The 64,123-nt window shown below is 46.3% G+C and overlaps 2 protein-coding genes and 1 non-coding gene across 4 annotated transcripts in view; 2 read left to right on the forward strand and 1 right to left on the reverse strand.

The window, feature by feature from the left end:
- Rab33b (RAB33B, member RAS oncogene family) overlaps positions 1-3,196 on the forward strand; it is a 12,152-nt gene extending 8,956 nt beyond the window's left edge. Inside the window, exon 2 of the mRNA XM_050138363.1 lies at positions 431-3,196. Coding sequence (XP_049994320.1) covers positions 431-871 — 441 coding nt within the window. The 3' untranslated portion in view covers positions 872-3,196. The remainder of the gene's footprint in view (positions 1-430) is intronic.
- LOC126499343 (U4 spliceosomal RNA) lies at positions 1,351-1,432 on the forward strand. Its single transcript, XR_007591070.1, has one exon. It is a non-coding gene; the product is annotated as a U4 spliceosomal RNA (small nuclear RNA).
- Positions 3,197-15,981: 12,785 nt separating the features above from the next.
- On the reverse strand, positions 15,982-60,676 carry Setd7 (SET domain containing 7, histone lysine methyltransferase). Of its 2 annotated transcripts, XM_050138457.1 has the most exons (9): positions 59,873-60,676; positions 59,378-59,509; positions 49,397-49,526; positions 39,440-39,641; positions 33,403-33,592; positions 32,747-32,828; positions 29,976-30,093; positions 26,597-26,754; positions 15,982-21,979 (listed from the first exon to the last, which is right to left on the reverse strand). In XM_050138457.1, the coding sequence occupies exons 2-9, from the start codon at positions 59,415-59,417 to the stop codon at positions 21,799-21,801; spliced, it is 1,101 nt and encodes a 366-aa protein (XP_049994414.1). In that variant the 5' UTR covers positions 59,418-59,509; positions 59,873-60,676; the 3' UTR covers positions 15,982-21,798. The 2 variants fall into 2 exon arrangements, with proteins under 2 accessions (XP_049994414.1, XP_049994415.1); XM_050138458.1 differs by lacking the exon at positions 59,378-59,509 and having other exon boundaries at positions 59,873-60,675.
- Between the last annotated feature and the right edge of the window lie 3,447 nt (positions 60,677-64,123).

Below are 64,123 nucleotides of genomic sequence, written 5' to 3' on the forward strand. Positions count from 1 at the left end.
TCCTGAACCCCAAAGTGTCAGTGGAGAGCCAACTCCTGAGTTGACCTGACCTGTGTGCACTCATCATGGTGTGTGTGCACCTGCATATGTGCATGTGTGTACATGCAGGATAAACATTAAAAACCACTCATTCAGTACGTTTGACTCAGCGCTGGCCTTTCATAGCTCTAGGTTATGAATATTCTGATGGTTTATGTGCTGTATCTTTTTCCTTCAATCTTCTTTAAAAAATAATTATTAAGACTTTACCTGTTCAGATTTTAAAATGATATTTAGTAGTCACATGGTGACTATCCTAGGATCATGCAGTCTAGACCCCACAGAAAAGCCAAGCTCCCAAGCGGCAGAGTGTTTGGGGCAGGTAGACGTGGCAAGGCTGCTGTCATTGGACTGAATGTGTCGACCTTGCTTTCTGTTTCCCACGCTGCAGATCCAGCTGTGGGACACTGCAGGACAAGAGCGGTTCAGGAAGAGCATGGTTCAGCACTACTACAGGAACGTGCACGCTGTCGTCTTCGTCTACGACATGACCAACTTGGCCAGCTTCCACAGCCTGCCATCTTGGATCGAGGAATGCAAGCTGCACTTGCTGGCAAGTGACATACCTCGCATCCTGGTCGGGAATAAATGTGACTTGAGAAGCGCCATCCAGGTGCCCACAGACTTGGCACAGAAGTTTGCTGACACCCACAGTATGCCTTTGTTCGAGACCTCGGCTAAAAACCCCAATGATAATGACCACGTAGAAGCGATATTTATGACGCTGGCTCATAAGCTGAAGAGCCACAAGCCCTTGATGCTTAGCCAGCCACCTGATAACAGAGTTATCCTGAAACCCGAAACGAAGCCCGCGGTGCCCTGCTGGTGCTGAGTCACGGGTACGCCCCTCACGGGTCTGACTGAGTCTGAAGTCGTGTGATTACGTGTGTAAGATTAACTCTTCAATATCATGGCTCATCCCGCTGGTTCCGTTGTTGCGCTGCCTTTTGTATTTTCATCCTCTTGCTAAGTTTGTCACTGCGACCGTTCGAGGAGAAGGCCAATTTACAGCTGGGAGGGAAAAGGAAGCAAAGACGAGACAGCCAGGTCTTCTTTCCAGTCCCAGGCCTCCCGTGAGCATGATGGGACCTCAAGGCTCAGTGTGGCGCCCACGCCGCCGTGTTCCTGGACTGGGAAAGAAATGCCGTGTAGTGCACACTTACTGCACGGAGCTATCGGCAAATAGCGAGTTACTGAGGTGCTTTTTATTGTACTGTGGCATCTAAGTACTAAAAAACTAATCAAAAGAATCCAGACAGTTGTAATGGGAATTTATTTTAGCCGTGACTTTTAATTAAAATATCAGTTGCAAGCTTTGCGCAGTGGCAGTATCGTAGCCAATGAGGTTTATCCGAGGCGCGATTATTGCTAATTGAAAAAAAAAAAAATATCAGTTGCAAAGCTGGTTCCTGGTGCCCCTGTCCTCCACTCGTGGTGAGTTGGGTGACTCAGGGCTGGATTCAGTCAGCATCCGTTCTGCCAGAGCTCTGAAGGCACGTCTCAAGTTCCCGAGTCTACGTGGATTCCTGTCATAGTAGCGTTGGGTTAGTTTTTTTAAATGTTTGTGTTTTATGTCCACAAATTGTTCCTTTGGACAAAATGAATTAATTTTTTTTCTTTGGTTTTTCAAGACAGGATTTCTCTGTAGCTTTGGAGCCTGTTCTGGAGCTTCCTCTGTAGACCAAGCTGGCTGCAAACTCACTGAGATCCACCTGTTTCTGCCTCCCGGGTGCTGGGATTAAAGGTGTACACCATCACCTCCCGGCTTGAAAAATATCTTAACTGTCCCTCAGTGGTGAAAGAAATAGTTTAATTTTTTTTCCCTAAGCACTTTTAGTTTAAATTTATTTTGTTTTCAGGATGATTTTTTAGTTTAAATTTAAGACTTTGCACAAGGAACACAGCACATTTCCATATGGAGCTCTTTGCGGAATGCTGTGTAAGCCGCGTTCAGCCTAAGTGTGCACGTCCTCGTTCTGACAGCTTGCAGCCCTGGGCAGTTCTAGAGGAAATTAAGGCAAAATAGATTATACTTAAGTGTTTTCCAAATGTGGGAAATAAGGGTACTCTGACCTAGTTTCATTATTCTGAAGGTCCCAGTTGGAAAATTCCATTACAAAAGCAAATTTTTTTATTTAGTAAGCTAAGTGAAAGTAAAACTTTTACGAATGGTTGTCCAGTTTTAAATACTAGGGCCAGGTTGGCTTTACTTGTATCTAGAGAGATTGTTCTTTTTCTCTTTTTAAATACAGGGTCTCACTTTGTAGGCCTGACTGGCCTGGGACCAGGGTGGCCTCCGACTTACAGATATTCTCCTGCCTCATCCTCCAGCCACTTGGGATTAAAGCCTTGTGTCACTAGAACTAGCCTACTACAGTTTTCCTGATCATGCAATAATTAAAGATTTACCTAAATTAATGCTGACTCGGGGACTGTTTTTCTAGTGAGACATAATGGGTGCAGTAGCTGGGCTGTAGCCGTGCTTACAGAAGGGCGTCTGTTCGTTGTTTCCAACGCTGTACAGCTGGGGAACAGAGAGGCTTTCCGGGCGCGTGCCTTCTTCCTACTGTTCTCGGGATCGTTTCTTCAGCACTATTAATAATTATTTCTCTTTTTAAAGTAGCAGACTGTTTCTTTTTGTAAGGAGTTAGTGAGCTTTCTTTACAATTCTGTGAAAAGCTTTATTTTTCCACTTTAGTATTTATTAATTAAAACATTTGTATCTCATTTGTAACGACCTACTACTTTAAGTTTTTAGTTTCTTATTTTAAAAAGATACTTACGAGGAGAGCAAGATTAGGCCTTAGATGTAGCCCGGGGTGTTGGAAGGCACTTCACTGACTGTTGACCTGCGTCCAGATGGTGGTGAGCTGACCTCTAGTTACTAATTTTTTAAGCACAAATCATACATTTTGTATATCTGTGAATTTATTTTAACTGACATTTAGTTGGAAGTATCAGATGTTTTAGAAAAATCTTTATCTGAGAACACCAAAGCGAACTACTTCCGGCTCTGTTATGGTTGGCTGCAAACCGCGTGATTGGCAGAGTTGTTCTTCACGTTTCCTCAGCAGGCTCGGTAGTTTTGCTATGAAACAGGTGTCATTCTTTTGTTTCTCCCTCGAAGTACAATAAAATCATCTTTGCCACGAAGAAACGGTGTTTTGGTTCCTTTGTTTTCCGGGTTGCATATAAAATTAAAGAGCATACCTCACCTCCTCCCCTGTCTGCTGTGGTTTTTTAGAAAACCTATATATCCTGCAGTTCCTTAATTTGAAAATCCAAAATCTGATAGTTATTTCATCTAGAAACTTTCAGATTTTGGATCATTTTGGATTGGGAATTTTTAGATTAGGTATTCTCAACCAGTGAAGTTGGTGTAGATGACGAGAAACCAATCCTAAGTCTAAAGTGTAAGGGTTCTCAAGAGTCCTCAGTGCAGACAGCACATGCTCTGGAAATGGCCGGAGTGTGTTTGCGGGGTGCACGCAGGTACTAGAGCAGGAGAAAGAAGAGTGTGTCTCAGGCACAAGACTGTCCCCCAGCCCCTCTGGTGACTTTTCAGGGGCTACTGCTTCTCGCTGGCCAGCTGCATTACCTAAGTCAGATGCTGCACTGCATCCAGGGATGGCTGGCTTCATCAGACGCTGGGTCTGCAGGTGTGTGTGCAGCAGCAGACGGTGTCAGATCACCTGCAGCTGTGGTTACAGGTAGTTACAGGTGCCTTGGGCACCCGATGTGGGGACTAGGGACTTGAGTCTTCTGGGTCATTAATTGGCCATGTTCTAGGTTTTCCTAGAGCTGACACATACCAATTCACTTGATTTATTGAAATGATCTTGTCTATCCGTTGCTTACCAAGTTCTTACTCTGTGCCGCAGTGGCGGCAGGCTGTGGAGTTACACAAACAAACAGGACTGTCTTTGAAGGGCTTTAAATGTTGGTACGGGCCTGGGGAGGTGGCTCCATGGTCAAGGGTGCTTGTTTTTTAGAGGATCCATGCTGGCCTGACAACCACCTATAACACAGCTCCAGGTGATAACAATACCCTCTTCTGGGCTCCACAGGCACCTGCATACACACGCATACAGTGACACACACAAACATACAATAAGTGACAGGTCAGTGCATGGATGTCACATTAAGGAACAAATCAAACTCCCTCTCGGGACACTTTGACCAACAGTGAGCCTAAATGTGAATTCCCCACTTTTCTCCCCGTGTCTTCCCTCTGTAGTTTGTGATTTCTGACCTGTCTGTAGCCTATGTGTTGTGTGTCCGATCTGCCCCTGTTGCCTGCCCTATGTTGCCTGTGTGTTATGTCTGTCCCTAGCGAAAGGCTTTGCTCTGTATTTATTTAATAGCACAGGAAACACAGTATGGGAAAGAAATGAGGGCTTCTTTTGTTTTATGTGCATTGGTGTGAAGGTGTCAGATCCCCTGGAACTGGAGTTATAGACAGTTGTGAGCTATCATGTGGGTGCTGGGAATTGAACCCAGGTCCTCTGGTAGAGCAGCCAGTGCTCTTAACTGCTGAGCCATCTCTCCAGCCGAAATGAGGGCTTCTTTACAGAACTCTTCAGCAGGTTTACCTGGAAAGAAACTGCTGACCTCAACTGACTCAACACTCAAAACCTCACACGTTATCAACCGGTATCACATGTTGTTTCCAGTATTTATGGTGGATTTTCAATAAATGATACACACACACACACACACAGAGTATTCTGGCTCATGGAAGAGTACATAATTTTTTTAAGAGTAGAACTATGCATTTAGCTTAGGTTGTAAAAGCTGATTGCATGGGAAATCCAAAGCATATTAAGATTGGTTACATTGGACTGGAGAGATGGCTTAAGGCTAAGAGCACTGGCTGCTCTTCCAGAGGTCCTGAGTTCAATTCCCAACAACTACATGGTGGCTTACAACCATCTGTAATGAGATCTGGTGCCCTCTTTGGGCATGCAGGCACACATGCAGGCAGAACACTGTGCATATAATAGATAAATCTTAAAAAAAAGAAAAGATTGGGGGGCTGGAGAGATGGCTCAGTGGTTAAGATCATTGCCTGCTCTTCCAAACGTTCTGAGTTCAATTCCCAGTACCACATGGTGGCTCACAACCATCTGTAATGAGGTCTGGTGCCCTCTTCTGGCCTGCCGACATACAGATAGACTATTGTGTACAAAATAAATAAATATTTAAAAAAAAGATTGGTTACATTGTTCTCTTAAAGGTAGGTTAAACAAGCCGAGCACACAGTAGGAGAGTGCACACAGTAGGACAGCAGATGAAACAGTCTTAAATGGCCTCCAGGCAGATTATTAACTTGACTGCCAGGGCTAGCAAAAGTTCAGTCTCTTTGTAGGCAAGAGATGCGTTCAGAAAGCATCTCACTAAAGGTAAGCAGGACTTTTGTCACAGAAGATAAGTGTGATTGATTGGATAAGCGTATGCCCGCGGATGGTACGCAGAGTGGAGACTGGATAAGCGTGTGCCCGCGGATGGTACGCTTAATCCCAGCACTTGGGAGGTAGGGGTAGGTGGATCTCTGTGAGTTCAAGGCCAGCCTGGTCTACAAGAGCTAGTTCCAGGACAGGAACTGAAAGCTACAGAGAAATCTTGTCTCGAAAGAAAGAAAGAAAGAGAGAGAGAGAGAGAGAGAGAGAGAAAGAGAGAGAGAGAGAGAAAGAAAGAAGAAGGAAAGAAAGAAAAAGTGTGTAGCTGTGACAGCCTCACAAGAGCATTTGTGCATTACCGTAAATGGGTAACAAATGCGATCACTTAACAGAGTAACGACATCATCACACTTATGCTGGGAATTCTGTGGCAATGAAGGGTATGTGGAAATGAGGTCACGGTGACAGCTGACTTACTGTGATAGCCTACAAGACAAAGTTTTAACTGAGACGCTGGCAGAGTGCACGTACACCCATAATCCCAGTGCTGGCGAGGTGGAGGCAGGAGGATCAGAGTTCAAAGGTCGTCCTCCCCTACACAGTGAGTTTGAGCCAGCCTGGGCTGCGCGTCTGTCTCAAAACTGAATGGGTGAATGGATAGATTAATAAAAGTCCAAAAGGTTGGTAGAACCGTGCAGTGGTACTTTTAGGATGCCTGAGGCCCTAGACTTAATACCCTGTGCCCCAACACAGTAAATACACAAAAGAAAAAAAAAAGAACAGAAGGATTTAGAGGCTGGGGGGCAGCTTTCATAATCATTTAGGTGGACCCAGGAAAGAAGGAGATGTGACAAATCCAAGGGCAGCAGCATCTGAGATAATAATCACCCGAGACCTCGGTCACTGCTACTCTCTTCAGCACCTGTGACATCCAGGACCCGCCATCAACATGTCCCCAGAGTTGGTGTGAAGTACTAAAACCTCTAACACTGTGCTGCCCAAAAGGTCCATTTGCCTGATACCGCATCGCTGCCTGCATCTCCTCGCAATTGGCCCGTAGTTCATTTTACCGGATATTGTGATGCACGGACCAGTAGATAGCTACACGTGTATCCGTGCAGAGAGACATCTCTAGTTTAGTATTTGGAATTATTGCTTAGTTTTAAAGTGCTGAGGGCAGAAGCCCATGCCTTGTCCTTGATAGACAGACTCTCAGCCTTGTTCGGCTTCATCCCCCCCCCCCCCCCCCCGCCAGCCTACATGCAGACATATTTATATGACTCTATGCACATTTCTAGCTTTCCCGTCTAAGCGTGTCAATATTTGTCAAGCCAGACGTGTTTTGCCCAGGAGTCACGCATGTCTCAGCCCAGTGTATGTGACCTAAGAGACCACAGAACTGAGCTGCTTGGCCTGTGTTTCCTGTTTGCCTTCATACCTAGAGCTCTGCCTAGCTCTTGGCCTAGCTTGTACAGCTTCGAATCTCATTCTGAATGTTTGGTGATTACTGAGTATGCATGTATCTGTGCTGAGGAGTGATCTGGTGGTCAGAGGACAGCCCTGTAGTCAGTTCAACTTTTCTTTCTTTTTTGGTTTTTTGAGACAGGGTTTCTCTGTGGCTTTGGAGCCTGTCCTGGAACTAGCTCTGTAGACCAGGCTGGTCTCGAACTCACAGAGATCCGCCTGCCTCTGCCTCCCGAGTGCTGGGATTAAAGGTGTGCGCCACCACCACTCTGCTTAATGACCCTCTAGACTTAATTTTCTTTCTTTCTTTCTTTCTTTCTTTCTTTCTTTCTTTCTTCCTTCCTTCCTTCCTTCCTTCCTTCCTTCCTTCCTTCCTTCCTTCCTTTCTTTCTTTCGATTTTTAAGTTCCCATCTGAAGCGGTGGGTTCACCGCTTTCTTATGTTTATTACTCTCATTTACACCCCCTGCTACCCGCTTGCTGGTTCTTCTTTCTCTCTGCCAATTGTCCCCCTTTGTTGCAACTTCCATATTCTTTTTTCTCTCTCTCTCTCTCTCTCTCTCTCTCTCTCTCTCTCTCTCTCTCTCTCTCCCTCTCTCTTCTTTTCCTGCCAACACCCTTAAGGGTGCTTCCCCATATGGACTCCCTTTTGGTTTCCTGACCCACATATAGTTTAATGTGTACACACACAGCACACACACACACGCGCACACACACACACACAATGCATGGTTACACAGTTTTAAATCAAGGACCCTGACGTGAGAAGACTTGAGGTATTTGTCTGGCTTATTTCATTCAGCATAATATTCCTAGTTCCATATACTGTCCTGTATTTGAAGTCTACGCTGTGTCGAAAAATGCACCCATCTTGATCTCGGCATTTTAAAAGTTAGAATTTTCTATCTGGTTGAAAATCCTTCCAAATTTAGAACCGCGTTAGACTCCGGACCGTTTGTTAAAAAGACAAATGTGATACCTAATTAGTAGTATGCAAGAGCACGTTGGGAGAGATGCCAGCCCAGCAAACGAGTTCCAACAAAGACACTTTTCACATGGCTTATGGTGGAACAGAAACCCCAGGAACAGGGCTAAGCCTGGCCAGGGATGGATGTAGACCAAGTGAGCTGTGAGCAGCCAACCGGCAAACAGCACTCCTCAAGGGCCTCTTCCTCAGTGCCTGCCTTCAGTGTGACAGGGATGTGTGAGCCAAGTCCTTTCGGTCATAGCGTTTATCACAGCAACGGAAAGCGAACTTGGACAGTGTGTATTGAGTGTGGGCACACGTAGAAGTCAGGGGATACCTTCTGGGAATCAATTTGCTCTTTGACGTGCGTCCCTGGGATTAAACTCAGCTCTCCAGGCTCGGCAACAAGCACCGTTACTCATAACCATTTTGCCGAGAATCTGCCACCTGAAGAGTTTGGAGCCCCTGCACAGACTGCGTTGCTAGTGGTTTGTAAACCAGCCTTTTCAGGTGCTGTCTCTTCAGCTGACAGCGGTGCAACCTGTGGCTCTGGGGCCTAGTGGCAGCCTGGGTCCTCACTATGTAAGGCACAGTCAAGGGTTCCTGCTTGCAGGTTCATATCAAGTATCTTCTCCTTAGCTCTTCACGGTGCAAAGAAGTGGTCTCGTTAATTCTGTTTATAATAGCCTTGATTGTAAAAGTCTCCGCATGTTGAGGCCAGTACCTTGTATTTGATTGCCACATAATCATCCTTTCTCCCCAAAGCATTTGACATTTGAAAATCACTCTTTAAATGATTCCTCTTGATTCTCTCTACCAATTTGGCTCCCAGGGCTTTACAAGAGGAAACATTTCCTGATGTGATGGTTGAATCACACTTTGTAAAAATGAGTAATCCCTGCCCAGCATGATGTTCTGGCTGTATTGCATTGGGGATTTTGCTGGGAACATGTGCCTTCCGAGTTTCATTCCAGGAAAGTGAACACACAGGCACTCTGATTTTGACTTCTTGGCTAAGATCAGTGAGGTAGTAGCATCTCTTCCTTTTAGAGGGTGATGGAGCGAGGTCCGGCACACGCACCTGAAACCTCAACACTCAGAAGGCTGAGGGAGAGGCAAGGGTGAGGCTAGCGTGGACTATACAGTAAGACCCTGTTTCAGAAAGGGAATGAGAACCAACCAGTTCTTCACCTCCTTACCATGTATTTTGACAGTCATCGAGGACCACTTCTGCCTGTTCAATCTCCACGAAGATGGTTCTCTGCCCCCGCTCTCCCACTTAGAGACAGTTACCCCACTTGCCTCTCTATGAATCTCAAGATTCTTCTTCTTTATTGGACTGACCTACATTAACTAAAGTCTCTTAGACACATAAATAGAATTGCATTCTTCTGCAACTCCCAAGGTCATTTCTAGCATAGATGCCCAGCTTGCTATTCTGTGTTGTCTCCTGCCCAGAGTCCCACACATCTTAAGGTGAGCACTTTAGCATAGAGCCATCTATATCCCCAGCCCCTTCATTTTTAAATTTTCACTTTTATATTTCAAAGCAGGCTTTCATATATTTTAAAGAAGGATTTCACTAAGTCGTCCAGGCTGTCCTTGAACACACTCTAGTCGAAGTAGGCCCTGAAGTCGCGAGCCTCAAGTTTGCTCTGCAGCAGGTGGGGCAGAAGAACCAGAGAGGCACTGAGCTCTGTGTAGTGCGGGGCCCACTCAGCTGTTTCTGCCCAGGACAGAGGACGGAGGGGTTGACTCTGTCCTGCTACCTTCTCACAGATATTTCTACCATAATTAATTTCTTTTCATGGGTGTTTTGCTTACGTTTATGTCTGTGTGAGGGTGTCAGATCTTGGAGTTACAGACAGTTGTGAGCTGTCATGTGGGTGTTGGGGATTGAACCTGGGTCCTTTGGAAGAGAGGTCAGTGCTCTTAACCCTGAGCCAGCTCTCTAGCCCTGAGCTGGTGTTTTGTAAAAGAGCTTTTGTTTTCTGGCTCAGCTTATCTCTTCCTTGTCCTTGCGGCCTGAGAGCAGCTCACTTCCTCTTTGGTTCAGTTTTGGAGCTTGTGAATCACAGCTGCCTGATGGAGGAGGTGGCCCTGGGCTACAGCTGGGGTCTATTTTTGCCCTGAGCTGCCTTCTGGCTCCTGACCTCTGCAAGGTTTCTTTAATAATTAGTTAGTTTTGAAAGACCAAGGAGCTTTTAGATGGCCTGTGTGACGACTCAGAAGAAAACAAAAAGAATTGACCCCCCCAACTATGAATATGTAAATATGAATATGTAAATAAAGTGAATATAAAACACTAAGCATTTATCTAAATATCTATAAACTAACATTTACACTGATGTTATTAATTGATAAATGTTAGTATATAGTATGCTGGGAATCTGTAGCCCAGTGGCAACTTACCTAATGTGTGTAAGACCGTGCTAGGACCACAAGAAGGCTAGTATTTATAAAAATAGTGATTATATTGGAGACAGATAGTGGTGCGTTATATTATTCCTTTTCAAAAGATTGACAACTACTCATCATGCATGCTGAGAAACTCTGACTACAAATTAAAAGGTTTGCTTGTAAGTAAATCATTCTAGAGGCAAAAGTATTTTAAAAAGCAGGCTTGCATGACAAGTGTCTTTTTAAAAATATTTTATTTGTTTTTATTACTTTATGTACTTCGGTGTTTTGCCTGCATGTATGTCCGTGTGTGAGGATGTCAGATCCTGGAGTTACAGTCAGTTGTGAGCTGACATGTGGGAGCTGGGATTCAAACCTGGGTCGCCTGGAAGAGCAGTCAGTGCTCTTTAACGGGTGAACAATTTTCCAGCCCCGTGGCAAATGTCTTTACCAAATAAGTTATCTTACCAGCCCATAGAGGCAAAAAAAAAAAAAAAAAAAAAAAAAAAGGAAGCCAGAAGAAGGCATCAGATCACTTGGAGCTGGAGTTACAGGCATTTGTGAACTACCTGATGTGGGGGCTGGGAACTGAACTCAGGTCCTCTGGAAGAGCAGTAAATGCTCTCAACCACCGAGCCATCTCTCCAGGCCCCTAGGACCAGGTTGTTTTGTCTGCACACAGTAGCTCCACTTTTGAGGACACATCTATGAGCCAAACTCCTAAGAGCAATGTTCAGAATTGGAATCCCAGTGTAGTCACAGATAATGAAGACCCTGACGGCAGGGGCTAAGGAGCATTCGACACCTTTTCCCCGAAGGGGAATGACAGCCAGAGAGCAACTTAATGAGCATGAATCAGGTCGGAGGGTTCTCTGATATCAGCGCAGCCCTTAATGAAACCTGATCCGTCCATTTCACAAGAGGGATTAGATGCCAGTGGGCCCAAGAAACTAAAGAAAGGCAATGGCTCAGATACAATTACGGCAGGCAATGTTTGCCGCAATCAGGTTCAGTGATTCTTGCATTTGATGTGTTTCTAGCTAATAGCCTTTGGGAGGCTTAAAATTGTTTTATGGTTTTTTTTTTTTATCCCAGATCTGAAAACATAAAGCAGGATTATAATATAACAAACTCCCTCGTGCCCCTCTCTCAGCTTCCACACAGGACCAGCCTGCCTCTGTCTATGCCTCAGCTACGTCTCCCACTTCCTGTATTATCGTAAAGGCAGCTCCAAACCTTGTGATGGTTTTGAAAGACGTTTTATCCAATCCTTTTCTGCTGGCTTGAACTTTACCCCTGTCTGGCAATGTTAGGTATCGCTGCTTGGGTCTTAATGCGGTCTCCAGAGAGCGGTTTCAAGACAGTAACCGCCGTCATTTCTGCTTACTTTTAATCTTCTCTTAATTACTTGGGAACACTGCCGTGAGCATTAGTTACTGACTGCATTGCAAGGCAGAGCTCCAGGGTGTTTTTGGGCAACTCCATGCAGATATGGGCTCTGTGAGACTGGAGTCGAAGAGGCCCTACATTTGACAAACCCTTCTGTAAAGTCATTACTCCACTGAGGTTTGAGAGTTAACTCAGGAATGTTGTCAGTGATTAATAAGATGAATAGGTGGTGGTTGTAGTGTTTAGACCATCATGGAGACCGCTAAACAGCAAACTGCATTTTCCCGACGCTCCCCCCTCCTGTTCCTTTTGCTGGATTTCATTCCTCCCTGATCTGAGGCTCTGAGTCTCAACTCTGATGCCCCATGGTGGCTGTGTCAAGGGAAAGTGCATGGTATTTGAAATAGTGATTGATTGCTGTCAGGTTTCTGACTGTATGCCACATGCTGTGGGTACTGTAGGCATTACCTACCTAAGAATTCTTATGCACACATGTGTATACATACACAAGTATGCACACATACAAACATATGTTCATCCATGCACATAGGTTGAGTATTATAACTTTCATATGTAATGTTACATTTATAATATTATAAATATATAACCAAGATATTATAAATATCTTATAGCTCTTTTAGAAATTAATTTAGTTGTTATGGGGTGGATATGTATTCCACTCAAATGACAAGTTGGAATACTGTTTTTTTTGTTTGTTTGTTTGTTTTTTGAGACAGGATTTCTCTGTAGCTTTGGAGCCTGTCCTGGAACTTGCTCTGTAGACCAGGTCGTCCTCCACAGAGATCTGCCTGTCTCTGCCACCCAAATGCTGGGATTAAAGGCGTGCGCCGCCACTGCCCGGCTGGAATATTGTTTTGTCTTGTCTTGATTTGTTTTTTGAGACAGGGTTTCTCTGTGTATTCCTGGCTGTACTGGAACTCACTCTGTAGACCAGGCTGACCTCAAACTCACAGAGATCTACCTGCTTCTGCCTTCCAAGTGTTGAGATTAAAAGCATGCACCATCATTGCCTGGGTGGAATACGATTTTTTAAAAACTCTTTTTTTATGGGTTGGCAAGATGACTCAGCCAGTGAAAGCACTTGCTGCTGAGGTGTTGGCAACCTTGGTCTGATCCCTGGGATCCATATGATGGAGAGAGCTGACTTCCACAGTTCTCCTTTGACATTCACATTTCATGCTCACACACACACACACACACACACACACACACAGAGATGAAAAACATCACGGGTTAGGCTTTGTGTGTGTGTGTGTGTGTGTGTGTGTGTGTGTGTGTGTGCGCGCGCGCATCAGTGGAGGTCAGGGGACAACTTCCAGGAGTCCACTCTCTCTTCTCACCATGTGGGACAAATCCAGGTCAGCAGGCTACAGTAGCAGCGGGCACCTTTACTTGCTGAGCTTTCTGGTCATCCCTGATTTAATTTTTATTTCAAGCCCTTTGCTTTGTTTTGAGATGAGGTCTCACGGCAGAGCCCTGGTTGCTCCTGGAACTTGCTTGGTAGACTATGGTAGCCATGAACTCATAGAGATCCTCCTGCCTCTGCCTCCTGGGCGCTGGTATTAACAGTATGTTCTGACATACCTGGTTTATTTCCATCTGTGTAAAGGTGCTGGAGACTTCTCTATCTTAGAGAGGTGTTCTCTTTGCTGGAGTCTAGAATAGTGGGTCTCAACTAGTGTGTTGTGACCCTTTAGACAAACCTCTATCTCCAAAAATATCTACATTACAATTCCCATTGGTAGCAAAGTTATAGTTATGAGGTAGCAACGACAATAATTTTATGGTTGGGGTCACCACGACATGAGGAACTGTATTAAAGGCTGCAGTATTAGGAAGGTTGACAACCACTGCTCTAGAGGGATTTAGGGAGCTGCCTACTATCCATGACCTGATTTAATTCCTTGTGCTTGGTGTGTACGATGAAGGAGAGGACAATTTCCTCCATGAACCAGAACTCTTCCTCCACAGCAGGGATGGCCCACAGACAACTTCGGGAGGCACAGGGGTACACCTGCTAGGACTAATGAACCCATATTTTGGAGGATAACTGCATTCTAGCTAAAGATCTTAAAGTGCTATCACAGATTAAAAAATTGCTTTTTTTTTTTTAAAAAAAAACAGAAACCAGCTTTGTTTGATCTAGTTTACTGTAGGCACCAAAGGTGTTGTTTATTAGCCCTCTTGAAATTTGGGATTTTAAAACAATTAAAAAGCAATTAAAAGCTCAATCTGGTGATTAAAAAATTAGCTCAAGTTGTTTTTGTTTGTGATCGTGTGTGTGTGCACGTGGTGCTGGGGATGGGACCCAGGGCCTCACATGTAGTGAGTACCTGCCACTCAGCTATTTCCCAACCCGGCAGACTTCTTTCTCCTCTTCCTCCTCCTTCTCCTTCTTCTTCTTTTAGAAAAGGTCTTATGTATCCAAGGCTAGCCTTGAACTCACAATGTAGCCCAGGATGACCTTGAATTCCTGATTTTCCAGCCTCTGCTTCGCAAATGACACTTGCCTGGCCTTTGCGTTTCTTCTGAAGAACTAGGTCATTGTTTTATGTCTTCTTGCCAGAAATAGTATGAGAATAAATCCTCACCACAAGGGGGCGCTGAACCACAGAGAAATTCGAGGATTGTTTTGGACTCAAGGGCTGAGGCTGAATGCTGGTCCAGCAAGAGCAGTCAGCAGGTGCGAGACGCTTTCACTAACGCCAACCATCCACGCTTTGGTCGCTCAGACCCCAGCCATAGGGTTCGCCCTTCACTCACTTTCCAGTGACTTATTTTTGGTTCTGGAGAGCAAACCCAGGTCCTAACGGTTGATGGGTGAGATGTGAGTGCCCTGTCCCTGAGCTACATCCCCAGTCCCTCAGCTCAGCTCCGCTTTGATGGACAGTCCTTGGTGGCTCTAATACCAGCACTTGGTAGGCAGAGGCAGGCTGATCTCTGTGAGTTCAAGGCCAGCCTGGTCTACAAGAGCTTGTTCCAGAACAGGTTCTAAGGATACAGAGAAACCCTGTCTCGGAAAACCAAAAAGCAAACAAACAAAACCCCCCCAAAAAACATGCTGCGGTCATGCTGTCTCTTCACAGCAACAGAAACCCTAAGTCCCACCCCTGCTCATCCAACTCTGCTGCCAGCCCTGACTCCTGAGGTTCCTGCAAAATCCAGGCACACTCATTTCAGGCTCGGGGTCTGGCTGTCTCTCCCCAGCCTGGGATGGTGACTGGTGGTTTGTGTTCACCCTTAGGGAGGAAGGGTTTCCCCGACGCCCCCTTACGAGGCTCACCCCTTCCCCACACTTCTCCTTTGCCCACGCCTACCCACCTGAGCACGTTTGGTTATCTTCTGGCTTGTTAGCGATATTTCCGCCTTGCTATGGACTCTGGGCCCGCTCTAGGTAAGGCTGCAGAGATGTCGGATGGACGGACAGAGAACATGGCTTTAGGTTCTGCCATCAATTACTTAAGAGAGCGCCCTCCACATACAAGGAGACAGTGATCTCTGCGCACCTGTCAGCGGGGGAGGGGCCTAGTTAGCTGCAGAGTCAAGGCTATTATAGAGAGGGAGAAAGGGGCAGCAATCGCTGCCTCTTTTTTTTTTTTTAACTACAATTTTATTATTGCTAGCAGGGGGCGTAGGTGCCGTGGGATTCATGTGGAGGTCAGAGAACAACTTGCAGGAGTTAGATCTTTTCTTTCCACCATCTGGGTCCCCGGGATTGAATTCAGGCCATTACACTGGTGGCGGGCACCTTAACCCACTGAACCTTCTAAACCAGCCTCAGAATAAGACTTTATTTTAAAGATTCGTTTTACTCTGAATCACGTGTATAAGCGCGTGTCTGTGTGAGGTTATGTGCGCATGTGTGCGTAAGCCAGCAGAGGTCAGACGAGGCTGTCACGATGATCCTTAAAGCTGGAGTTAGAGGCAGGCACGAGTCACCTAACGTGGATGATGGCCGCTCCAGTCCTCCAGCAGAGTGGTGTGTGGTGTTTTTGTTTTGCTTGTTTGTTTTTGGTTTTTCCAAGACAGGGTTTCTCTGGCTGACCTTGAACTCACAGAGATCTGCCTGCCTCTGCCTTCCCGAGTGCTGGGATTAAAGGCCTGGGCTAATAATGCCCGGCCAGTGTGTGATCTTAATGGAGCGAGTACTACTGAGTCAAGTCTCCATCCCTGTGCTGGGATTGCTAAACAACTTACAGTGTAATTTAAATACACAGGTAGGCACAGCATATGGGCATTGTTGCTGCTTTTCTTCCCTAGATAGTCAAATAAATAAATAAATAAATAAATAAAGACAACAGAGGATTTTATATTTTGTTTAATACTTGCATTGTTTCTATAGCGCAATTATAGCAATCTTTAAGTTTACTTTTCATTACAAATATTTGTCAAGTTTTGTTTCAGAAACATTTTTCCTACTTTCTTGCACATGTGCCCAGACACACTACAAAAAAATTCATTCATAACACAGTAAGGGCAAACATTACTCATGTAAACATCTTCCACTTATTTCCCATAATTTAAAAAAAATCATAGAATTATAGATATTGAATAAGGCTCATAGATTTAATTCAGATTCCACAAAAGACCAAAGATGGTTTTTTTTTTTTTTTAAACTGTGATGTGGCTGACTTTTGGTTACAATCAAGGCCGAAAGCATAGCCCCTGGCTTACGTTCCGTAAACACACCTCACAACCCAATAAATGCATTTGAGGGTAGAGAGAACATAGAAAACCCAGGAGGAAAAACATTTGAAGAAGGGAGCTAGAAATCATGGACATAACTTCATAGCTTTCTTATGCAACCACAGGCATGACATACAAGTCCCTGTAGTGTCAAGGTAAGGATAGTAACCAAGGAGACAGTGGAGGGTGTACTGGCTCAGTGTTCATATTGCTAGTGTACACAGTGAAAATTTGTCGGATTATTGTTTCATTATATCCAGGACCAAAGATGGGTCGGGGAACGCACTCGAGTGGCATATGATTGTAAAGGATTTTTTTAAAAAATTTTGTTTTGTTTTCCTTTCCTGTAACTCAAGCGTCAGAAGAATTGGGAGGTATGTCTTAGGTACACGAATGGTCTTCATAGGACATTTAACAACTGCGTGCGTGCGAAGTCACAGACAGGAGTTAAGGGTTTCCATTATCCTCGGAAGTCTCCCTCTCTGGTGAAGTTGGGTGCTTGGATGCATAGTCTTCCAGAGCTGAGACAGGATATGGACTGTGCTAAGAATGCCCCCCCCCCCCACCAGAGGCTGCCCTCCCTCTCAGGACAGAGAAAGGTCAGAAGGCAAAAAGCATTGGTAAATCTGTGAAGTCCCACCCCGGGGTCTGGACCCCAACTCCACTGAGGGTAGCCTCCCTGACATTGTGACTAGGCAGTTAGGGGTGGCGAGAGAAGGTGGCCGGGAAACCCGCGGCCAAGTCTGGTTTCTGATTCTGCTGCCCTGCAAAGAAATTGTGCTCCGATAACTGCACCGGTGTCTCTAATGCCTCGATTCTCTCGCAGGCCCCTGAGAGGCCTGCGGGGAATCACTAAAAGGTAAACACACCTCCATTAGCACCGAACTTACCACCAGAAAGCGGCTGAGGCACTGGGGAAGCCTACCTCACATCAGACACCACCCCGCCAGGAGGTGGGCGCCAGTCAGAGGGCTTTGTAGGCTTTTGATTTCTAAAAATGAAAATTGATCTGCATTATATCTCAATAGACTCATAATTCTCACCAAAAATTTTGTCATGTTTTAAATAGCACTGGAATAATTCAACTTCATTTAAATATATTCATTCTACCATGAAAATATTTCATACAAACATCTATTTACATACAAACACATTGAAATTTGTGAAAAGGGTTCCCACCCCTGCGGCTGTATGGCTTGAAATAGATTCATTGCTTTGAATATGTATGCACACATTTGGCAAATAAAACTTTTAAAATTTAGTAGTTTTTGAAAACAAACCCCCCAAAACACCCAAAAAACAAAACAAAACAAAAATCCCAACACCTCCCCCAAAACAAAACAAAAAACCCTCCAAAAACAAAACCAAAACTAAGCAAAGCAAAAAGACCCCTAACACCAAGGCTTAAAATTTCTGAAGGGAAAAAAAAAACCAAGGTGTATATTGGAGGACTCTATCAAGGTACCTCAAGTACCCTTACATTGAATATATTTTGTGAACCTTTGATCTGCAGCAAATAAACATTACAACTATCCATCTTGCAACATAGTTTTGCTTGTTTGTCTAAAACAAAAGATGTCTGGATTCTAAATCGCTACTCTGAAGACAGAACTTGAGGTGGCTGTTGGAGAACAAACAAAACCCAGAGCTTTTGACCTTCTCAGAAGATTTTAAGTGTATTTTGCAGTGAGAAATTTAGATTTTTTTTAAAAAAAGTCTATTAAGTGAAGATTAATAATAGTGCCACATACTGTCTCACAAGACAAACTTTTAATTCAGTGTTCATAATTGGTCGTGTCCCCTCCCCCCCCAGGTCCTAGGGATGTAATCCAGGGCCTCTGGTTGCTAGGCAATTGTTGGACCACTGAGCTACATCCCCGGCTCGATGCAATTCTAATGGTCACAGTTAAATGCTGTAAATGGTTACATGGCCTCGTCAGTTGGCACGCACGCACACACACACACACACACACACACGTGTGTGTGCGCGTACGAGCGTGCATGTGTGCATGTGTGTGAGGGGGGTTTGGTTATAAGGAAATAGTTTTTCAAGTGTGTTGAACCCCAAAGGGTAATGAATCTGAACTCTAGTCCCAGTCAGGTTCAAAGAGGTCTTGACAAAAAATTTCCTTCTTAGTTGCTAGGGGAGATCCGGGATAAAGCAGGTTAAAGTAAGAATAGGTACTAAAAACTCAAGTCTTCCCTGCACTTTGCAATTTTAGCCTCATGTCCTAAATTCAATCCTTACATTTGCTTATTAGTTCAAACGAATGCCCCCACTAGGGGGCATGCTCTGTAGATTAGTTCCTATTCCTAAATCTAACACAGGTAATAATAGTTCATCATAGAAAAGGTGCTAACGATGGATCGGGTCATGCGGGGTTGGACCGAGACAGCTCTGAATGAATGCCCTGGCAACCATGGCGTCAGGCGAGTTGTACAGGACCCGGCTGTTTGGAAGACAGCAGAAGGGTAATCCTTTTCCCCCTACTACATAGCCTCTTAATCCTGTCTGTCTGTGATTTTGATCCTGATGGAAGACCAGATTTACCTGCTTCCTGTTTCCTTCTACAGTAGAAGATGCTTTCTGAAGCTTTTCCACTTTGGTTCAAAAGAGAAACAAACCTCAAACTGCACTGGCGGTCAATTCTCTACATCCCCTACCCTCTACAAATACTTCTCTGCCTCTACACCCGGCCGTTGCGACCTGCAACGGAACTGCGTTATCTCGGGGAGGGCATGAACAAGTGACCAGAATGGGTCCCGCTCGGAGAAAGACACACAGACAGTGAAGCCAGACCAGAGAGGTACGCTAGACAGAAAGAGGGAGAGCGATCAGCTGGGCTGCCGTTCTGCACAGGCACCAACGCTTCTCACATAGCAGAAAGAGAACTGAAAGATGTGGGAAGTAGACGGGGAGAAGGAAGACGGAGCGGCTCAGCTGTGGAAACTGCTTCTGGGATCTGTTAAGGGTCAAATATACAGCGCTGGGCTTGAAGCCCTGACTGTCTTCCTCCAGCATGAAATGTGAAACGTAGATTAGCTAGCTCACCGGCCACAGTTCTTCAATATAATATATATATATTAAAAAAAGGATGATTTATTTTTGGTGTGTGGGTGCACGCATGCCACACCGTGTGCGGTCGAGGACAGCTTTCAAGGCCTGGTTCTCTCCTGCTATTGGAGGTCCTAGGGATGAAACTCAGGTCATAGGCTTGGCAACAAGCACCTTTACTTGCTAAACTATTTTGCTGGTCCTCAAGGCCGCAAAATTGTTCTCGAGTTCCACTTGAATGAGATTGCTTAGAGTAGCCCTTTAGGATAGGAGTTGAGCCTCCGCGGCAGCTGAGGCTGGGTTCCACCTCAGGGTGTGAAAACCTTCCAAGGTGGGACCTGCCCTCTCCTCCTCTGCCCCATCTCTCCACCGAGTCCCACCACCCGACTGATGCGGCTGAAGAAAGCCATCTTTCTCTCCGAGGCAGCCCACTGCCTTTGGACACATTTACACGAAAGCGCCTCTCAGAATCCAAATCCAGAGACCCCATCCTTAGGTCACAGTTTACTGAATGGTCTCTGTCTACAGAATAGAAGCGATCCTATCCCGGTGACTTGTAGTCTAAAAAACGATTCGGTTGTCTTGCAGGAGACCTCCTCAGAAGTCCCAAGGATGTTTCTCCTGAGGGAACTATCTTCTTAAGCTTTTCAAACAGGGCTGCGACCAGCTGTCCTGGAAAACCCCATCACCTAGGTGCAGAGCCGGAAGCTGGGTGTGTCAGGAAGCTTGTAAAAGAGCCCAGGGTGCAGCTATCACAGCTGAGGGCTGAGTCCTCCTTTCTGGGGCTGTTTGATGGGCAAACTGCGTGCAGCCCCAGATGGAACACTTGCGAAAGCTGTTGTTAAGAGCAACGTGCAACTGACAAAAAAGAAAAGAAAAAAGAACAAAGAGCAAACATCCCTTGACCTGTCTCCTCCCTCCATCCCTTCCCATTCCCAGCAAATATCTCTATCCATTCTGAGCTCCCTCAAACCCTAACCCAACTCAGGCCACAGGCGGCACTGTCGACAGCTGCAGGCCTCAGTACCGGTTGTTCCCAGGACACCTTTGGGGGAGGTGTCCCCCAAACTCAGCATTCATTCAGAGCCATCCAGGTAGAGATCTAATGAGCTAACCTAAAACAATGGGTTTTTCTCTGTGTTTCTGCAGTTGTGATTACATATGGCTTGTGAGGTGGCAATATACTATTGGTAGAGACCGCACAGGCGTGAACTCTTGGCTTGCAGAGCCTGGAAGCAGTTAAGTGCTCTGAGATCACGGTGGGGAGAAAGCTTTAGCTACGAGTCTGATGTGCACCTAGCCGTCAGCGTGTCTGTCTTCCTGGCACTGGTGGTCAGGGAGCGTTCTGTAGTCCGTGTTGGAATGCACGTTGGCTGCTGTAGTTTGAATTCAGTGAGCCGTGCCACAAGTCAGACTGCGCTAGGTTATGTACAATGGATGTGTACCCGAGGAGAAAAAAATTGCCAGCACTACTGAATATCCTGCAAAACTATCACGATGACTGCTTAGAAACACCAGTTTTCCTCTCTCCTTCCTGAATGTGTATCTTACAACTCCTTTCGGAACTTAATGCAAACAAAGCAAATTCGTTTCTTCTCACATCCGAAAGCAAAGGTTTCTTTGTTTTACATGCGAGAGTAATAAGTCTATAATAACAGGCTGGCCCTATGAGCCAGGACTTTATATCAGGACATAAGAATGAAATGCTCGAGAAAGAACCAGAGAGACCTGTACACTGCTGTGAAGGCAGAGTCCACTGGGAAGCTTTCTCCCGGAAAGGAGAGCTAAGATAGGGAATGAGGCTAATGAAAAGGCTCAAAAGACTGGGCTTCAGTTCACTAGGAGAGTAACAACAAAAACAAAGCCATTCTATTGCAAGATACAGATCAAAGGTTAAAAGGCAAATGGCCCTACGTGTATATAAAGATGTAATCGCTTCCTGCCCCGCAGATGGCAACATGCAAGGGTGACTGAACACCGTTTGCAATGGCCATAGGAAAAAACATCATGGAAAAAAAAAAAAAAAAAACAACCCATCGACGAAAAATGACCAAAGAATCCCATTTCCCTTTTTAAGCTGAATCATTTGGTATCTCTGAACGTGGTCCAGATTTCGACTTCAACCATCAAAGAACATCATGCTGTCTACAAGTTCGACAGTACCTCTCGGTAGGGCGTTGCTGCAAGGCTAGCTAATTTTAAATCTGGTATGAGTAATAGTCAAACCTAGTTAGTATGCGAGAAGAGTCGTTGCTAACGCAGGGTGAGAGGATGTGATGTCACAGCATGAACAGTCCCTGGTTGTCCCCGTCGTCAGATGAACGTAGTGCATAGATCCAAGTTTCTACTCCAGGTCTCTGGACCCCAGGGCCAGGTCTTTCACTTTTGCTGGGTGGCCTGGAAGGCCTTCAGCTCCACCTGGTACCACTCGGGGGCTTCGGGCCCACTCTTCCCTGGAGGACTGTGGTCATAGCCATAGGCAACGGTCAGCTCTTCCTCAGCCTCCACAGCTCGCAGGGTGCGGATGCACTTGATAGGCCCAAAGCGGGGGTGGACAAACCTAAACATCAAGATGGGAAAGGTCATTCCTGAGCCAAAGTGCAGGACCTCAGAGGCAAAGGGGAGCATCTTGTCCAGGTACACGGGCTGGGCACCACTCCTGGGTTCTCAGAGTGTGGGCACAGCTCTAGCAGCTGCAGCTTCAACAGGAACTTGTGAGACAAGGGGTATCTCAGCTCCAGATCTGCTGGGTTTTTAGTACACTCAAGGCAGGCTGGGGAGAGAGCTCAGCTGGCAGAATGTTGACCTAGTATGCGTGGCGTCCTGGGCTCTCTCCTCATTATTTTATAAACCAGGTGTGGTGGCGCATGCCTGAAGTTCTAGCATTAGGAGACGGGGCGGGACAATCAGAAACGCAAGGGTATCCTTGGCTTTATAACGAGTTTAAGTCCAATCTGAGATATACCACATCCTGTCTTAAAAAGAAAACCCCAAATCCGAACACCTCAGACAGTGCACTGTCCTTGTTGTGTTTTTTAAAATTTTTATTGTATTCATGTGTCTGTGCGCGCACACACACACGCGTGTGTGTGTGTGTGTGTGTGTGTGTGTGTGTGTGTGTGTGACATGCCATCACAGCACATGTCGGGGTGGTCAGAGGACAACTTGTAGAAGTTGGTCCTTTCCACCATATGGACCCCGGGGATGCAACTCAGGTCTCCAGGCTTGGTGACACATGCCTTTACCCATCGAGACATTTCGAGTCCCTTGACGAACATAAGACAGAGGACACATCAAATGGGAAGAAGGTGTTTCTAGAACACTGGGATAAACCAAGGGCCAGGCGCTCTCCCTGGGCTTACATTCCCAGCCTTGTGTATATGGTTCGGAATAACTTTCATGAAGTATTAAAAGCAACAACTCCTATTTGACACCAAAGAGGCCTCTCTCTATCTTCATGAAAGGGGCCTCTAACTTGCGATCAGGAGACTGGCTCTAAGTTCTGGTTCCGTGTGTATCACTGTGTTCCATTATGTTCCTGTTTCCCTGAATATCACTTCCTGATCTGTAAAATCATGACAATACTAGTGAGACTTACCCTAGATGGTCTCTGTGGTGAGAAAATGGGGTCACATGTAGCAAGACCCATACACAGCGCCTGGTACAAAACGAGACTCTACTATTAGTTAGTATGCATGTGAACATGTCCATGTGTGAATATGTGTATAGGAGTGTGAGCATGTATGTACGTGGATTATGTGGATGAGCCCATATAAGCTGTGTGTGGACATGCATATGAGTACATGTGTGTATATATGTGTATATGTAAGCATGTATGTACAAACATTCAGATTGAGCTCCTTCACAAAGATGTCTAGACCACAGATTCAGGAATTTTTTTATTATTGTGGCTTTTGGTTGAGGACATAGCTAGTGGTAGAGTACTTGCTTGGCACATACAAAGCCCTGGCTTAAGATCACAATTCGGCATGCATGTATGTATGTATGTATACATGTATGTATATATATGTTTATATCTATCTATCTGTCTGCTGTCTATCTATACACAGGTATGGTAATTTGAATGAAAATGGCCCCCATAGGCTCACAGGGAGTGGCATTATTGGGAGGTGTGGCCTTGTTGGAGAAAGTGCATCGCTGGGGGCAGGCTTCGGAGTTTCAGAAGGCCAAACCAGGCCAGGGGTCACTCTTCCTGCTGCCTGTGGATCTGGATGTAGAACTCCCAGCTACCTCTCCAGCACCGTGTCTGCTTGCATGTTGCCATGCTTCTTGCCCGATGACAATGGACTCACCCTCTGGACAATAAACCAGCCCCAGTTAAATGTTTCCCACTGTAAGAGTTGCCATTGTCATGGTAACCAAGACAAAAGTGTATTACTGTGTAGCACTGGCTTGCCTAGGTAGACCAGGCTGGCTTTGAACTCAGAAAGCTCCACCTGCCTCTGCCTCCTGAGTGCTAAGATTAAGACCCAAGCTATGCCAGGCAATTTTGTCTTTCAGTTGGCATGCTTCATTATAATTTTTATCATATGATTTTGGTATAAAAATTAAATAATGTTCCTGACATGGAGTTTTGATTAACTTCCTAGAAGATCCACTGGGGGTGGGGGAGGGGAATCTGATATTGAATTTTTGGGCCCAAGGCTTCTTTTCCAATGTTCTTGTGGTTTTATTCTCCTCTTTATTGTCATTGCCATCTTTTTATTTTGATGTGTTTTTTGTTGTTATTTTTAATTTAATTAATTAATTAATTTTTCCTAGACAGTGTTTCTTTGTGTAGTCCTGGCTGTCCTTGAACTGACTTTGTAGACCAGGCTGGCCTCGAACTTGAGGTTCACCTGCCGCTGTCTTCCAGTGCTGGGATTAAGAAACTCAGTCATCCCCCTGTCTCAGACTTCGAGGAACTGGGGTCATAGGTGGGCATCACCACACCCAGAGTATCATGAGTCTGAATAGATAGACTATAAAGGAAGACTTGGTCTCAGGTGTTAAGGCTTGGCCAGGGCACTGGGTACACACTGCACTGGGTCACTCTGCCTCCAGATCTGAGACCTAACTGACTGGGAGTTCCTGGGAGGAACAAATGAGGTAAAACATGCAGAGATTCCAGAGTAGGGCTACGGTATACAAGCAGAGTGTGAGCTTGGTATGTGTGAGCTCCTAGGTTCAATCTCTAACATGAAGAAGGAAGAAAAGAAGGAAGGAATGAGGGGAGAAAGAAAGAGAGGGACCCAGAATGAATGTTCAGAGGCTATGCCTATAGAAGTAGCACTGAATCCAAACCTCTGAGCCCAATAGTTCTGGACCTTAGTTGACACATTCCCGTATTTACAGGTAGCGGAGTACTTGTGTGATTGCCCACTGGGCATTGTGTGCCAGACGTCAGTGAAAGGGGCACAGAGAACTGCTGTTTCACTTATATTAATGTATGCATTAATTAATTAACTAATTAATTAATGTATGCATTAATGCCAGTGACTCGAGGAAACACACAAACTCCAGGAATTGGAATCTGAAGTTTACATTACCCCATATAACTGAGTTTTGGCCATGCGGCTTGCAAAACAAATAGCAACAACACAGTAAAGAAAATAGCCAGGCAGTGGAGTCACGTGCCTTTAATTCCAGCACCCAGGAGGCAGAATCTATGAGTTCGAGGCCAGCCTGGTCTACAAAGTGAGTTCCAGGACAGCCAGGGCTACACAGAGAAACCCTGTTTTGACTCTCCCCACCCCAAGCAATCAATCAAGCAAGTAAGCAAGCAAGAAAGCAAACAAACAAAAAACCTACTACCACCACCACCACCAAAGACAACTGAAAAGCCAAAAATAAAACCTGCTGAGCAGAGACTGATTCTGCACAAACAGAAACTTCTCTTGTTTCCAGTTCTCTATTGCGCTTGGGAAAAAAAGCTGTCTCTGTACTGAAGTCACAGACAGGCTTGATTCAAATGAGGGGTCTGAGTGGCGTTTAGGACGGTTAGTTGCTGTGGTTTTAAGCAGCCATTGTTAGGCTGGCACAGCTGGAAATGAGCTTTAGCCAAATTCACACTAGCCGTGGAGGCCCCGCAGCTAATAACAGCATCCGTTTCATTCCACATGACACACGTCCTTTGCCATTTCAGCCAGCCATTTAGAAGCAGCTGGGGCACCAATATTCCAAGTCACCCGGCTAGTCACTGCTGGTATGATTTCCATGGCATCTCAAGGATGAGTCTCAGGAGCAGCAAGCTCCAGATTCTGGCAAGATGAAATGTTCAGAGCGTGGTCTCGCACAGCAGAGGGCAGAGGGCGGCTGCTACAGCGCCAAGCAGGGAAGGGTCCGCTCTATGGCTGAGCTGCACTGCCGTTCCCATTATCTGTGTGCACATGTGTATGCGGGTTAAGTCTGTACCTGTGTGCACACACTGTGTGCGTGTGTGTGTGTGTAAGCCAAAATACAATTGTGTGTGTGTGAGCCAAAATACAATTGTGTGCATGTGTAAGCCAAAATACAATTGTGTGTGTGCGTGTGTGTAAGCCAAAATACAATTGTGTGTGCGTGTGTAAGCCAAAATACAATTGTGTGTGTGTGTAAGCCAAAATACAATTGTGTGTGTGTAAGCCCAAATACAATTGTGTGCATGTGTAAGCCAAAATACAATTGTGTGTGTGTGTGTAAGCCAAAATACAATTTTGTGTGTGTTCCACAAGCACTATCCACCTTGTTTTAAGTACTGGGTTACTGGGTTACTGGCCTGGAACGTCAGTGAGCCCAGGGAATCACCCTGCTCCTGCCTCCTCAGTGCTCGGATTATGAGTGCCTCCCCCACCCTCAGCTTTTTGTATAGGTGTTGAGTGGGGACCAAACTCAAGTCTTCATGAAGCCCTTGGATGACTTAACTGCTCCTGCCCTCCCTGGTCTTGTAATTCAATCTTTAAATGAGGAAAAAAAAATCTAAGTGCAAATAAGGACACAATAAAGCAGCCACCATATCTCTACGAGAGTCCTTCTTTTGAAATCACTTTTTCATCTCATGGCCAGAAAGCAGGGCTGTTTAGATCCTGAGCCTTAAACCACAGGCTGAGGCTCATGGGAAAGGGTTCACCTTTCCCATGCCCTCCGTGGTCCTGAGTCCCCAGGCATGGGTCCATCCAGCCACCAGCACCCCACTTACATGTCATAGATGCAGTTTGGCGTGAAGGAGTGATTCGCCTTGTGTCCCAGGGAGGCACAGTACTTGGATACGTGGTTGTAGGGCTCGGGCACGTCAATGACTGTGTCCTCGTCAAGGGAGAGAGTGTTTCCATTTAGGGCCCAGTCCCTGCTGTCCACCTGCAAGACACGGGGAAGCGGTGCTGGAGAGGGCCTTTCGCACAAGAGCTCAGAGCATCGCAGAGGCGCTAACTCATTTATGCTAACGCTTCATGGTTTGAGTACTGCAGACACGAGAGCTGGCCAGGACATCTTCCCACACAAGGATGGAGCGACCAGACAGCTCAGCTTACTGTCTATTGTGTTTCCCTCGTTTCATATAGAAGAAAAGGCTTTTGACCCTTTCCAAAGACACGCAAAAATAGTAGATAAACTTGAACTCAAAATAAACGAAGAAGAGGCTGTTGAGATGGCTCAGTGGGTCCAGACACTGACTTCCGAGACTGACTGCCCAAGTGTTCCGTTCACAGAACCCACACGGCCAGAGGAGAGGACCTTCTCCTGGAAGTTGTTCACTTGAACGATAGCACATGATCCTCCAAATAAATAAGCTTTTTTTTTTTTTTCTTTATTCCCTGAGACAGGGTTTCCCTGGCTGTCCTGGAAATCATTCTGTAGACCAGGCTAGCCTTAAACTTAGAGATTCACCTGTCTCAGCCTCCCAAGTGCTGGGACTAAAGGCATGTGCTACCACTGCCCAGTCATTAATGTATTTTAAAAATATCTATAAAAAGGCCCACACCTCTGCTCCAGTGGAGGAATCAGGGTAAGCAGGAGACAGTTTTGAAGCCAGTGTGCTCTCCTACCTGTCCAGGACTCATCATCGTCTCTAGCACAACCACTTGGCTCCTTCAGGTTGGACATTGGGGGGCGAGCAGAATATCCTAATGGCCCTTATAAAAAGGATCATGTTTTCGTAGATCTTGTGAATCGACCGGGCATGCCCAACACAAATGTCACTGCGACACAAACACCATGCACAGTTGGCGTTTGTGAGCCAAACAATCGAGTTTCAGTCTCTCAAGTTTTAAGTAAACTTACAACTTTGAGTAAATCCAACAGCCTTGTCTACATTTATTTTTACAAGTTATCCTTGGCCCCATGTAGCCCGTGGATCACAGGACGGACACCTCTCCTAGATAAACCAACCCGTCCTCCTATACATTACATTTATATGTGACATGCAGTCAACAAACCAGGTATCCGCCACAGGCAGCAGTATCGCTCACGAGGAAGGTCCCCGTGGATTTTATCATTCCCCACCAGTCATGTAACCACACAGCACTGATCGGCTGTGTGGAGCGTTGGTGGCTTTAAGTTGCTGTGAGGTGGCACTGGGTGCGAGGGGGCATGAGTCTTCACAGTGGAGATGCTAGCCTTGCTTGAACGCTGCACCTCACTGCATTTGTGACCTTGAGCAAACCGTTTCCCCTCTCTAGGTTTCCATTTTCTCATCTACAAGATGTTTGAGGGACGAAGAATGGGTTTAATATTTAAAAGTCCAGAATGCTTCCAAATTCAAAACTTTTTGAGGCTGATGGACAATTGGAAGAAGCCACACGCCTGACCTCATGACAGGTCACAGGCAAAATGCAGACACAATAAAAAATATTAAAAAATATATAACTGCCTCCTAACTCTGTACACAGGAAACACTAAATCTCATATTTTGACCGGAGTCCCATCCCTAAGATGATTATAAAGATGCAAATATTTTAAGACCCCGGATTCCTAACATTCTGGTCCCAAGCACTTCAGATAAGGGGTGCTCCACCTGTAATACACCCTTACCCCAAAGTCACCCTTCCCCGATGACTGTCTCGGGCCTTCTGGAGGGCTGGGGAAGCACGGCCACCTGTGTGGATGCCATCTGCTCCACCTGAGTCTATTTTGTTGTCTTTTGCCTGCCCAGTTGATTTGAATGTGTGACTAACTGGAACATTTTGTGGAACGCTCCCTTGTTATCCCCAGGAATAAGTGACAAAGTAGAGACCAGAACATGAGATGACAGTCACGAGCCTGAGCCCCGTGCACGCATTAGCAATCGTGACGTGGCTCAAGGATTGTGCTGGAGGCTGCAGACTACACAGACCCCGAAGAGTCAGCTACAGGCGAACAAACTTAAGCAGGGCCAGCTACGGAGTTCTAAAATATACCAGACTGGGTCTTAAAGGCAAGAGGTGGTGTGTGTGTCATAAATACGTGTGGGGAGGCCAGAGGACGTCAGGGTCCTTCCCCAGGATTCTCCGTGTTTGTTTCTTTTGTTCTCTTTCCCTCTCTCCCTCCTTCCTTCCTTTTTTCCTTTCATTCTTTTTTTTTTTTGAGACAGAGTTTCTCTATGTACTCTTGCCTCTCCTGAAACCTTTTCCTCTCTTTCTTTAATGCCTGTAGTATGTCCTCAGATCCTTCTCTCTCTGTCTCTCTGTCTTTGTCTCTCTCTCTGTCTTTGTCTCTCTCTCTCTCTCTCTCTCTCTCTTTCTCTCTCTCATAGGCCCTTCATCTATACAGCCTAGGCTTGCCTGGGATTCATAATTCTCCTGCCTCAGCCTCATAAATGCTAGGGTTATGGGTGCATACTTTACCTGGCACACCCTCATGATTCTGAGAATAGATGATGGGAGGATTGAAAAGAACTCATTTTCAGATGTTGAGACACCAATGATCACACTGTTGTGCAGTGGGGACACTGCTGTGCAATGGTCACAGCGCTGTGCAATGGTCACACTGCTATGCAATGGTCAAGGACACTTGACTCACCGCTCCTCCTGCTTTGCAATCCCCAGTGCTAAGACCACAGACATCAACCGCCGTATTCTGCCTTGTTAAACTTTTAGCTTTTGAGTTTGGATTGTTTTCTTTTTTTCACTAAAACACTTTCTAGAAAAACAGAGACTGTCTTTCTGTTAACAAAAAGTGGGGAACTTTCCTAAAAAAGATGTTGGTGTGGTCTAGAGGAAATCAACAGCTGTAGCATCACCCGGCTTTCCTTCCTTCCTTCCTTCCTTCCTTCCTTCCTTCCTTCCTTCCTTCCTTCCTTCCTTCCTCCTTTCTCTTTGTGTTCTTTCCTTTTTTTTTTTTTAAAAAAAGATTTATTTATTTACTTATTTATTATGTATACAGTGTTCAGTCTGCACACCAGAAGAGGGCACCATATGTCAGTATAGATGGTTGTGAGCCACTGTGTGGTGCTGGGGATTGAACTCAGGACCTCAGTGTTCTTAACCTCCGAGACAGCTCTCTGGCCCCATCATTCAGCTTTGTATGAGATAGTTGTGGACCATGATAGTGGATTTATTGAAGCCCTTTCATCCATTAGGTTGATGTTCTCATTTCCCACTTACCTCTTGGTGTGTAATTCGGACGCCATTATAAAAAGACATAACAGTATTGGGTCCCACTGCTACCTTGGAAAACAGCCCTTCTCCCGCACTAGAGATGAGAGAGTCCGCAACATAAACCCTAAACAAACAGCAAACAACAAATAAAATCGTGAGGTTTTCAGTGTGATGTGCCACTCTTGGTACCAATCACTGAAACCCCATTATGGTTATCCATATGAATATGAGTACCATACGAATCCCAAATGACAGTTTCCAATTATTCAACAAAGAAGGAGACAGGGCGAGAAATTAAACCACACTAAGTTAGCAGCAGTAATGGAAGAAATAACTTTCATCTCTTTAAGAGCTGTATTCAAAATGAACTCCACCCGCCTCCTTTAGATGGGGTATCTGCCTCAGACTTTCTCTGCAGCCAATGGCAAGCAGGAACTTCTTCATCTCCCCCTTCCCCACAAGACAAGGTTTCTCTGTGTAGCCCTGGCTGTTCTGGAACTCTCTATATAGACCAGGGTTTTGTGAACGCTAGGCATACATTCTACCAACTGAGCTACACCCCAGGCCTCAAACAATGTCTTCTCCAGGCCTGGGAAGATGGGGGCTCTTCCACAGGATTCGGGTTTGATTCCCAGCACCCACATGGCATCTCACAACCATTTGTAACGTCAGTTCCAGGGATCTTATAGCTGGATCTCATGGGGCATGGCCTCAATGGTGGTTCCTTCCTTTCTGATGACTCTAGCTTGTGTCAAGTTGACACACAAACCAGCCAGCACAGTACTCGATAGACCTTTCTGAAAAAGAAACTAATGTTTATAGCTAATGACAAGAGAACATTTCCCAAAGTTTACTGATACTGTGCTCAAATTTCTCAAAGCCAGAAGACAGAGGAAGACTATTATTTAGTTAAATGCCAAGATGGGTTGTTTACACAAAAAGCGACAATGAGCTATAGCCAACAAGCATTTCCCAACAAAGGGGTTAGAGGTCAGCTAACTCCAGGTCAAATCTGACAGTTCATTTTTGTTGATAAAGTTTTATTGAGATACAGCTGCCTTCCCCAGTTTAAGATGGTATCTGGCTGCTGTAGTGCTCAGAGGCGGAGCTGAGTCTGTGCAATAGACAACATGGGGCCTGCAACCGTCCACATTGTTACTTGGTGTTCTTCCACGAAAAACCGCTCCTAATCACTGCTTTATAAGAGAAGCACTCTTGGCTGTGGAACAGAGGGAATAAGAGCTTATGTCCCACCAACAAATCTTTCATTTCTTTGTGCACTGTTAGGGGGTGGGCGCCTGTAATTTTGGTTTATTTTACGACCTGGAAATATAAATTATTGCTTTCAGTTCTGCTCCTTTCCTGTGACAGAGTGATACATGTCACCCTTTTGCAGGTGACCTCACGATGTGACACTTCGTTTGGTGCAGGTGGGGCATCCCTTCCTGCTGACTTTGTTAGCAGAGCGTGGAGGCGGCCCCTGCTGCCGGGTGTCAGGTGTTAAGAGACAAGGTGAGTTTTGCCAGTCTCTCTCAGTTTTCATGGCCTCCCAGAGAAGAATATGTCCTGGGGGGCTGTTGTTCCTTTAGTCAGAGTCTTGGAATGAAGAGATGTGAAACAGACCTGAACCCAACTTGAATCCTGGAGCCCAGCCTAGTCCGGCTGAGCCTGGTGAAGCCCAAGCAAAAAATGGTTGAACCTAAGCCAACCCACAGAACCATGAGTATAATACAAAACGCTGACCTCTGTAAACAGCCAAGCGGTTTGAGAGTATTCTTCTGCAGGATCTCACAACAGACTAGACTGATAGATGGATACAGTTGGTCCTGGTGTTTTTGGGGTGAACACAGAAGCCAGTCTACTACCACTGTCCCTGGGCCAGGATCTCTTGTCAAAAAAACAGAACATATTCTCCCTGCCTGTGGCACTGTGGGATCAGTGCTGTCCCTCCTACCGGGAAGAGGCAGAAAGTAAACAAGAGGTAAATCACACCCTCAGGGGCTGTCCTTACTCAGCAGAGCAGCCGAGGGTAAGCCACGCCCCGGGGGCTGTCTTTACTTCCTCAGGGAAGGAGAATGAAGAGAATTTTGGGTATTGAGAATCCATGGTAGAGGGCAGCCTTCCTCACAGGTTAGGTATGGACAGAGCTGACAGGGAGAGGTGCTTTAACACTTGCTATCACTGCCTTTGCTTCTATCCTGTCTTCCCTTAGGAATAAGGAAGTTGCTTTATGTTCCAAGGGTCGTACAGGAGGTGTCGGCTAGGCTTGAAAGAGCGTGGATTGCTCCCCTAGAGGACTGCATCATCAAGAATCCCAAGAGGGCCTGGAAGATGGCTCACTGGGCAAAAAAAAAAAAAAAAAAAACGCCTGCTTCCAAGCCTGACCTAAGGCCTCGCCTTTCCAGAGGGTGGAAGGAAAGAACTGATTTCTAACGCTGTTCTCTGGTTTCTACCTGTATGCTTCCCCAATCTCCCAGCGTCCCCAGCAAGGGTGTGACTGTCTGACTCAACACTTTACTGACAGAGTTCATTCTAGAACGAGACATGAGCCTGCTTGATAGTGTAGAGACCTTCTGTGAACAGCCTCGATACATAAGAATATAATTAGTCTTCCTCAGAACGCACACACACTTGCTTGGAAGTGTGCCAAGGAAAAGTAGTCATGGAGAGGCTTGGCTCGAGCAGGAGCCCAGCCTGAGCCGAGAGCCACAGAAGCTTAAGGGTGCCCACCACCGGGGGCTAAACGGCACGAGGAAAGCCACAAGGAAAAGAGTTACCTCTCGGACTCATAGGGGTCTGGAAGGAGGGCATCACTGGAGATGCAGGAGGAAGTCGATTTATCGAAGTGGTACACGGAACCTGAAAGGCAAACCAGCACGTCAGGTCAGGTGCAGAGCCGGGCAGGACATGCAACGTAAGTGGGGGGAGTTCCAGGCTGAGGCTTTGGGAGGCGCCTCTGGTATCTGTTTACTCGGATACATCTGTGATCCACTGTGAGAAAACATTGCCTAAAGTGGTCTCGATGCCTTCAGACTAGGCCCCAGCGTAAGACACAGACCAGCCTAGACCAGCCAAACCTCGAGGTGTAGCAGACCTGTGGCTGCTGTCATAAACAGGGACAGACTGAGGAGCCTGCTTTTGTGTGTGTGTGTGAGAGAGTGGGAAAAACTGACTGACATTCGTTAAAGTGGGCTCCCCAGAGAAGAAAAGAAACTTCCTTGTAGGGCAATGGTGGTGCACACCTTTAATCCCAGCATTCGGGAGCCAAGGCAGGTGGGTCTCTGTGAGTCAGAGGCTAGTCTGATCCATAATGAGTCCCAGGACAGCCTGGGTTACACAGAGAATCCTGTCCCAAAAAACCAAATCAAAACAAAAAACCAAAACCACCACCACCACCAAACTTCTTCAACCTGCCCCCCACAGGACAACTTACTTCCAGATGTCACTTCAAAGTGTGGTCTCCCTTCTTCCATGGCCGTGAGGGTGGCCAGTTTCCCTTCGATCATCTCTCCATCAATAAACTTTCCGTAGAGCGCAGTCCTCTGATCAGGGTAAACATAGGCTATCTTCTCTCCAGTCATCTCCCCATCTTCATTGACTTCCCCGACCAGGCTGCCTCCATCCTGGTGGGAGAAACCGAAGCCCAGAGGTGTTATACTAAGTGTCCATCTGGAGGGCGTGAGTTCAGAAAGTTTCTTCTCTGCACTCCAGTCCCCTTAAGAACACCAACACTGAGAATAACAGTGTAAGAACCTAGAGCTTCTGACAGGAGTCAGAGCTCTTCATGCCTCTGCAGATAACCCCTCAGCCACAGGTAGATACACTTCTGGAATGTTCTATACTCAGGGACACGCATGCCTCCTTTAGAGTAGGAGACTGAAGTGTACGCAGTTACGGATACTCTAACTTGGTGCGTTATCTAAGAAACAAACACGTTACACTCAGAACAGGCTTGCAAACATTTAAGGGAGATATAAAGCGCATGCCTGTAATATGTTAAGGGGAATCTATTACAGCACAAATATATTATAAAAATATAAATATGTAACTGTATTATAAATATATATTACTGCACACACCTGTACTCTCAGCACTATGGAGGCAGAGGCAGGGGGATCTCTGATCTCTGTGAGTTTGAGGATGTCCTGATCTATCCAGGACAGCCAGGACACATAAACAGACACTGTCTCAAAACAAACAAACAAACAAACAAGCAAACTTCAGTTAAAATGTACTCCCCCCCCCTTTTTTTGCAGCACTGGGGTGAACCCAGAGCCCAGGACCTTGTAGGTCTTTACCTCTGAACTAAATCCGTATGCCTTTAAGCATACTTAAGAATTAGTTTGGTCTACTCAAGTAAAAATAGAATTGTCTGTATTTTCTAAGGGCTAAACAAAAGACCTCGTCTCTTCCACATCAGTTCTTCCTTCTGTTCTTCATCTGTGACTCCCCAGCCTCCCTCCAGGAGAAGGGCCAGCTTTGCTTCATTCCACAGGACCTGCGCCAGAGTAATTCTATGTCCTGGTAAGGGCCAGGGTCACAGCCGGTAACCAACTAGACACACACACACACACACACACACACACACACACACACACACGTTGTATGTGTGTGCTCCTATACACGTGCATGTAACTGCATGGGTGAGCATGTGACACGGTACGTGTGTGCAGGTCAGAGGACAACTTGCAGAGAAGTCATTTCCCCAAGGGACCTATCATGTTGCCAGGCTCAGTGGCAGGAGCTTTACCCACAAAGCCACCTCGCGGACACTTTTTCAGTTGAACTAGGCTACTGCAGCATTAGTGTTAACTTCATTTAGGGTGCAAGGGATGGGTCCCTCTCAAGGAAGCCTTGACTGCACAACTCATCCATCTGCGTCCTTTGTAGGCTTGCTAAACAATTTGATAGCATGGCCTCTCGGACAGCTTGGCTGATGGCCTCTCGGATAGCTTGGCTGATGGCCTCGGCTCAGGTAGCTGGGAATGGCTGCTTGATGCAGGTTAACCCTCCGTGCTGCTTACTGAGGCGGGAATAAGTGGCGTGACCTACACGGTTTGCTCAGCTCACCGCGGTCTAGTCGTTCTTTTGTGGGGAGAAATGATCAGTTAAAATAAATTTCAGAACTTTTGAAGAAAAACACACAGCATTATTTTTCACAGGCAGAAAGCACAGCAGGGTGACACTTGTTGCTTGTTGTACTTCTGAAGTTAATTCGTACTAATGTGGTATGAATAGGGACGATCTTTCTGTGCGATCTGCCTTTGGGGTGCCGCTGAGGCTCAGCGCGGTAGAGCACGCGTGCCTCTTACGTGCCATAGCTAACAGACGCCCACATTATGCTTATTTGAAGCCAAAGTCTGTGCTTAGGGCCTCACCTTTTCCCTCAAAAGTTGAATTTATTTCTTTGGACTGACAAAATAAAAATCCTTTGGTTTTCAAAGGGAGTTATGAGTCTTTTAAATTGAAAAAAAAAAAAAAAAGAGATGCATTGGAAGTTAAAAATCAAACCAAAACAAAAGGGCTTACTTAGCGGGACCGCAGGTGACGTCTCTCGGTAGAGAGCTCAGCTAGCACGCACCGCGCCCTGGGTTTGGATCTCGGCACTGCACAATCTGGATGTGGTGGTAGCACCTGTAACCCTAGCACTTAGGAGGCAGAGGCAGGGGGATCAGAGGTTCAGGGTCATCCTCAGGTACACAGAGAATCTGAGGCCAGCCTGGGCTACAGAAGCCTGGGCTACAGCCTGGGCTCAAAAACCAAAACATCCACAACAAAATTTTTGTATCTCTAGTTCCTAGAGAGATCCTATAAGTATGCTAGGGAGAATGGTTCTGTTTTCCCTTCTCTTGTTCTTGCCTGTTACAAATACTGCCCAACTACTCTATCAAAAAGCATTGGGTGGAGGCCATGGCCTCAGTCTGCCCACTGGCACCCGTGTCCAAAGGAGTAGTCATTCTCTGTTGGGTAGGGATTAACAAGATAAAGGCTGCTTGGAGTGTCCAGTCTCCCTTTTCACTTACCCTCCCCTGGGTCCTAGGCACTGTCCTGTCAATCCCAGGAAGGCCCACGTCCCTCAAGAGAAGCCCCCAGTGCTTCCGCAGCAGAAGGGCCCGAGAAGCCTGTTGCGACTTTGGCTTTGGGTTCACACCATGCCTCCAATCCAAAGTTAATGCAATGAAAACTGGCAATTCAGTCCCTGACACTAATGCCTGTTTCCGTATTGATTCGGACTCCAGAGAGCAGAGGGGTGCCATCCTCCTCTTCCACTGTCATCAGATACCACACTTGAAGCAGGCGCCATGGACTATTCTGGAAGCTAGCCATTTCCCAATGATTCCCTTCCACGCCAGAATCTTCTCTTGGCATTTAATAAGACCACAGGATAAAATGTTGCTATAGCGGCTGATGGGTGGTCCACGCTCTAGTGACTGGCCCCCACCCGTGTGCCTGCAGCAGTACTAATTGTACCCAGGGGACTATTAAAAAAAATGAGAAAAGAACATAAAGGTGGGAACTGACATGTTGGGGGCGTCTGGGGGGGATTGGGAAGCTGAGCTGGAGGTGCATATGATGGATACATGTTTATGAAATTGTCAAGAACACAAAAGATCCTCTAAAAACCGTTATTGTACATTTGGGTTTCAAAATTTGGCTCCACCCAGTGAGATGAAGGCAGGAAATGGTCTCAGTGTGCCTTCGATCTCATCAGAGGACTTCAGTTGATCCTAGTCAGAAGCGAAATGACAGGGAGTGGGAGTCGCTGGGAATTCCTGTTTCGTCTCTCTCCCATCCTCTGCCTACACGGGGCTCCACTCGTTCTCCTGACAAGTCTCTCTCAAATGTCAGTAGCTCCCCAGTGTCGTGGAGCTCTGCCTGGCCACGCAGGAAGCCCACTCTCAGTGTTAGAACTGTAGGTACCTTGGCACCTGTCCATCTGCTTGTTTGCTTCTACCTAGACAGTCCCCAAACGATGTCTGTGGATCAGAGCCGATCAAGCGGAGACCTAAATGTTTGTGCAAGTCTTAGAGATCAACCACATTCTTCCCCTAGAATGCAGTTTCTTTTTAAAATTCTTTTTATATGTGTGTATGGTGTGTGTGTGTGTGTGTGTGTGTGTGTGTGTGTGTGTGTGAGGGAGGGGGGTGTTGGCTCTCTAGAGCCCCCACTGTGGATGCTGAGATCCAAACTCCAGTCCTCATGTTAAAGCAGCAGCAGCTCCTAACTGCTGAGCCATTTCCCCAGCCTCAAACTTCAAGGCTTAAACCCTTCTGTCTCAGGCTCCCATAGCAGCTGGGACCACAGGTGCATAAACAGTGTCAAGTTCAACGAATTAAAAACACGATTGACTGGCTGGGCACCATTGTGTGTGCCTTTAATCATAGCACTAGGAAGGCAGGGCCCCGGCTGGTCTGCACATTGAGCTCCAGGACAGGCAGAACTATGTAGAAAAACCCTGTCTCAAAAAATAAAACAACAACAACAACAACAACTGTACTTACATGATGTTGGATATCCTGCTCTGTCTGCCTTATTCCCTTGAGGCGGGGTCTCACTGAACTTGGAGGTGTGCCAGCCCCAGAGATCCTCAGTGAGAGCATTGGGAGGGCATACGTGACCAAGCCAGGCTTTTTACTTGGTTTCTGAGGATTTGAACTCAGGTCCTTATACTCACAGCAAGTGCTCTTATCTTTTCAGCCACTTAAACAGTTTCTAAAGAATAATAATATGGCTCTTCCTGTCTCTCTTCTGAAGAGGGGGCTGCTGCCTCTCTCTCTCCCCTTCCCTCTCCCCCTTCCCTTCCATAACCCACTAAATAAACTCTATAATCCCCCCAAAGGATAATAATGTGGGGGCTGGAGAGACGACTCAGCAGTTAAAAGCACTGGCTGCTCTTCCAGAGGACCTGAGTTTGATTCCCAGCACCCACATGGTGGCTCACAACCATCTAGGGATCTGATGCCCTCTTCTGGCATTAAGACATACATGCAGATAGAGCACTCAAATAGGTAAAATAAGTAAATGAATCTTAAAACAATAAAGTGAAAGTATAAACACTATGTATGCTGTTTTTAAAAAAAGAATAGTAATGTTAGCTATCAGGAAGGGGGATGGGGTGGGGTAAAGGTGCTGCACAAGCCTGAGCTCAAGCCCTGGAACCTATGTGAAGGTGGGAGAGAGAATGGATTCTAGAAATTGCCCTCACATGGCTGCCATACATATGCGTGACACATGCATCCCCACACGTCATGCACACACAAACAACACATGTAACAACATGTAAGTGCATTCACTGAGGACCACTTCTCTTGGTTTACATGTAAAAACATGCTTTTTGTGGGACAAAGTTTTACTATGTAGCCCAGGCAGACCTCAAACTCTGTCTGTCATTGAGGCTGACCTTGAACTTCTGATCCCCTTGCCACCATTCCTAAATGCTGGGATTCCAGGCAAGCACAACTCCATCTAGCCTGCTCTTACTAATAACTCAGAGCAAGCAGAAAGGTATTTTCAGTTAAGCTCTGGGCGTGATAAAATAGTAAACAAAGTATATCTTACGGTCTATTTTTCAAAACATGGTTTTCAAACTCATCAACAACAGATGGGATATTTGAAATGCAAACAAAAGTTATTGATTCCAAATCATGGGCTCTGCCATTTCTATTTGCTGCAGTTCACTCAGAACCAGCACAGTCACCAAACACTTAGAGGCAAGTTCAGTTACATCATCTTAATGTGAGCAGTGCAAGTCCATGACGCATCGTCATAGCGAGAGGGCTGTAAAAACCAAGCTGCAGTCGTGTAGAGACTCCAAAAAGGATTCAGTCTCACGTATAAAACTAAGCAACAACTGGGCGAGATGGTGCATGCCTTTAATATCAACGCTTGGAGGCAGAGGCAGGAGGATCTCTATGAGTTTGAGGACAACCTGGACTACAGAGTGCATTTGAGGCCAGACAGATTACACAGTGAAAGCCTGTCTCTCCCCCTATATAAGGTTATTCCCCCCCCCCCCTTTTTGACACAAGGTCTCTCTGCATACTCCTGGCTGTCCTGGATCTCACTATGTTCTGGGACTAAAGGCATGTCACCATGCCCAGCCATTCCTCGTATGCATTTCAATGATGAAATAACCCCACCACTTCTTTCTACCTGCCAAAGGAATTAAAAGCAACTTTTTTTTTTTTTTTTTTTTACTTTAGAGATGGTACAATAAAGCTAGTTTGTTCCAGTGCTGAATAAACACGCAGGACTACTCAGTATGACTCAGAAGAATAATTAATAGCAACCTCAGGCCTAGTCATCTAAGTCATAGCGAGCAACAGCAGGCAGGTAGGCCTCAGACACTCTCGTCAATAGCGGCTGATCCGTGACTTCACAGCGGATACATTGTACTGTTTATCACGAGGAGTCAAAACATTGTCTTAAAACGAGCTCCTTCCTCTCAGAGCCAACAGGCGCCAGCTTACCGGGTAATGGATCCAGCACACTCCATGTCGAATGTTGTCTTTGTATTGTCCCTTGAAGATGAGCCTCCCGTCAGTGTCATACTCCTGGGCTGGTCCGTTCAGCTCTCCATCCACATATGTGCCTTGGAGAACACCTCCATCCTCATAGGTGTATACACCCTGGCCCTGCAGGGCGTCATCCATGTAATATCCCTCCAGGGTACTGGGAGGCAAGGGAGAACAGAAACAGTCAGATTATACAGCACTACAGCTCTCTCTCTCTCTCTCTCTCTCTCTCTCTCTCTCCTTTTTTCTTTGCCAAAGGAAAGAGAGAGGAAAAAAGGCCCATGTTGGGCTGAGAGCAAGTCTCAGCTGCCCGTGTCTCCACGGCCACGCAGATGCCCAGCTTACCCTGGGGCACCAGCGTTCCCACGGTTACACTCTACCTAACAGTGGGAAATTTGTTTCTCGCACAGTTCTTAGATGGCTTGCATATGGAGCTCTCCAATCAAGCAAGTGTGGGGTAGCCTGTGCAAATGGCCATCTTCCTTTCAAGCCACTAATATTCCATTCTACAGTAGCAATGGTAACTGGCATCCAATCAACAGACTCTCCTTTGATCCCTCTGGAAGACTGACGAGTGATGTGGGAGTGTCATATATCAATCTGTTGATTTCATTTGTTAAGTTATAATAAACCAGCTGCTTGGCCTCATGGCTTGGAACATAGATGGGAGGAGTAAACAGAATAGAATTCTGGGCGGAAGAGGAAGTGAGGTCAGACTCTGCTCTGCTCCCGGAGAGAGACCAGACAACTCTGCGCTCTGGAGCAGAGACATCATGGACGGAGGCTAGAATCTTCCCGGTAAGCGCACCTTGGGGTGCTTACACACATCATTAGAAATGGGCTAGTCCAGGTGCGAGAATTAGCCTGTAAGGGCTAGAGTTCATGGGCCAAGCAGTTCTTAAATGAATACAGTTTGTGTGTTGTTATTTGGGGCATGAGCTAGCCAAGCGGCCGGGGTGTTGGGGACGCAGCCCCACCGCTCTTATTTCAACAGACGAGGCCTTATTTTTGTGTTGTACGGTCATGTATCCCTCAATGGCAGGGACAGGCTCTGGAAAATGTGTTACTAGAAGGTTCTGTCACTGTATGAACAACGCAAGTATACACACACAACTCTAGAAGCTATAGCTGGGTCCATATCTAGGCTACACGCTAATCTCATGGAGTCGTGTGTGTGTCACTCAGCTGTACACATGTGTTCATGTGCGCGGTCATGGACATAAAGGATCTGTCGGGTAAAGGAGGGAGATTGCAGGCTCAACCCTGCTCACCCCGTTAGCAGCCTGACAAAGCCCAAGCCCAGCGGCTGGACCAGAAGAAAGCTCACAGCACACTCAAAGTGATTTTACCACCCTTCTACCGCTGTCCTCAGAAAACACATTTGGAAGTTCAGAAATACATTTTCTGTCCAATATCCTTATGCAATGGAAGGAAGTTTACCAAAAATACCATTTGGAATAAACGGAAGGGCAGCTCAAGGCATTTTTAAAATTTTAAATGTGAGCATTAACACTGCAGAATCAGAGGGTAAAGGCACTTGCTGCTAAACCTGAGGATCTGAGTTCGATTCCCTGGATACCCACCACGGAAGGAGAGGACCCACAGAGGCAAGCTGTACGCCGATGTCCACACGCAGGCCTCCACCTCGCTACCCATAACATATGTACACACAATAAACAAATGTAATTTAAAGATCAAAAAGATAAATACTAGCTATTCAGAAACAAAGACGGTTTAACACCCGGCTTTTAGTCCCAGAGTTCGCTAGTAGGCGTTTTAAGGTATGTCGTGAGCATCGTATGGGACTCTAGCCTGCATGGTGCACAGAATAATCCAGCACAAGAACACTGCCGAGCAAGCACACACTGCTCAAGAGGCCGTGCAGGACAGCACACAGTACTACAGGGTAAGGGAGGATAAACACATCCCTTCTACTGGAACAAGCAAACACTGTGTGCTGGGTTAAGTAGGCCAAGCACACACCATGTTCTGAGCTAGGTAAGATAAGCACACACCATGTTCCGGGGCAGGGAGAATGCAGAGCGAGGTACAGGGTTTGGGCAACCTGTCCCTGACTCTGTCTCGTCTTATGACTGAGAACGATTTGTAATTATTAAAATGAAACTCACAGCCTGAACTGTGACGGCGTCTCGTTTCGTTGTAATGACACTATCTGTGGCCTCCCAAGGAGATAAATAGTTCTCCTTCCCGTTTGTTTGTGTTATCAATGACAAATAGGCTTATTAAATTCATGAATGGAGTAAAGTATACTTTCACATAGCTTTTGCATAACTAATCAAAACTCTAAGTCAGTGAAGCTGAATCAGTGAGATTCGACTGTCATTAGATTCACACAATTAACAAAGAGTCGGCTTGGAGAAGGAGCACTAATCAACGGGCCGGCTGCTGTGTGCAGCGCTTCAGCCATCTATCTCTTCGTTTCTGGGAGGGGCTGTCAGGTCAGGTACAAGATGGGGCCAGAAGGTGGTGGTGCATGCCTTTATTCTCAGAACTTGGGAGGCGGAGGCAGAGGTGGAGGTAGAAGCAGAGAGAGAGGCTGAGGGAGAAGCAGAGCGGCAAAGAGGCAGAGGCAGGCAGATCTCTGTGAGTTTGAGACCAGCGAGGTCTATGAAGTGAGTTTCAGGACAGCCAAGGCTATACAGAGAAACCCTGCTTTGAACTCCCAACCCTGGAAAAAGACACAAGGTGTTCAGGGAAGCCTGGATTTTAGACAGGTTATAAACTTCAGCGGGTGCATATCTCGGATATTGAATATAAGATATAAATATAAAAACACGCTTTGTCGTTGTTGTCTGAGGTTTTAATTTTACCAGTGTGCTAAATGTTTTTATTTGCTAGTCCTGCCAACCTGTTTGACTTTAGATTGTCAGTAGTGTTCAGAACGTTCCTGTGTATATTTGGGTGTTGTCCCAACAGACATACCTGCCAATACTGCTCAGATTCATGATCAAATCTAAAAGTCACAGGTCTCTCAGACAAGTTAAAAATCAACAGCACAGACTTGCAAATGTTTTTGTAAGTGTAAGTTCACGCATGCCAGGGCTTGCACACAGAGGAGGGAGGGACCAACCTTTGGGGATCAGTTTTTCCTTCCACTGCTGAGCTCAGATCATCAGGCAGATGCTTCTACCCCTGAGTCATCTTTCTGTTTGGTTTTGGTTTTCCTCCATACAGGGCTTCTTTGTATAGCCCTGACTGTCCTGAAACTCACTATATAGACCAGCCTGGCCTCCAGCTCACAGAGCTCCGCCTGCCAGAGTGCTGGGACTAAGGGAGGGGCCTCTACACCCAGCTCCACTGAGTCATCTTGTTTTGATCTCAGTCCCAACAGTGTCCAATGGTTTGTCCTCGCCTCTTGGCCTGGGAGAGTATTCTCACTTCCCTCTCAAGGGAGACAGTCCTTTTCCTCTGCACAGCTGGCTTACTGTGCACAGTGAGCGCAGTTTCTGAAGGCCGGGTAGCAAAGGGCGTTACAGCTAGCCTAAATTCCAGACCCGGGAAAGCTTCCTTTTCAGGGATGTAAGAAAGCTCTTTCTCTTTCTGCAGTAATTTATGAGTGACCCACTGAATGGAAGAAGGAAGGAATAGATACCTTTTATATTAAAAAATAAAAACCAATGTGTTCATTGCAACAAACCAACCTTAAGTATCCCTAAGCTACAGAAAGTATAGAGTTTCACTATTCTTATCCAAAGTATTTGTTTGACTTTTTTTTATGTAAACATCACACATTTCCATCCTCCCTCCCCATCGTCTTTCTTTTCCTTGTCCTCCCCCCTCTCTTGGTCACAGGGTCTCACTGTGTAGTCCAGACTAGCTTCAAGCTCAGGACCCCTCTGTTCTTCGTTGGTGTTGGGTTACAAGCTTAGAAAACTATGCTCAGCTCCGTATTTCACTGCTGTTCGTTTCGAGACAAGGCCTCATGTACTCAGGCTGGCCTTGAACTCAACATGTAGCTAAGGATGACTGTGAACTCTTGCTCCTCCTGCCTCTGCCTCCCAAGTGCTGGAATTGTAGACATAGGCCCCCACTAATGGCACCTGCCGTTTCAACTTTCGTTCTCTCTTTTTCTGTGTGTCAGAAGAGGGTGTCAGGTCTCTTGGACCTGGGGTTACAGGTGGTTGTGAGCCATCTAACGTGGGTGTTCTGAAAAAGCAGCAAGTGTTTAACCAGGAGGCCATTTCTCTAGGCCCAGTTTTAATGTTCTTAATCCATGTTTCCTTTTAACCCGCTGACAGACTCCTCAGGATGATGCTAGGAAACGACCACAATGGGCACTGGATTGTTTGGTTTTTCTGGCAATGGTATCTGAAGCAAACAACTGGAAAACTGAGGAGAAATGAAAACATCAGTCTAAGTACATTTCTTACTCCTCACATATACAGGCCTTTTTATTTTTTCAACATTTTATTTTTATTTTTTGGTTTTTTGAGACAGGGTTTCTCTGTGTAGCTTTGGAACGTGTCCTGGAACTCACTGTGTAGACCAGGCTGGCCTCGAACTCATAGAGATCCGCCTGCTGCCTCTGATTCCCGAGTGCTGGGATTAAAGGCGTGCACTACCACCACTGCCCGGACAAACCTTTTTTAATTTACGAGGTGCTAAATTTCCAAAAACAATTAAACTAGGAACTAGAACATAAAATAGAGGAGAAATTGAGCAGTTACGCACCCCAACTGACACACCTGCATTTTATTTAAACATTACCATATTTTCATTTGGAAGTAGCCTCTATAGTGTCTGAATACGTGAAAGTATTTAGGAAGTTTAGCTTTTCTTCATAGTTTGGAGACTGAGGAGTTTCTGCCCTTTCCATCTCTGGACCTAACCATTGTTCCTTTTTTCTAACAGGTGTGCCCAACCTGTAGCTTGTGGGGGCGCATATGGTCTGGGGTAGCTATAAGTGTGGCCAACACTAAATCTCAAGCTTGGTTAAAACTTAAGATTTTTTTTTGTGGCTATTTTTTTTCTTTTACTAACTCTATTATCTTGTATTTTTCAAGTCTGAACTTTGTAGATAATAACACTGTATCCCAAGCCAAGAGAAACGATACAACAAAGAGGACCCTAAGGGAGACATACTTGAATCTACATAGGAAGGAGAAAAAGACAAGATCTCCCGAGAAAATTGGGAGCGTGGGGGTCACGGGAGAGGGTAGAAGAGGAGAGGGAAGGAAGGGAGGAGAGCAGAGAAAAATGTATAGCTCAATTAAAAAAAAAAAGAAACTACAAAAAATACTAGCAGGTATGTCCAACTTTTTATACTGGAACATTGTGACCAATATAAAACGTTAGACACACCTGCTAGTATGTCCTCATCAGTTTAAGAGTCGAGAAAGAAACTTGAAAGTGAATCAGATTCTACATTCAAGTCTCATCTCTAACAAATCAAATTGTGGCTTAGTTCGAGAACATGGTTCTAGGAACTCTTCCATGTGGCTGTATTATTAGCCAATACTGCAAGCGGAGAAAGGCAAAGGAGCCCTAACCCATCTGCTAAAGCTACTTCCAGCTAACACCTTCAGCCTTCAGGGGAGGATGGGCAAGCAGAGCGAAGCTCTTCCTGCGGTTCATCTGCCTGTGTGCCGGGCACCTTCAAAGTCGCCCCTGTCTTTGTTTTTAATCCTTTCACAGAGGATGTGTGAGTCTAGAGAATCCGATGATCACAGAGACCCAAAATAACAGCAATTAGCACAATGTTGTTCTCTTCTTTAAGAGGAAACCCTAAAAAAAAAAATGTACTGCTATAGACTGAATGTTTAGGTCCCTGGAAAATCTGTACATTGACACCTTATTTCCCAATGGGGTGGTCCTAAGAGGTGAGGTGTTGAGGGAGGTATTAGGTCATGAAGTCAGAGCCCTCCTGAGTGCATTCACTGCCCGTATAAAAGACACAAGGGGGGGGGGGTTGCTTTCCCTGGCTTCCTTCTCCAGCCCGTGACAAGATAAGCTGCCATCTGTAAGCCAGGAAGCAGGTCCCCATTAGACTCCAATCTAAGCTTTTGATCTCAAAGCTCTCAACCCCCCAGAACTATGAGAGGTGAACACACCTCAGGTAGACATCATCAGAACTGAACTGGAATGTGTGAACACTGGTTGGTACCTGGTGCTGAGTGCTTGCTTTCTGATGGGGTTGGGACAGGGGAGTGGGAGAATCACACCTTTAGGAGTAGTTGACGGTGGTGTGACTGTAGCAATGTTAAGACATTTGACACTTTGATGTTTCCCCTAGCAAGCAGTCTTCTAGGCCACTGTGATCAACTAAGAGTGGAGTGACATCAGGGTTAGTCACCATCTCCATCCATCCCCTCCCCGGGCACTTGGCAGGTGTGCTATGCCTTCCAAGGTCTTTGTAGTTTTTCCTCACTCGATCATTTATCCCCATCCCACAAATGAGAAAACAGGAGTTTGGGGAGGCCGTTACCAAATGACCCTCCAGGAACACCTTCCATCAACCTGTCGGGCTCCTAGCAAGAGCTAACGCACCTTTAGAAAAGAAGCCGGCCAGATGGAGGTGGCACATGCCTTTCCTTAATCCCAGCACTCGGGAGACAGAGGCAGGTGGATCTCTGTGAGTTCAAAGCCAGTCTGGTCTACAAGAGCTAGTTCCAGGACTGCAGGGCTTTACACAGAGAAACCCTGTCTTGGAAAACAAACAAACAACCAACCAAACAAACAAACCAAAAATAGCTAAGAAGTGACCTTAAAGAAAACAAAGAAATGTGAGTTTGAGGCCAGCCTGGTCTACAGAGTGAGTTCCAGAACAACACAGAGAAACCCATTCTCGAAAAGCAAGAACCAAACAAAGAAAGCACAGAAAAAAGGAAGCAGACCCATTACTATTTTCTCACTTCTGGTGAGAATGTAGTGGCAGAAGTAGTAAGAAAAAAAAAAAACCGGTTGCATATGAAAATGAATTTAGTCAGTGTTTCACATCTGTAATCTCAGAACTTGGGAGATAGAGGAAGGAAGATCAGGAGTTCAAGATCATGTTCAGCTATATAGTGAGTGTGAGGCCAGCCTGGGCTACACGAGACCCTGCCTCAGGGGGAAAAAAAAGAAAGAAAGAGAGAAAGAAAATATAGACATGGCTGGGTAGTGTGGGCACACGACTGTAATCCCAGCAGAGGCAGGCAGATCTCTGTGAGTTCAAGGCCAATCTGGTCTACAGGAGGTAGTTCTAGGACAGGCTCCAAAGCTACAGAAAAACCCTGTCTCGAACCTCCCCCCCACCCCCCAAAAAAGAAAATATAGAAATGAATTCACCTCAACTCTACGCTTACTAGCTAGGGGACTCTGGGAAAGTTACTCAGCCTCCCCAAGCCTTAGTTTCTTCATAAACATGGAATTGTAAATCCAAATGTATTTGCTTGCTGACCGTGGTTTCAACAAAAGCCTGAAGATGGTCAGGAACACAGAGAGGATTTTGCCTCACATGAGCGGCTGGAATACATGATTTCAAAAGTTCACTTCCACCCCAGCTTCTCTGAGGTGCGATCAAGCACCTTGTAGGAGCCTGGGAAATGTCAGCTGTGCTCATCGGCCCTCAGCCCGTAGGGTCCCTCTCATCAGGACACATCAGTACAGGAAGCCAATGTCAGAAACTGGCTCTGGGAGGCTGGGGCTCAGGTGACAAGTTGCCTGCTTTTGCAAACATGAGGCTGTGCCTTTGTCCCTTAGAACCCACTTAAAAAACAAAACCAAGTATGATGGCGTGGGTTTGTAATCTCTATCTAGCCTACTTGGTGAGTTTCAAGTCAGGGAGAGACCCTGTCTCAAAACAAAAGAAACATAAAGCACACCAAGATGTGGCCTTCTGGATGACTCAGCAGGTAAAGGCTTGCCACCAAGCCTGATAACCGAGCTTCATCTCTGGCACCCACATGATAGAAAGAGAGAACCAACTCTTGGAAGCTGTCCTCTGACCTCCACACACTGTGACATGTCTAGCCCCTCCCAATAAATCAATTAATGCAATAAAAAAGGATAATTCAAGATTCATGGCAACGAGGAACAACAAGGAACCTTTTTTTATCCTCCACAAGTGTATGCACACATACATACACATATATACACACATATCATATATACTTAAACATATATACATACACAGATATAAACATACGCATACACACATATCATACACATGCACACACACAAAAGAAAAATGACTTGGGTATAGAAAAATAAAAGCATAGCAAATACTTTGAAAACCAGTTGGCACATCCAGGAAAAGCATTGACAATAAATATTTACACTCTGGGTTCTATCGCACACGCTAGTGACCTCAGCACTCTACAGGAGAGGCCGGAGGACAGCAGGTGTGAGGACAGCCAGACAACTTGAAACAGCATCGAAAGGGCAGGCAACAAAGTTCGGTGGTAGAACCCTCAGCATCATGAAGCCCTTGGTTCCCCAATACTGAAGGATAACCATACATATAATAAACTTCGTCTTGAGCCTCGGACCACACAACTGCCTAATATTCCCATCCCATAGCCTGAAAGTAGATGCCAATGGTTTGTTTGTTTGTTTGTTTTTTCTTCTCCCAGTTCTAGGCTAGTGACAAGTTCTGGCTCTAGTTTTACACATTTTGGTGGAACAGAGAACAGTTAAACTGTACTGCACATCAAGATTAGAGATTACAGTCAGAGGTGCAGATAACCAAGCCTTCTCAGTACCAGAAAAGCACTTCCACAGTACCCTCAGGACCATACGCATCCGCTGTCATGCTCCAGACCGCGTGCCATCTGAGAGGAATCTTGGTCCCTACCTTCCTACTAAGTTTCTGCGGATAATAAGGAGTGCATTTTCGGCACACTGGTTCAAATGCTCGGTCTAGCCCAAATGAGCTCAAAGTCACTCATTAACGCTCTTTTACACCAAGTCCGTAAAGCTACTACATACAACAAATTAGCTTGACTGTTTTGTCTACGAGTTAGTCAATTGTTGGCTATCCTTATCTAACTACCAAATTTAAAGTGAGAATATGGGTGTGTGCATAGTGTGTGCATGTGTGTGTGTGCATGGGTGAGTACATGGGTGTGTGTATGTGTGTGGCCATCTGTTCTAACTTGTTTTCGGTTCCCACATCCACATGGCAAAGACTTTACTATCGTTGTTTTAAAGTATCAAGTTAAGGGAAAGTGTCATAAAGTATAGGAGATGTCACGGAGATTCTGCACTCAAGGAAACTCTACTTAGGTGGGGAGGGGAAGAAAGACATTTATAAAAACGTACATCGTTGAATGAATAAAAAATAATCTCAGAGTAAAGGAACAATTGACATTTTCCAGTAAGAGAGCTTTGGTTAAATTGTCATGGAAGAGGAGCAGGAGAATTACTTTCTAGACAGAAGCTTCTGAAAGAGGAGCCACTGATGCCAACACCTGGAAAGAGACCCTGGGATCAGGTATCCAGAGGGTATTGTACGTGCATATACGATGTGTGAGTATGTGTGCATATATGATGTGTGTGCCTGTGCACATGGGTATGTGTGAGTGTGGGCCATGCTACATGTGGAGGTCAGAGGACAACCTGGGGTGTCACTTCTTGCTTTCCCGCTTGTGTGATGTTGTTGAGCTATGTTACAGTTTTTGAACTGTATTTGTGCAAATGGGTCCCCCTGAATCTGACCCCCTGAATCTGACTTGGCAGAACATCACTGGACAGACACATGCCAGGCTCGGCACACCTTAGGCTGACTTCCGTATAGCCACCTCTGTCGTTGCTGGCCACCAAAGCCTTGCCTACATGTTGGGGTTACTCTCACTCATCTTCTGCATTAGGTGTCCACAAACTTTTAATTGAATCCATGCATTTGCATCATTCCTTCTTTTGAAATAATTGGGAGACCTCCCCCCAACCCCAAACAAAACAGGCGAGGGCTACCTGCCGTCAAAGAAGAAGAACTTCCCACGTCCGTTCTTTTCTCCGTGCACGAAGTTGCCCTCAAATCTGTCTGTGGAGGAGTAGGTGACTGTGCAGAATCCGTGGGGTAACCCATCATCGTCCAGGTGCCCTGGGGAGAGAGAAGCACAGGCCACACCTTAGCACCAGCCACACGACGCAACCACTGTCGGCTCAGAGCTGCCGAAGGTGCTCCTCCTTTGTGTGGAGGCCAGAAGAGGGCCTAGGTCCTTGTGCATCTGGACTTTCAGATGGTTCTGAGCTGCCCAGCATGGGGAGCTGAACTTCAGTCATTTGCAAGAATAGCACACGTGGGGCTGGAGAGATGGCTCAGAGGTTAAGAGGACTGCTGTTCTGGAGGTCCTGAGTTCAATCCCCAGCAACCACATGATGGCTCACACCCATCTATAATGAGATCTGGTACCCAGAACAAGATATACATAATAAATTAAAAAAAAAAAAGAATAGCATATGCTCTTAACTGCTGAGCCATCGCTCCAGCCCTTGCTTCTGTGTCTTGGAAGGACTCAGCATGCAGAAGTTGAGGTTTTGTACACTTCATGAACTGGCCAGTCCACACAGGAAGGCCCGGACTCATTTGAGGACAGACTGGCTTGCCTTTTCTCTGGGACTTGGGTTTCTCCTTAGTGGGGCTATCTACAGCACTGGTTCCCACTTCCCAAGCTTCCCCATAGTACATATGTTTGGAACGAACATCCAGCTTCTCATCTTCACCCGAAGGGTGACTCAGATGGTACTGAGTTACAATCTTATTGTCACACCCACTACAGTGTAGTTCTTTTTTTTTTTTTTTTAAATTGTTTCACTTTATTTTATATGCATTTGTGTGAAGGTGTGGGATCCTCTGGCACTTAAGTTACAGAGAGTTGTGAGCTGCCATGTGGGTGCTAAGAACTGAAGAATTGAACCCAGGTCCTCTGGAAGAGCAGCTGGTGCTCTTAACCAAGAGCCATGGCTCCAGCCCCTACTCTGCAGACCTTATATGTTGCAAACATGCAATCTGATTTTATGTTACCCTAGAGTATGTTACTGAGCACCAGTACAGTCTGGACACACCATTTTTTCTTTTTAATCTTACATTCAGATAACAAAGGAGAGAGTCATGTGTCGAAAACTGCCCTAATATTTAATTCTTCGCGACTGAGAGTCCTTCTAAACTTAAACTTAAGCTAACCCTAAGTGCTCTACTCTAGAAAATCATCTCAGCTGTGAATGTTTAATGGTAGCTTTCCATACTCCCTATGTGTCAGAGGGCTTCTGTTTTAAATGGAGATACAGATGTCCACATTGCCACTGAAATAGTGGTCTTGGGCCCCAGGAAGAGTCTGACACTCACATTTGACTTCCTGGTGCTTTCTGGTTAGACCACACAGCCTAACGCCCAAATGGCCAAAAGACACTTAAGGAGTCAGCGTCTAGGTTCTTTGTTATTACCTCCGTGTTTAGCAAACCCCATGAACCCCTCATTAGCACCCCCCCATCATCTGGGTGAGTAGATTTTGCAGAAATGAAAATAAAGACAGTAATTACTCTGCTGTCTTTTCCCTTGGGTTAACGACCTGGATCATGGGTGGAAATACTGAACACCGTGCAATGCAGGGATATTAAATACGTGAACGTGACTTCCAGATGGCTCACTGGTGTAAACACAGAACCCTGGCGCCAGAATGAGTGCTTTCATCTCCTAAAACTTTTATTTTAAGATGATAGAGTACCAGGATAAGGATAGAACTTAGTGGTAGAGCCGCTTATATAGCATGTCTGAGATCACAGATAATCCTCCGACAGGAAAAGATGAAAATTTGAAAGAGAATAGAAGTTGTAAAGGAAGCAGTAGCCACAATGAAATCAAATATTCTTTTTATTATTGACTACTGACACATAAAATAATAGCAACAAAATACAATGTTTCCTCGCTCTACCTGACTAGAACATAGTACAATGGTACATGCTATTATGTATTTGCTTACTTATGTCTGTGCCTGGTTGGGTTTATGTGCACCATACACATGAACGGTCCTGCCTTCAGAGGCCAGAAGAGGTCATTGGATGCCCTGGAGCTGGAGTCACAGGTGGTGAGCCATCATGTGAGCGCTGGGAACCTAACCGAGGTCCTCTACGAGAGCAGGTAGTGTTCTTAGCATGAGCCATCTCTCCAGACCCTATGTGGCTATGGAAATACACCACAGACAGTCCTGTAGGGCTATGTAAACACATCATGGACAGTCCTGTAAGGCTATGTAAATACACCATAGACAGACAGTCCTACAGGGCTACATAAATACACCACGGACAGTCCTATAGGGCTATGTAAATACACCACGGACAGTCCTATAGGGCTACGTAAATACACCACGGACAGTCCTGTAGGGCTATGTAAATACACCACGGACAGTCCTGTAGGGCTATGTAAATACACCACGGACAGTCCTATAGGGCTATGTAAATACACCACGGACAGGTTATTTCCCTTCTTTAAACACAACCCTTTCCTACAAGGCTCAGAAAATCCATGATCAGCAGGGACCTGGTCCAAAATTGCTTTCTTCTGGTAGAAAAATTAAATGACATGATGTAATTCTGACACCTAAGTCATGCGGATAATTTGGACAACTCTTTTCTAACTACCTACTGGTGATATTCTTTCATTAAAGCAGATCAAATTTACCTTTTCTCTCTTTTAATAAAAAAAACACTCAATGTAGAACTAAAAGGTTTCTCTTATGAAACATTGAAATCAATTAAACGTAGCCATTAACATTCCTATGAATTTAGTGTCCTACTTTTGATTTAGGTGGAGATATCAGAATAATTAGGTTAGTCTCTCAGGAGAGTTATTACCGATGGGCCGGAGACACCCCCACAATGGAGAAAGGTTCGCACACTTCAGACCTTAAACCGCGGTTGTTAGTAAAATTGTTTTTCTACTTGAGACCAAGAGAAACGCTATGATAAACGTGAACACTGCGGGGAAAGAGGCCGGTGTAATCCTTCCTCCCTTGTCCTATTTCTGCATCAAACACTGAAGGTGTGTCACCTTCTGCACTGAACTCAGACTCCAAAGCAAAATGGAAGGTGTTGTGTAACAGAAAGCTGGCTGAGGGCAGTTCCGACTCCAGGTGAGAGGGCGTGGGCGTCTCACGCCTGCCCCACGTGGACCCCTCCGCAGCAGGCCAAGGAGGAGGACCTCCTTCACGTTATCCCAGAGAACTGCTGAGTGACAGTTACGTCTCAGGTGACCTTGGGCATTTAGAAGATGTCTGGACGGGTGGCCAGTCTCTGCTAGTCTGGCTGCGTATGCAAGTTCTGAAAGCTGACAGACCTCAGCAGGATTTCCATCTTGACTTGGTTTTGTTTTGTTTTCCCATCCTTAAGTGCCATGCAATAATAAGAATTAGAACCTAAAGGAGCATCCAAAACTTCCACACTTACTGTAGCTTTCTGGGCAGTGTAAAACATCAGCAAAGCCAACAGTTGGGCTTGGTCCTGAAAGCTTGCAATCTTTCTGCGGGGATTAGGAGTTCAAGGGTGGCCCCCAGGCACACAGCAAGTTTAAGGCCAGCCTAGGCCGGGTAACATTCTGTCTCTAACACAAAACACAACAGAACAGAACGGAATGGAACAGACAGCCCCAGTCAAAACAATAACAACAAAAGGACTCGCAAAGCAGAAAAGGCTAGGGGACAGATTAGGTTGTTACAGTCCTGGTGTCACTGAGTATTAGTGCTGAGTGAGATCTTGGCACGATTCTCCTGTGGGTGCTGCTGGGACAACAAGGTTCTGTGGTATCACAGCCTTTAGCTGCCGGCCTCCAGAGAAGAAAACAACAGGAAAGCTCCTTGCTTGGGGGCCTGGGCTAAATGCTTTCTTGTCACCTATATTCAACCTCACAACACCTGCAAGAGACTGCAGACCACTCTAAATAAAAAAAGCCTCCGCCTCAAACCCACCAACTTGCTTTCTGTCTAGAGAAAGGCAAACTGGTCGCTCTTTCTCCTCTCTGATGGCAGAATGAGCTAGCTCTAAGAGCTGCAGCTACGGCCGGGCAGTTAAAGGGCTTTCTGTTCTATCCCGAGGACCGTGTTCTAGCACCTCATTGGGCTGCTTAGGAATGCCTGCAACTCCTGCTCCAGGGAATCCCAAACCCTCTTGTGCCCTTGCAGGGCACCAGTAGACACATAAATAATAGTAATTTAAAAAGAAAGGGAAAGAGAAGCTGTTTAGGGGGACAAAGGGGATTAAGTGGGAGGCAGGAGAGTATGGGGCAATATAGCCAAAGTTCAATACATACTTGTATGAAATACTCTTACAATCCAGGACCAGGTATGATGACAAGAAAACATATGTTTTTTTTTTTTTTTTAAAAAATCAATGTTTCAAGTTTTATGACCATGTAAATGACTGCACGCTATTGAGCAAATTTTCTTATATAGCTTTTCAACTTAAAAAAAAAATCTCTAAAAACAAACAAAGAAACAAGGAAACCACCAGCAATGCCAGGCTCCTTATAGAGAAGTGAAGGAGGTTTTGTGGGCAGGCTGCAGAGAATTGCCAAGATTCTCCACATCATATCCTGGTTGCGAATTCCTATCCCTTGCCTGAGTTGCCTAACTCAGTGTGGAAACTCTAGTCTTTGCTGAAGACTACAGAATGCGTGGAGTCAGCCAACCACCTTCCAGGCCAGTTCCCACTACACAGAAGGTGGGCACCAGGCCCAAACAACAGGCCAAGTTCACTGGAATGACCGCTTTGTGCTCATAACAGTCCCAGCAAGCAAGCCACCCGGGATCTGTCCACAGACAGACTGAATGATAGCCGGAGAAAAGAAAAAGGAACGTGCCTAAATTTTTTTTCCCATTTTGTTTTAATTTTGTTTATCTACCAAACAAATAGAAAGCTAAAAATCTCCCCCCTGAAGTTACCTCTGAGCAGAGATATTTTTTATTAACTTGATAAGATTAGTTTGTTACAAAACTGGCTGTGGATCGGAGATGGACCGGTCCCTGGCCGTCTCCCAGTTACTCACAGAAATCTGACAGTGTGGTTATTTTCCTTAGAACAAGAGCTCCTGACCTATGTGCACCCCTGGATTTGCTGACAAAACACCTCCTCCTCTCCCTCCACAAAAATCATTTAAGAAAAGGCAAACTCAGCAATGCAAGGAATGTGAGTTCTTCCTGCTGTAGCCACAGTGGCTAGGAGAGGCACAGGAACCCACACGTCAGCAGGTTAGGGTCACAGTTTTCATGTGGCACACACAATAGGCACAGTCAGGTCACAGCACACTGTCCCAGGCACACACATGTAAGAGTCAGGCAGATCGGACAGTAAGGGACTGAAAATATCCTTACTGTCCGGAGGCAGTTGGGACAGTAGAACGTGGAACCCAAGTGGCTTTCACTTGGGTTCCTTGTTCTGAGGACTCTGATATTGTCCCATCTTGAGCACGTTCCCTCAGTGTGTCTTATGAATTTCCGGGCTTTTCTTCTTCTTCTTTTTTTTTTTTCTACTTTCATAACTGCACATCTGATACCGCAAGAGCCTGTAGGTGATGGCCTCAGCTATTGCTCTAGCCCTCCAACTGCCTAGCGCATCAGAAAGCCGAACTTCCCAGTAGCACTCTGACCCTGTTATTCCCGGCTCCACAGCCGCGGTTTCAGCCCACAGCCTAGGCTTTCAGTCTATGACCCGCTTCCTTTTCCCAGCTCCCCCTTGGGTGTCATCTCTTCTTTTCAGCCCCTTGTTTCAGCCAGAGCCAAAGAGTATTTTCTGGATGGGCCAGACAATTCCACACTGCTCACCTTCACTCACCAAACTCCTCTCTCAGCTCAATTCTGCCACCTCTTCAGGGAAGTCTTGTCCTATCTACTTCTCTAGGCTGCAAGGAATTGTGGGCCTCAGGGTGTGTGGTGTGTGTGTGTTCACGTGTGCACGCGCGCACGAGCGGTTCTTGCAGAGACCTGGGGTTCAATTCCTAGTACCTACATGATGGTTCACAGATGTCCACAATGCTAGTCCCAGGAGACACACAATGTTCAAGTACATGAAAACAAAACATTCATATACATAAAAGAAAATAAATGAATCTAAGCAAAAAAAATTTTAAAGGGAAATGCCTTAAAAAGATAAGAAGATGTATCTGGGTATGGCAGTTCAAGCTGTCATTCTGCATCAGGAAGCTGAGGCAGGAGAACTGGGTTACGTAGTGAGTTCCAGGTCAGCCTGGGCTACATAATGAATTCTAGGCTAGCCTGGGCTACAAAATACAGACTGAGACATTGTTGGGAAAGAAAGGAAAAAAGGAATAAATGTAGGTAGGCAGGCTTAGAAAGAACAATGGCAATTGACAAAGGAACGTCTCAAGTCTAGCCTGTCTCCCTTCTTTGACAGGTGTTTTTAACTTCTTTAAGTTTCTCTGTAAAATGAGGACAATGTAGTACCCAACTCCTAAGACTGGATGGATAATGTCTGAGAAGCACTTAGCCTAGACGCTGCACACAATAAGAGCGAACAATTACAGAGAGGATGTTAATAATAGCTGTGACAAGGGAACCGGCGGGAAGACGGCGCGTGTGCAGAGCTGGTGTCGAAGCAGCAAGGTACCCAGACTAGTTTGGGTTAGGAAATGCTCACAGCTGTTTATACCAGTTCAGAGATGTGCGTTAGACTTCAAGCAAAGAGCAGTGCAAAGTACCAAGGCCAAGGATGTCTGAAGAAAGGCCAAGGAAGCAGTGTCCTCCTGCAAGCACACACTTGCTCCAGGCACCCTGCAAATCCCAGCCTGGAATGAGTCGGAAGGCATCTTTTTCTCTTTTCTGACTTATTTACTTTATCTTATATGTGTGAGTGTTGGTGCCCACAGGAATGGAGTTACTGGTGGTTGTGGGTTGCCATGTGGGTGCTGGGAGCCAAATCCAGGTCCTCTGTAAAAGCCAATGAAATGCTCTCAAGCACCAAGCCCTCTTCTCTTCCTTTTTTCCTTCCTTCTTCTTTTTTTGAGATAGGATGTAACTATCGGTCCAGGTTCTGTTGGTCTAACTCTGTTAGTCTCCCAGCCTCAAGTGATGCTCTCTGCCTCAGCCTTCCAAGTAACTGGGACTAAGCAAGTGTCCCACTATTCCTGGCCATTCTAAGGACTTTAAAATCTTAGGATTTACTTTTGGGCTGGAGTATGTAGCTCCGTGGCATACTGTCTGCCTAACACATACAGCAAAATAAATAAACGAAATGCTGTTGTTGTTCTTTTAAAAATTCAGGTATAGTTGCTCACACCTGTAATCCTAGCACTCAGGTAGAGGAATGGCTCAAAGTTTGAAGCCAATGTGGGCTACAGAGATCTTGTTTCAAAGTAAGTAAATAAATAAAACCACAAAAAGCAAAACAAGAAAGCTACTCTACTTGTTTACTTTTAGGTAAAATGGAGAGACTGCCCAAGGCATGCCAGGGTTTAAGTCAGCCATTGCAGCATGGTTGTTAATCATGAACTCCTGATTTACAGTAACACTGTCTGCTCATCCTATCAAGCCTCCCTGTTTATGTAAAGAAACTTCAAGCTGGGTGGTGGTGGCACACACATTTAATCCCAGCCCTTGGGAGGCAGAAGCAGGTAGATCTCTGTGAGTTGGAGGCCAGCCTGGTCTGTGGAGTGAGTTCCAGGACAGTCAGGGCTGTTACACAGAGAAACCCTGTCTCAAAAAACCAGGAAAAAAAAAAAAAAAAAAAAAAAAAAAAAGAAGAAGAAAAGAAAAAAAAAAAGAAACTTCAGTGTTTTGAATCCACTGGAATAATTTATAATCCACATGGAAACAAACTTTTAAGATTATTATTTTGAGACAGGGTCTTGTATATTTCAGGCTTGCTTTGAATCTGCTATGCCCTGAGGATGACCTTGAACTCCTGATCCTCCTGCCTCTACCTCTTTGAGCAAGTGTACACCACCACGCCAGGTTTTTGTTCACAGGCCAGTGGTAGGGTCATAGAGAACAGGGCACATTTTCTAAACAGCAGCACGGGGAAGGAGGGGGGGAGTTGGTTTAGTCTTGCATACTATCTATGATCAATGGTTTGTTTTTTAAAATTTTAAGCAAAAAGTAACAACAACACAATAAAAATAGTAAAAAGAAGGAGGAGGGTCTGGAGAGATGGCTTAGAGGCTAAGAGCTCTGGCAGCTCTTCCAGAGGACGGGGGTTCAATTTCCAGCATCCCCAGGGCAGCTCACAGCTGTCTGTAGGTTTCAGGGGATCTGACACTCTCACACAGACAGACATGCAGACAAAATATCATTGCCCATGAAAATAGAAAATAAATTAAAAACTAAAAGCAGACAGTTTTAAAAAAGAAAGGAATGAGGGCTACACTAGCAATTTGTTAAGAACTGCTTTTCCTATCCTAACAGTAAGGTGCAAGAAGTCAATAACTTGAAAGTAAAGAAGGCTTCCGGTGGCTGAGTTCTCTGGGCCTTACTAAACCTCAACGTTGAGTTTATGTGGAGAAATATAAGCTCTGCAAATTCGCATTTCTAGTCTCTTCTAAAGTTCCAACCAAAACCATGCACTTTAAGACCGTTTTTAAAAACTAAATGAAGAAAGAAGTTTTACAACTTAAATTAGAATGGATACCTTTCCAAGAATTCAAAACAAAAAAATCATTCTACTTCATCTCACCCTAAACCCCCAGAAGCCTGGAAAAGCGGTTATGTTTATGAGCGCATCAGAATGGGATTTCTCCCAATGTAGCACTAACAAATGCATATCCATATGCGTTGTGAAACACCGTGGCTTTATTTATTCTTTATCGTTTGTCAGAACCTGTTTATACAAATTAGATCAAAATCAGATTCAACCGGCGACTTAAAATTATTTACTGAGATGCTCCGGTTTAACAAATCCAGGAACAACACTATTAGGTCTTGCAAAATATCACGGGAACATTATCGGGGGATAGGATAAAATAAATAATAAATACCCTAGAGACCGTTTTACAGCGTTCATTGTTACAAAATCATAACCTCTCATGACACAAACAACGAGATTGTATAACGTCCCCACCGCGTCTTTTAGAAGTTGGGGGCTGAAAAAAAGAGGCGGAGGAACTCAGCAAAACATTGTGGCGACAAAAGTCGGGGGAGGGGTGCTCGAGAAGGGGCGGAGAAACCTGACACCCAGGCGGTGATATCACCCGCAGCCAACAGCTCGGAATTCAGAAAGTTAAGTGTCACCCAGCAATTTCGTTCCAGGCTCGAGCGCCCGCACCCGGCTCGGAAGCAGGGAGGGGGAGGGAGCGGGTGGCTGAGTTCGCCCGGGGGCAGCGCCGACCCGGGCTAGCCGCCTCCGGGAAGCCGAGCCTTCGAGCCCAGTGGGGGAGCGGTGTGCACTACCTAGCAATGATTTCATCTTTTTTCGGAGGAGCGGCCGGGGCTGCCATGTGCCTGGTGGTGTGCAACTGGGTACGCTGCGATGGGAGACCCACCTAGACAGGGCCCTGATGGCCTCGGGACGCAGCGACTCAGCCAGGAAAGGGCTGGCGGTCGGAGAGGGGAAGTCGAGGTGGCTGAAACGCGGCTGCTCCGCGGAGGTCGCCGGCCTCAAGAGACTGACCTCCGGCGCCCTCTCCTCCTCCATCCCCGCAAGGACCGAGGCCAAGGTGCTGGGGCAGCTTCGCAACTCCCAGGGAGGATGCTGCTGTGGCCCGTCGGGATGCAGGGGCCGAGCCTTCCCAGGGCCGCGGACCCCGCGGGGCCCCATTCCCCGCCTGTGCCCCGCCGCGCCCCGCGCGCTCCCGGCGGCGTGGCGGTGGCAGTGCAGCCCCCGCCCGAGCCAAGCGACCGGCCACCCGCTTAGGGACCGCGGTGACCACCGGCCCGGCCCGGCGCTAGTCACAGACCGCCACTCTTTGGGGCCGCCTCCCCCATCCCCCAGGTCCTGGAGAAATGCCGGTCGTACCTTCCACGGCTTCCTCCACCATCTCGTCGTCGCTATCCATGGCGGCTGCGACCCTGCCCAGCACCGGGCCGTGCGGCCGGTTCCCGTCCCTCCGGGTGCTCGCGGCGGCTGAGCGAGCGCTGGGGCTAAGCCCTGCGAGTTTGGAGGAGGAGGAGGGGGAGGAAGAGGAGGAGCAGTCGGGGCGGTTCGCGCTGCCTCCCCCTACAGTCCTTTCAATTCCTCGGCCTGCCGCGGCTGCCGCAGCCGCCGTCCCTCCTCCCTTCGTCCCCGGTCCCCAAGGCTCCGGGGTGCAGCGGCCGCTGCAACTTTCTCCTGTAATACCCCCTCTTTGTTGTGGAGCAGCTGATCCGCTGACATCACCCGGCGCCGGTGCGCTCCCTCCCTCGTTGATTGACAGTTCCCTGTCCTTTCCCAGAAGTGAGGATCCTTAGAACCGAAGGCGCTTCGGGGCCGCGCCGCCTCTGCTGGGCTGTGGGCAGGCCCGGCTGCGTTTACCTTTTGGCTTGGCGCGCCGCGCGACAGCCACGCGGTCCTGGTCGCCGCCTCCTGCTCAGTAGCACTGGGGATCGCTGGGGTATCCGCCCTGGGGCTGGCGGGGGGCTCGGAGCGCAGCCACCGGTGACTTGGAAATGCGCGGTGCAGGGTTTTCCCACCACTATACCCCTGCAGGATAGCTAGAGCTCACGCAGAGCTAAGGAAGCGTTTTCTGATGCTCCTGAGCCTTGACTTCCTTTCGCCCTCGCGCTACCACTTCAACGTGCTTGCCATCACCCGGAGCTACAAAGTGCCGCGCGCACAGGAGCGCAGATGCCCCCCAAAGCCCAGCGTCGTCTCCACAATCCAGTTTCCCAGACTCTAGGGGACGACTTGCACTCCGAATTCACCCACCACCACCATCACCGCTGGTCCCACCCAGGAGTCCCCAGTCTCCACCCTCTTTCGCATCTCCAGTCCCCTGAGGAGATTCAGGAATTCATCAAACTCAAATGGCAGCAGGATGGTTAATCAGGCCTCACCCGAGGCTGGGCAGGTTCCCTCTCGCCCTTGTCTTGGAGACGGAGCCACCAAGTGGAGAGCTGGAGCCAGGACCCTGTATCTCGCGCGCCTCCTCTCGCCTCCCGCCTCCCGTCCAGTACGTGTGATGTCTCTAGATGTTTCTCTGGTTTCTCTAAGTACCAGCCACTTGGCAGATTTAGGCGTCTTTGAGAGAAGAAAACCCGGTCCCCACCCCAGTCACTTAAGAGTGTCATTATGACTCTTTGTCTTACAGGTGGCAGTAAAGGACCGCTTTAAATAGCGGGTTAAATGAATGCAGATGTACACAATGTACCGTGGAATTACCGGGTGCCAGTCTGGCCTTCTGCCAAGAACAGCCACCGCGGAGGGTGGGAGGGGAGGGGCAGGAAGCAAAGAAAGTTGTTCCATTTGATTTTGTGAACAAGGCCCGGATTTCAAAGTACTTCCAACGCCTGGGAGAGGCAGTATTCCCCCCCTCCCCCCCCCCAACTTCTTATTTTTAAGACAAGGTCTTTTGTAGCCCAGGCCTCTAACTCACCAACTCACTGTGTACCAGGAAGATGTTCTTGAACTAATGATCTTCCTGCCTCCACATCTCCCCAGTGCAGCAATTACAAGCATTGGCCAGCACGCTGAATTAAAATGATACTGAAGAATCAATCCGGGTTCTTCCATGCTAGGCAAATACTCTACCTACTGAACTGCATCCCTGGCCTTATATGTCAGGTTTAAAAAACAAACAAAAAGACAAACAAACGGGGGCGGTGGCTCACCCCGTTTAATCCCAGCAGTGGGAAGGCTGAGGCATGCTGATCTCTGACTTCAAGGCAAGCCTGGTCTATGCAGCCAGTTCCAGGTCTGACAGGGACAGAGAAACCCTGTCTTGAAGGGGGGAGGCAGGAGCATCTAAGAGAAAAATTCTAGAGATACAGTTCCCAGTATTATCAAGAGCTTTATTTCCACACTGATGACCTCTTTAGACAGTGGAAGGTTGTGGAAAGTCAGGGCTAGTGACCCTTACCTCCCCGATGTGCTAGGGTATGAGTTTCTCTTCCTGGGCATTAGACAGTCTACTCACATGGGCAGAGACTCCTCTGGTTTAGGCTGGATTAGCCTTTGAACCTTTAGCCTAGGTTACACCCCTGTAGGGTCCTCTGGTTCAGGCTATACTATTCTGAAGTCTTCCAGACCACTTTGAGGTCTCTCTCAGGCCTGACCTCCTTAAGGTCTCCCAGGGCAGGTACCTGGGCCCGTGGACTCCACAGAAATCTGTTCCTGCCGTGACAGATGAAAGAACACCTTCAGATTATAATTTAAATTTTAGTTAATTATAAATTCAAATTTAATTAAAAAGATATAAATAAAATAAATAAAAAAGATTTTTATTTGTGTGTGTGTGAGAGACAGAGATGGAGAGACAAAGAGACTCTCTGTGGGTGGATGCTGTGTGTATGGGGATACCTAAGGAGGCCAGGGAGCATCGGAATTCAGAAGCTGAAGCTACAGACTGCAGTGAGCCCTTGGATGTGTGGGTGCTGGGAACAAAACTTGGGTCTTCTAGAAGATCAGCAAGTGTCCCATATTACATCATTTTAAAACATGAACTACAGAAGCAGGATTTTACTGAGTGTGGTTATGTACATGTGTGTGTATGTGTCTGTACGTGTGTGTGTGCTCGCTAGCCAGAGCACAACCTCAGATGTCCTTCAGGTATTGTTAATTGTTTTTTTTTTTTTTTTTTTTTTTTTTTTTTTTTTTTTTTTTTTTTTTTTTTCTGTCTCACTTGCCTGGAACTCACAGAGTAGACTAGATCTCAGAAATCTACCTGTTTCTGCCTTCCCAGTGGCTGGGACTACACCCGTACACCTCCGAATTTGTCTTTTTTCTTTTAAAGCATGTGTCCTAGAGATAGAACATTCCAGGCCTTATCTTACTTTTGAAAGAGCACCTACTGCTTCATCCCTTCCAGGTTTTGATCTATATGACATTTCATAGATTTAATTATTTTCATAATAATTATTATATTAATTTTTATATTAATTATATTAATTACATTTAGTTATTATATTTAATTATTTTCAATTTTTACATATCACTGCTCTGCTTACCAAAGAATATCAGATACTCACCTCCGTCAGCTACTGGGCAATAAAAACGCTGAAAATTGAAGGGAGAAGCAAAAATAATGTATTTCTCTTCTGAAAGGGGGGTAATGTCAGGGCAGGAAATGTCTGTTCAGAACACAGTGAGACGTGGGCCCCTGGTGGGAGGGTATATTTGATGGGGGGCTGGGTGAGATGGCGGGTCTGTCACAAGTGTTAACCCTCTGCCCTGTGCAAGCATCTATCACCTTCTTCCCTGTAGAGTTCTTCATTGAGAACTCGTTTTGCGAGCTCCCCTTCCACTTGGCCTCCCACCAGGTTCCCCTGTCACCCTCTGTCCCTGCCAGTGTGGTCATGGGCTAGAAAATCAGTGAAACTCTTCATCAGAGGCAGTGTGCAGCAGCAATAGAAGCTGCCTGGTCCTAACTCAGGTTCTCTTACAGTAGGATGTGTACAAGAGAGCCAGCGGGAAGCTCTGGTATGAGACTTGCTTGCATACTCACAAGGAGCCCTGGCTTTTTTTTTCCTGCTTTGATTTATTAATTTATTTTGATTAATTGGTTTTTGCGGTATTGAGGCTTCATACATGGAAGCAAGCATGTTATCCCTACTCCTAACCCTTTGACGGTGGGTTCAGGCAGGCTTCTTTCTTTCTTTCTTTCTTTCTTTCTTTCTTTCTTTCTTTCTTTCCTTCCTCCTCCCTCCCTCCCTCCCTCCCTCCCTCCCTCCCTCCCTCTCTCTCTCTTCCTTTCTTTCTTCCTTTCTTCCTTCCTTCCTTCCTTCCTTCCTTCCTTCCTTCCTTCCTTCCTTCCTTCCTTCCTTTCTTTCTTTCTTTCTTTCTTTCTTTCTTTCTTTCTTTCTTTCTTTCTTTCTTTCTTAATTTTCGAGGCAGGGTTTCTCCGTAGCTTTTTGGTTTCTGTCCTGGAACTAGCTCTTGTAGACCAGGCTGGCTTCAAACTCACAGAGATCTGCCTACCTCTGCCTCCCGAGTGTTGGGATTAAAGGCGTGCGCCACCACCCGCCTGGCAGCAGGCTTCTTTCTATTAGCTGAGCACACACTACTGCTAAGCCATTACCCCAATGCACGGGATGACTTTTCTAAGCTTCTCTGGTTTAGCTTCCACTGTCCCCACTCCTGTGGTCCATCTATCTCTCCAGACTCCGTGTGGGAAACCGAAGTCCCTCCTCCACCGTCTAAAACAATCAAAGCACCCGGCTACTTTGAGTCATTTCCCAACTCATGGCTTTCCCCGGAGAACTCACAAGATTCGTCTTGCAAAAGCGATCTCACTTTCACATTGAATATATTTCTACGATCTTTCTGTCTTTAAGGCACTTCCCATATCCAGGGTAAACAAGCTTTGTCAGTTAGCAGCTGTGCGTTTGGAGCACCCCAGGGAAACACTCAGTGTGGCTTCGCTTATCTTGGGGGTTAGTAAAAAAATTACTCCTCTGCTGCCTTAGCGGATTAGGGTTGGAAGACCCCAAGCATCCTTCGGGCCCATGCGCCCCAGCGGATGCAGATCGGAAGGCCTCAAACATCCTTCCGGTCCAGGTGCTCCTGGGAGTTGAGGGGCTTCCAAGGTTAGATAGCAGGAGCTCTTTTTTTTTGGGGGGGGGGGGGGGG

The sequence above is a fragment of the Alexandromys fortis genome, unplaced genomic scaffold (assembly GCF_014885135.2).
Source record: "Alexandromys fortis isolate MF-2015 unplaced genomic scaffold, M_Fortis_MF-2015_v1.1 scaffold_15, whole genome shotgun sequence".
NCBI classification, from domain to species: Eukaryota; Metazoa; Chordata; class Mammalia; order Rodentia; family Cricetidae; genus Alexandromys; species Alexandromys fortis.

What these genes read in the sequence shown, in the direction of transcription:
- Setd7 (XM_050138457.1), bottom strand. Translation starts at nt 59,417, where the DNA reads ATGGATAGCGACGACGAGATGGTGGAGGAAGCCGTGGAAG. An exon ending in GGTGGAGGAAGCCGTGGAAG is followed by an intron (nt 49,527 to 59,377) that starts GTACGACCGGCA and finishes CTCTCTCCCCAG; the next exon opens with GGCACCTGGACGATGATGGG. An exon ending in TCCGAATTACACACCAAGAG is followed by an intron (nt 26,755 to 29,975) that starts GTAAGTGGGAAA and finishes CGTGTCTTGCAG; the next exon opens with GTGGACAGCAGGGACTGGGC.